The 60,948-nt window shown below is 39.4% G+C and overlaps 1 protein-coding gene and 1 pseudogene across 1 annotated transcript; both read left to right on the plus strand.

The window, feature by feature from the left end:
• Positions 1 to 20,333: 20,333 nt before the first annotated feature.
• On the plus strand, positions 20,334 to 57,234 carry LOC123818117 (cytochrome P450 3A12-like). Its single transcript, XM_045838054.1, is given in 14 exon segments — positions 20,334 to 20,499; positions 23,874 to 23,892; positions 23,894 to 23,968; positions 25,875 to 25,927; positions 27,444 to 27,543; positions 33,331 to 33,444; positions 33,712 to 33,800; positions 35,434 to 35,582; positions 40,593 to 40,720; positions 41,768 to 41,834; positions 46,398 to 46,558; positions 52,119 to 52,345; positions 54,400 to 54,562; positions 56,796 to 57,234. Coding segments are annotated over 14 exon segments (1,512 nt in total). The 5' UTR covers positions 20,334 to 20,428; the 3' UTR covers positions 56,892 to 57,234.
• On the plus strand, positions 53,916 to 54,075 carry LOC123818190 (annotated as a pseudogene).
• Positions 57,235 to 60,948: the final 3,714 nt, after the last annotated feature.

Consider the following 60,948-nt stretch of genomic DNA (forward strand, 5'->3'; position numbering starts at 1 on the left):
AAAATAAAATTTTAAAAATAAAGGGAATAAAGTACTGATACATGATACAATAAGAATGAACCTTGAAAATTTACCCAAAAAGAAAGAAACCAGGTGTAAAAGGCAACATATACATGATTACATTTACATAAAATATCTAGAAGGGCTAAATCCATAAAGCCAATATGTACATTTGTAGTAGCCAGGGGCTCAGGAGAGCCGAAAGCAAGGAGACATTATTTGATGTGCATGGAATTTTATTTTGGGTGCAATGGAAATGTCTTGGAACTGGATAGAGGTAGTAGTTTTGCAGCATTGTGAATGTACTAAAAGATAATGAACTGTTTATTCTAAAATGACTAATTTTATGTTAGGTGGATTCTGCCTCAGCCAATTAAAAACAATACCAGAAATGGACCCTAGTAAGTGCAATGCAGATCATGATGGGATCTGCCAAGTCAAGTGTCTATTTCCAGAGGACCTGCCCCACCTTCAGCACCCTGCTGACTGGTCCAGAGCTGAGCCTTTGCCCTAGAAGCAGAAGATCCCCAGCTGTGCCTATAAAGTGATTACTTCCTTATTAGCAGTAATATAGGTTGGTATGTTCTGACACTGTAGTTTGCAACCAAGAAATGGTAAACACACTCAACATTGATAATGATAAGCTAGGCCATTCTTGCAGCCTGAGATACCCTCTCTCCTCTTTTTCTGTCAAAAAACCTCCTCTGTCCATGGTAGTGTAAGCAGAGTGTCACCTCCTCTGGGAAGCCCACCCATAGCTCCAGGTGGCTCCAGATTCCACTTATGTCTGCCTTCCTCAAGTTCTCAATGCCTTTGGGTATGTCTGACCTCAGTGGAGCACCCCACCTAGGTCCTCTGTGACATTTGCGTTGGTTTTGTTTACACCTTGTCTTCATGGTGCATCATAGCACTGGGCAGAGTGAAGGCACAATTCAGACTGATAGGCAGGGCCCCATGGCTCTGGGGACAACTCTGTGACTGATTGGAATAGGGCATCTGGTGTTGGAGTTCAGGAGCAGGCTGAACTTGGCTGACCCCTGGCAAAAGTTACTGGGATTGGCAGGTGCCAGGGCAACATGTCTCTTTGGGAACCCCTTGGAACTGCATGGAGAATGATCAGTGTTTGTTTATTTTCTGGGGTGACTGTTCATTGCTTTTATCTGATTGTTAAAGGAACCCATGTTCTGACTAAAGGTCAACAAATTTAACTCATGAACTTAGGTGCTCCCAAATGAATGAATTGCTGGCCCTCTTCCTCCTCCCTTTCCCTTCCTGCCCTTAAATCTGGTCAGTTCACACAGCCTTATAAGGGAGAAAACTATTTAATGTTTTCAGTGATTTTCAAACCATTCACCTGGGAATCCAAAAGCAGGATTTCTCACAAAAGGCATGTAATAGCCTTCACTCCATTTACAGCAAAAGTCAAGTGAATTGATAGGATTATCTTTATTTAGGAAAAATTACTATTTTTGAAAAGGCTATATGCTCACAAGGTAAAATATTAAAGTGGTATGAGGATAATGGTTTTATACTATAAAGAATGACATTTTGGGGATAGATGCTTTTATCAGATTAAGGAACTTCCTGCTATGAGTAGTTTAAGTTTTTTTTTCATATCATAAATGGGAGTTCAGTATTATCAAATGAAACTATTGAAATGATATGACGTTTCTTTTTTAATTAGTTAATGTGATAACTGATATTTATATATTTTTTTTTCTGTTAACCCCCTTTGAGTTCCAGGGTCCAATCCAACTTGGTCAAGGTGTATGGACACTTCTGGATTTGGCGTGCTACTGTTTGATTTAGGAATTTTGCACTGAAGCTGCTATGTATGAGTGGCATCTTCATTTCCTGTCCCATTTTGTCTGAATTGGATCAAGTTGATACTATCCTCACAGAATGAGCGGGGCATGGGGTGTTCTTTTTCAGTTCTTTGGATTGATTTTATATGACTCTTTATTTTTTCATGAAATCCAGAGTTTATTTTTTTAATTTCTTCTTTTAATAGCTTATTTTTATTGTATGTTTTTCCATTACCATTCATCTCCCTTATACTTTCTAGATTCTCTTGGATTCACCCTGTGGTTGCATCCTCTGAGATGGCAGCTCATGGTCTCTGCCTCCTAGCAGTTATTCTCCTGTTTAATCACGTCCTCTTAGTGTGGGCCAGATCGCGCGACTTGCTTCTAATGAATAGATTATGGCCAAAGACATGGGATGCCACTTCTGAGATTAGGTTATAAAAGGTCTGTGGCTCCCATCCTGGGCATCTACTCTCACTCATTCACTCACTCACTCACTCACTCTTTAGAAAGCCAGCTGCCATGTTGTAAGCTGCCCTATGAAGAGACCCAGGTGGCAAAGAACTGAGGGTGGCCTCTGTCCAACATGCAGCAATGGACTGAATCTATGAGCTTGCAAGGAACTGAAACCTGCCAATGACCACCTAAGTAGACTTGAAAGTGGATCCTCCCCCAGTCAAGTGTTTGGATGGGACTGCAGCCCATCCTGACAGGAGTATAACCTCATGAGAGAGCTTGAGCCAGAGGTTTCTAGCTAAGCCACACTGGGATTCCTAAACAAGAAACTGACAGAGTAAATGTTTGTTGTTTTAAGCTTTTACATTTGGGGATAATTTGTTCCAAGGTATTAATAACTAATTTACCTATCCTGGTCTTTGGCTACTGGTCTGGTTTCAGCCACCACTGCAGGACCCATTTTTGCATGGATTTTAACATTTTTCATGGATCTGAGGGAGTTCATTTTAACATTTTTCATGGATCTGAGGGAGTTCATACCCCATGGGAAGAACATTGACCCGTGGGAGGAGGAAACTAGCAGATACCTTCTTCCCCTTTCCTTCCCGTGGATGGGCAGTCCTAGAGGTAGTGGTCATGTGGCCTCTCAGAAGATGGTCTCTGTTGATGAAAGATCAGTTGCTTTTGATAGTATGTGTTAGCCAATTGGCATGAAACCCTCTGATAAATTCTACCCCCTTCCATGCTTCATTCCCATTTTCCTTCACTCATGGTCCCCTGCAATCCTATTCTGCTATAAAATGATAGCTCCCAAGTCTGTGTCTGGAGCTCTCTCTTTCTTGGAAACCAGACTGAGACATATTTGTTTCCTGAAGGTTATTGTGAAACTCTGTGGATGTGATGTTTTTCTTGTGGGAAGATTTTGACTTCTTAAAAAGTTTTAGGAGTTTCAGATTATTTAGTTTTCTATTTCTCCTTGGGTTGCTTTCAATAAATTATGTTTTCCTAGGAACTAGCCTATTGCTTCTAATATTTCAAGAAATGTTTTTCACAATCTTAGCAACAAGCGTTATTTTCTTGAGTTTAGGTCTTTAATCCATAAATTTTAAAAAATTACCAATGTGTACTACTTGTTAACTGCTAGAAGGTTCTTGCATTTGACAAAGTGAATGCACGAGCAGCAAGTAAGTATTAACTGAAAAACTGAGAAATAGCCAATCATGCCTTTTTTCTTATAGACATGTGGACTCGAAGATGTCGTTTTAGATTCCAAGTGATATATCACAATTGTTTCCTTAGTAGTATATTTCATAGTTATGATAGAATTAAAAATATCAACATTTCCTGAAAATAGACTCATGACATCTAGACTCATTAGTTGCCTCTTAATGAGTGGCCAGGATTGGAACCAGCCCTGCTGTGAACCTTCTGTCTGTGCTTTGGGTCTGGTTCTGGGGAGCAGTGCCAACAGAGGCCTCCAGAGACTCTCAGGTCACAGTGATGACAAGTTTATTTGACATGGGAAACTGCTTGGTTTTCCCATCCCTGGAACGAACACCCCCTTAAATAAACCGCTTCCCTAAAGGGTATTTGCACAGTTTTACCTGATGTGGATGGCTGTGTCAGGTGATCATTCATATCCTTCTTGGTTTATTGTTCTCATTACTCAACCATTTTCTAAATTTATCACCCTGATTAGTAGCTTACTAGGTGGTTACCAGCTTAGGAGACACTCACTGTCTCATTTGCTACTGTTTCTTCTTTGGGATTCCAGGTTGCCCTCTGCTATCCTCCTGGCTCTCATTAACCTTCATTGATTTGATTCATTCAGACAGCCTTCTATTCTTTCAGCAAACATTTTCTAAGTGTCTGTGATGTGCCAGGCAGTGTGCTGGGTCAGGGATCTGGAATCAAGAAGACAAAGTTCTTGCTCTGAAGGAGAAAACTCATGCATGGTGTATCATATCTCCATTAGCAATTCTCATCCCTGGGTGCACGTTAGCTTGGCTTAGAGGAGAAACTTGTTATTTTGGTGCTGTTTTGTTTTTTTAATACTGACCCTTTCTCTGAACAAACAAAATTCAGATGCTTTGGTGGGCCCAGGTGTCCATATTTCTTTAAGCTCTCATGCACATGGATTGTAATGAGTATTTGTCACGAGTGTGTATTTCACAGTACAGTCTTTCTTTTAAGCCAGCCTTCATTCCTTCTTGGGTCATCTGATCCACCTTAAAAACCAAAAGTACTAGACTGACTGTATGACCACCAGTGCTCCAGGAGACACGGGCACCAAGAAATAACAGGGAGTTAACCCGAGTGACTATGCTATTCACTTGGCTTTTATTGATGCAGGTTAACTCAGCTTTTATTCATGCAGATTCAGTGCAAATCCATACTAACCTAATAACAATAATACTAACCTAATAACAATAATAATCACTCAGTAACAATCAGTAATAACATCACACATGGGAATTGGGGGATAATGAACTCGAGTCACAGAGTCTTGGTCTACATGTTCGGGAGATAGCATAGTAGGCAGTAAAGCTGTCAGCATCTTACAAGGCAGAATCTCCAGAGCCTGGTCAGCAGCAGGGCAAATGAAGTTCTTGGTCCAGCAGGGCAGAGCCTCTGGCAGCACAACAGTCAGGAAATCAGCATGGTGTGGAGCAGGACCTTGGTGTGTGGAGATTTGCTGTCTTGGTGGTGTCTCTGAAGCCTGCCTCAGTTACACCCTTGAGAGTAGTGTACTGCACCTCTGTGGGACTCTTGATAAGTGTCTTGGCACCCCTGATGGTGAGTGGAGAATTTCCCCAGAAGCCTATCTGTGGGTGGTCCTGCTCTGCCAATATGGCTGTTCTGGTCATGTGTGCAGATATCTTAGGTGTGCCCCCTTGCCAGATATGTCTGGTGTGACTTAGATAGTTTTCTTCTTGAACTGCAGTGTCATGGCTGACTCCCAGTTATCTTGGTTGACATGAGTGACACCATTTTGTTTTATAAACTTTATCCTATCTTGACCAGGCCATGCTGTTTTATTGGTCCTGCTCTCCACAGCATCCTGGGCTGAGAGGCACTACTCATTGCATTGTAGGAACTGTAAATGTGCAGATGTGGGGATGCTCCCCACCACCTACCTGCTGAGGCAGTGATATGGCGCCCTGGTTGACTCCTAGAGGGTGGCTAGGAGTTTACTGATAGAAAGTGGCTTAGGCCCTTTCAGGGCAGAAGAACAGTCTGTATGACCACAAAGAGATACAAACATGTCTCATTTGGAGAACTTGGAGAATGGCAAATCTTACTTTTTCTGGAAACATTGTGTACACATGGAAAGTGGTCTGAGAGAAGACTGAAGAAGCAGCCATACTCATATGACAAGTGTCTTGTGTTGGTACCCTGAGGTGTAGCAATTTCATCCTGTGGATAATGGGAGCTGTTTGAGGGACTGGAGAAATGGAGAAATGTTACAAGATATACATTTTTCCAGGATATTTCTGGTGGTCTTGTAGAGGATTTCCTGGATGAGGCCAGCTATAGGGAGGCAAAACCCATTAGGAGACTGCATCAACAATTAGGTTAAACAGTGAAGGCTTTGTCCCTCTTTTCCAATATATCCTGTGATGCTTATCTTTTGCTTCATCATACCATTCCTGTTGTTTTAATTGCCTTTCAAGTGGTCTGAAATTTTCCCACAATTCTCTGATTCCTCTTTCACTCACTGGTTTCATCATCTTCTACTTTCTGCTTTCTTGGAAACCTAAATCATTGATTGCATTATGTCAGAACTCATTGCAACATCCCTTTTCTACTGACACCATAAGTGCAGTGAATACACAATTTAGTAATAGATACAAGGATGTGCATGTCATTTTTGGTTCACAATCAGCTTTATAGTCATTTTTGGGTCACAAACAGCCTTATAGTGTTTTTCAACTAAAGTGGAAGTATGGACGAAAAGGTTTATCCTATGTGAGGCTAACAACCTGCTAAGTTATTTTAGAAGGCCCCTTGGAATCAAGGCAAGCATGCTGCTGACACAATTCATAATCATAAATTCTGGTTCCATGCCCAGGATTCATGGTTTAATTGCTTGGAAAATACTCTCCTCCATGCTGAGCTTTTGTGTCCACGTCTGTAAAGTGGGAATTAAAATAATCCCAACACTGCTTACCTCACAGGGTTGTCATGAGGGTCATTTAAAAGAGACATTAAAAAAACTTATTAAACTGTACATTGTGGTAGAGATGTCAGTGGTTTGTTAATGATGAAAGAGACACACCAGGATGGAGGAGAAAGTAAGTAGCCATGAGGAGTCCTTTTCCTTCTCTTTCCTTTGCTGTAAAGTCTATGGAAGTGCTTCTACTGTGGGACAAAGGAGAGTTTCTACATGGTGCAATGTGTGTGGATCAAAAAGACATACTCCTGCCTCATCCCTGCTCTTCTTGTTGGGCTTTCTAGGGTGCCTCACTTTGTCTCTGTTGGGCTAGAGTGCTGGTCACAATCCTCTCAGAATGCCTGGGCTCTAGTACTAGTTGTCCCATTAATTCTTGGGCAAGTCTGAGCCTGGTTAAAGTTAAGACCTTGGGCTCTAAAATTTGAATCCCAGGTCTTCTAGTAATTAGTGATGAGACCTGTATGGTCACTTAAAATTTCTCCCCACAGTTGGCTCATCTATAAAATAGAGATCATAATAATACCTGTGTCATAGGATTTTTGGGTGGATTGAGTTAGTTAATGCAGCCAAGTACTCAGAATAACAGATAGTAGCTATTATTTTCTAAGATTAGGTCTTGATATCTGTATGTGTGTGTGCATGATGTGTGCGTATATGTGGGTTGTCCCTTATTCTGCAGTCCCAGTTGTGAAACAGTCTAGATTAACAGCTGAGGACTTAAAAGGGCATTTGTGTTTTCCCAAGTGTATCCTATTTCATCTTTGCTCCCCAACCTGTCCTCAGGTACTCTTGGATCCTCACTGAGCTAGGAGACTTAGAGACCCTAAATGACAGGGAGGAGAATAAGAGAAGAGGAGGAAGGGCTTAGAAAATCCTAGAGGGACACAGAACCTAAGAGAATCAGGAAGTGAAGAGGCCTTGTGCTTGGGATAAGGGCCGTTTAGGTCAATTCTGGTTCATTTCCCTTACAGGCAGACAAGGAAACAAGTGCAGACATGCTCAAGGTCACACACTTTCAATGCATCAAGTCCTGTTGGTTCTGTTGCCTTCATATCTCTCAAAGGAGAAGGTAGTTTAAGGAAACAAGGAAAGGTCTATCATGCCAAATACTATGACTTCATAGAATATGTCCAGATTTACAATTCAGTATTTATTTTTGTGGTTAATTGTTAGTGTCTACCCAGTTTCCCTTCATGAGGGCAAGGATCCTGACTCTTATATTCAGTCTTGGCACATGGACTGAACAGAACAGGCATAGAACCCAATTAACATCAACTGAACCCAATCAACTCCTCCACCAACCATAGGCCCAGCCACCAAAATTTAGATACCAACTGGTATCTAATTGTGAATCGGCAAGATCAAAATTTACCCTACTGAGAAGTATGGGAGCTTGAGAGCTGAACTAGACACGTAATCTTCCTTTCATTTTTTGCACATTCAAGATTGTTACCTGTGAAATTTGAAGCTAATGCACAAATCATTTCAAAATAATGCTGCCTCCTCATACTGTGAGCAAGTCTCTCAGTGAGTGGATGTCAGAATGGGCTTCCCAGGAGAGGTGCCACTTCAGCTAACATTATAAAAGAACAGGAGTATCAGACTAATGGTACTCCTTGCATCATTGAGCTCCTGACAATCTGTCTTATTATACTGATATCTGAGCCTAATCCTTCCTTGAATGTTATTTGAGATTCAACTTTGACCGTTTGCTAAGGAGACCAAGAAGACAGATAAGCCATTCTCTACTAATGAGGACATTATGTTTCTCATACTTATATTACTTTACTTAGTTGTACTATAGTCAAATTACTTTAACTTGGTTGTACTATAATTATCTATTAATTTGTCTCTATATCAACCTGAATAGTGTCTGGGTCTTAGTCATGTTTGTGCCCTAAGCATTTAGAGCAGAGATCTGAAAATAGGTGATGAGTACATACAAACACAAATGAGTAGATGAGAGACATGGATTGTGTGGCTGTTCTTCTAACACATGGTGTATTTTTCACATTTCAACACAACTTTTTAATTTTATTTTTAAATTATTTTACTGTTGTTCAATTGCAGTTGTCTGCATTTCCCCCCCCACCCCAAACAAACCCACCTCCCTCCCTTGTTTCCACACTCTGCCTTCATTTTGTCCATGTGTCCTTTATAGTATTCCCTGAAAACCCTTCCCACCATTGTCTCCTGCTCCCTCCCCTCTGGTTATTGTTAGATTGTTCTTAATTTCAGTGTCTCTGGTTATATTCTATTTGCTTTTTTCTTTCACTGATTATGTTCCAGTTAAGGTTCAACACAACTCTTAGTATGTAAGTTTTTTCTTATTAGATGTTTCCTTCTGTGGCACGAAGGGGCACAAAGATCATGCTTTCTATTATTTTCCCTTGAGGAGCAAGGTCTTTTGCATTGTTTAGGACAAGGTTCTGGGTACATTTTGGTCCTAAGGAATGACTAGCCTACAGCTGTTGGTATATATTCCAACCTGCTGGACCAGTCCCTCAGGTGAATAGGGCCAGGGGGTGGTCATATTAGGCTTAGTTATGAAATAAAAGCAGCTAAGTGTAACTTAGAGGAAGAATAAAACATGTTAGTTTCCATAGAAGTTGTGTTTCCAAAAAGAATAATACAGGCTTTGTGTTTATGTGAGTGAATTAAGTTGTCGATAGTTATCAGATGAACCCTACTCCTGCCTTGTTTGGATGTACTCTGTGTACCTTTCTAGTTTGGAGCATAGACAGGCGATCCTCACCAACAGTACCATTAGTAGTCATGGCTAGCATCTGTCTTTGTCCCTGCTGTGACAGGTTGGAGTCCTTTCTTCTGGAAAACCCATGGGGATGTTGCTGTGGGGGTCACCATGGGGACCAGAATTTTAACCAATTGCCAGTGCAGCCTTGGGTCTCACTATTTCCCATAGTGACCCTTAATAGGGAACAGCAAAAGTTGAATACTGGCATTTAGGAGCAGCAGAAGGCTTTTCAGTTTCCATTAATTTTAACTTATTTCTAATATGTTGTCATGATCCATAGCTTTTACCAAGCCACTTGCAGTTGCTGAGCCTCAGATTTTACATCTATAAACTGGAGATATAATAGCATGACCCTGTTTAACATTGCCAAGGGGTGGGCAGCAAAAGAGGGCAGACTAATTGGAATTGGCTGGGACTTTCTATGTGACCTTTCCTGTGAATCACCTTCTAACTCCTCATGTCTGTCCTTTGTTGGTGTTGAAGCTTACAGCCCCTTCTTTCCTCTGTATGACTCTATTACCTCAGATCTTCCAGTGGTTCACCACATTGTGGGCAGTTATGTGTCTCTCTCCTTCCACTAAGAGGCTGCTCCTGAGGATGGGGACTGTATGGCCTGTAGCACACAGACTTCTGAGATAACTACACATAACATTTACTCACTTGGCCTTGAATCAATGCACAGATAAATAAATGTATTCATGCATTACCTTTCCCAGTGACAGCTATGGAATTTAACAGATGCCTCCTGGAGAAACCTTAATGCAAAGATGACAAACTTTGATTTCAGGCTGCAGGACAAGCTTCCAAGTAAATAAAAGGAATTGGGTGAAATAGTTGGGGCTTTATGTAATTTACCAATGAGGCATCCACCTACTCAGTCCAGTTTTATGCAACACTAGAGAATTTATGGCCAGAAGGACCTAAAGAACTGGCAACAAGTGAGTATCACTTTCTGCAGAAGGGTTGATGTGTGAAAGATAAAGAGAGAAGAAAGTGCATAAACACAGCTAAATGACTCCTGTTTCTTTGAGTTTTAAGAATAGTCAAGGTTTCATTTTTTTATATAATCCATGGTTACGTATACCAAGGAGACATAGAACATGGGTCTGAGTGGTGAAAATGAGCTGGTGGAATTTCCAGACCCTCGGTACTGGGATCTCCCCCATCAGGAATGTGGCAGAAATGTCACAGGTGACACTGACTGCTGTTATAGCCCTCCTCCTACCAGCTCCTCACAGCCCACTAGGAAATCTCCCACTGGTCAAAAAACAAGGAAGCCATCTTCTCTAACCCCCTTCGCCCCAGAAAGATGAAGCTCATGTCATGTCTCTGGAGTCCTGTAAGCTATGTGTGTTGCCCAAAGTGACATTTGTCATGTTGGTGGTGGCTAAGGTGTTTGGGGTTTACTTGGCCCTCTGAGCTGCTATTCTCCCCTTCATATCCATTGTTCTTGGACTTGCAGTCTTTCCAGAGAGAGAGATCCATTCTTTGGTCATGAATCTGTCTAGCTGCTTCTCTACAGCAGGACCCTCTGAGGGCTGGAATAGGAAGCAAGATGAATTGACAAGCTTGGTGTAGCCATCACCAATTTGTCCATGTCTTACCTCACCTTTGGGGACCGCTTGTCAACAAAACCCTAATTGATTAGCCTGAATGTGCAGCAATGATGACCAAGGCACAGTCAGACCCTCTTGTTAAATTAATAATCCAGAAAGATAGAGTGGTCACCAAAGAGCCACAGGGAAGGGACACAGAGGGGACCCAGCAATATTACTTCTAGAAACTCAACTCCACCAATCTTTCTCAATGCCCACTATGCATAAAGTGTTCTGCTGGGTACTAGGGATATAATGGTGAACTAATACCCAGACTGTGCCTTTGAGAAGCTCTTATCTGGTAAGGGAACTTGGTGTAGAGACCAACAGTGGTGCTGGATGGTAGAGATGATACTGAATCCAGATTCAGATGCCAGCCATCTGACGCCAGTAATTGAGAGCCAAGGAAAGTTAATTTATTCAAGGGCCAGCAGCCTGAAAAGACTATGGACTAATGTCACAAAGACCATCTTAACATCTCAGTGCAGGCAAGGGCTTTTATGATCAAGGAAGGGGAAAGCAGAACAAAGGAAACCAAAGGGAGGTTGGGGGTTGTAGGTTCTCCATTGAACATGCTGTGTGTGAGTCAGCACAGTCTGCTCAATTACCATCTTAGAGCCAGTCAAGTGATGGTCCAGTTTTGGTCATCCTGGTTTTATGGTCGAAGATGAACAAATTTCCTGGAGCTGAAATGCCTGATGGCTGGAATCTGCTTCCCTTCCTCCTAGAATCCTTTAAGCAAACAGCTGTTTATCTGTAGCTACATGTAAATTTACAGGTCAACATTTACAGAAACAATATTAAAAGAATGGTGGGGTGAGTTATAAGGATAATAATAAAATTGCTTTGAGAGAACAAAAGTTGCCCAGTGGTGATGGAAGATGGTTTGACTTTAGGAGGTGGGCACACAGTACAACACACAGATCTAGTGTCATAGAAATGTACATTTGAAAACTATATGATCCCTGTCCTAGCTGGTGTGACTCAGTGGACTGAGCACCAGCCTGCGAATGAAAGGGTGACCAGTTCAATTCCCAGTCAGGGCACATGCCTGGGTTTCGAGCCAGGTCCCCACTGGAGGGCGTGAAAGAGGCACCACACATTGATGTTTCTCTCCCTCTCTTTCTCACTTTCTTCCCCTCTCTCAATAAAATAAAAAAGAAAATATTTTTTAAAAGAAAACTATATGATCCTATTAACAAATGTCACCCCAATAAATTTAATTAAAATTTTGTATTTAAATTGTTTTATTATTGTTCAATTACAGTTGTCTGTATTTTCTCCCCACCCTTCCCCACCACCCCCTCCAAACCCACCTCCTTCCCTTGCTTCCACCCTTGTGGAAGCTACTGTTCCTGAAAACCCTTCTCCCCATTGTGCCTTCCCCCTCCCTTCTGGCTATTGTTAGATTGTTCTTAATTTCAATGACTCTGGTTATATTTTGTTTGCAGCCTTTCTTTTGTTGATTATGTTCCAGTTAAAGGTGAGATCATATGGTATTTGTCCCTCACTGCCTGGCTTATTTCACTTAGCATAATGCTCTCTACTTCCATCCATGCTATCGAAAAGGATATAAGCTCCTTTTTCTCTCTGCTGCATAGAATTCCATTGCATAAATGTACCACAGTTTTTTGATCCACTCATTTGCTGATGGGCACTCAGGTTGCTTCCAGCACTTGGCTATTGTAAACTATGCTGCTATAAACATTGGGGTGAATAGGTTCTTTTGGATTGGTGTTTCAGGGCTCTTAGGATGTAATCACAGCAGTGGAATTTCTGGGTCAGAAGGCAGTTCCATTTTTAGTTTTCTGAGGAAATTCCATACTGTTTTCCACATTGGCTGCACCAGTCTGCATTCCCACCAACAGTGAACTAGGGTTCCCTTTTCTCTGCATCCTCTCCAACACTTGTTTGTTGATTTGTTTATGTTGGCCTTTCTGACCTATGTGAGGTGGTATCTCATTGTGGTTTTAATTTGCATCTCTCTGATGGTTAGTGATAGTGAGTATCTTTTCATGTGTCTCTGGGCCCTCTGAATGTCCTCCTTGGAGAAGTGTCTGTTCAATCTTTCGCCCATTTTTTAATTGAGTTTTTTTTTTTGTCTTCCTGGAGTGGAGTCATGTGAGTTCTTTATATATTTTGGAGATCAAACCTTTGTCTTCGGTGTCTTTGGCAAATATATTTTTCCATACAGTTGGCTATCTTTTCATTTTAGTTCTGTTTCCTTTAGCAGGGCAGAAGCTTTTTGTTTTTTTCAATTCTCTCCCTCAAAGTCATGATTATATCACCCTTCTCTCCCTCTTCTCTTTTTTTTTAAGATTTTTTATTTATTTATTTTTTTAGAGAGGGAAGGTAGGGAGAAAGAGAGAGAGAGAGAAACATCAATGTGCGGTTGCTGGGGGTCATGGCCTGCAACCCAGGCATGTACCCTGACTGGGAATCAAACCTGTGGTACTTTGGTTCGCAGCCCACACTCAATCTACTGAGCTATACCAACCAGGAAGGCAGAAGCTTTTTAATTTGATGAGGTCCCATTTGTTTATTCTTTCATTTATGTCTCTTGCTTTAGGGGACATATCTGTGAAGATGTTGCTGCATGGAATGTCTGAGATTTTCCTGCCAATGTTTTCCTCTAGGACTTTTATAATGTCATGGCTTACATTTAAGACTTTTATCCACCTTGAATTTATTTTTGTGTATGATGTATAGTTGGTGCTCTAGTTTCATTTTTTTGCATGTAGCTGTCCAACTCTCCCAACACCATTTGTTGAAGAGGCTATTTTTGCTCCATTTTATGCTGCTTCTCCCTTTGTCAAATATTAATTTACTGTAGAGACTTGGGTTTATTTCTGGGCTCTCTGTTCTGTTCCATTGGTCTATGTGGCTGTTTTTATGCCAGTACTAGGCTGTTTTGATTACAGTGGCCTTGCAATACAGTTTGATATCACATATCACACTGTATCCCTCACATATCCCTCCTACTTTGTTCTTCTTTCTCAAAATTACTGCAGCTATTCGGGGTCATTTATGGTTCCATATAAATTTCTGAAGTGTTTGTTCTATATCTGTGAAATATGTCATGGGTACTTTAATAGGGACTGTATTGAATCTGTAAATCTCTTTGGGTAGTATGGCCATTTTGATTATGTTAATTCTTCCTATCCTAGGGCATGGTACATGCTTCCATTTGTTTTTGTCTTCCCTAATTTCTTTCTTCAGTGTTATATAGTTTTCTGAGTATAGGTCTTTTACCTCCTTGGTTAGGTTTGTTCCTAGGTACTTCATTTTTTTTGTTGCTATATCAAATGGGATTTTTTCCTGATTTCTGTTTCTGGTCTTTCATTGTCATTGTACAAAAATGCCTTTGATTTCTGAGTATTGACTTTGTAACTGGATGTTTTGCCAAATTCATTGATTAGGTCCAGTAGTTTTTTTAGTTGAATCTATAGGATTTTCTATGTACACTATCATGTCATCTGCAAACAGTGACAGTTTTGTTTCTTTCTTTCCAATTTGGATGTCTTTTATTTCTTTTTCTTCTCTGATTGCTGTGGCTAAAACTTCCAGTACTAGGTTGAATAGCAGTGGTGAAAGTGGGCATCCTTGTCTTGTTCTTGATCTTAGTGGGAAAACTCTGAGTTTTTGTCTATTAAGTATGATGTTGGCTGAAGGTCTCTCATATATGGCCTTTATTATGTTGGGGAATGCTCCCTCTGTTCCCACTTTGCTGAGTGTTTTTATCATAAATGGGTGCTGTACCTTATCAAATGCTTTTTCTGCATCTATTGATATGATCATGTGGTTTTTGTGTCTGCTTTTGTTTATGTGATTACATTTACTGATTTGTGAATATTGTACCATCCTTGCATCCCTGGGATAAATCCCACTTGATCATGGTGTATGATCTTTTTATCGTATTGCTGGATGTGGTTTGCCAATATTTTGTTGAGGATTTTAGCATATATGTTCATCACTGATATTGGCCTGAAGTTTTCTTTCTTTGTTATGTCTTTATCTGGTTTTTAGATTAGAACAATGTTGGCTTCATAAAAAGAGTTTGGGAATCTTACATCTTTTTGAATTTTTTGAAATAATCTGTGGAGGATGGGGGTTAGCTCTCCCTTAAATGCTTTGTAAAATTCTCCTGTGAAACCATCTAGTCTGGGGCATTTGTATGTAGGAAGCTTTTTAATTACTGTTTTAATTTCATCAGGTGTTATTGGTCAGTTCAGGCTTTCTGCTTCTTCTTCATTGAGTTTTGGTAGATTATATTTTTATAGAAATGTCCATTTCACCCAGGTTTACAAATTTCTTGGAATACAGTTCTTCATAGTAATTTCTTACAATCCTTTATATTTCTATGGTATCAGTTGTAATCTCTCCTCTTTCATTTCTGATTGTGTTTATTTGGGTCGTCTCTCTTTTTGTTGATAAGTCTGCTTAAAGGCTTGTGGATTTTATTTATCTTTTCAAAGAACCAGCTCCTGGATTCATTGATCCTTAGAACTGTGTTTTTAGTCTCTATGGCATTTAATTCTGCTCTGGTCTTGGTTATCTCCTTCCTTCTACTTGCTGTGGGTTGTCTTTGTTGTTGTTCCTCAAGTTTTTGTAGGTGTAGGGTTAGGTTGTTTGTTTGAAATGTTTCTATCTTTTTTGGGTAGGCCTGTACCACTATGAACTTTCCTCTCAGGACTGCCTTCACTGTGTCCCATAAGTTTTGGACTGTTGTGAGTTCATTTTTGTTTGTTTCCAGAAAGCTTTTGATTTCTTCCCTAATTTCATTCTTGACCCATTCATTGTTTAATAGCATACTATTCAATCTCCATGATTTTGAGTGTTCTGGGGTTCTTCCCTTGAGGTTAGTTTCTAGTTTCAATCCCTTGTGGTTGGAGAAAATGCTGGATATTATTTCAATTTTCTTGAATTTATTGAGGCTTGTTTTGTGTCCTATCATGTGGTCTATCTTTGCAAATGTTCCATGTGCATTTGAAAAGGATGTGATTTGCTTCTTTGGGATGAAGGGCTCTATATATATCAGTTAAGTCCATTTCATCTAGGGCATTGTTCATTGCCACAATATCTTTGTTGATGTTTTGTTTGGAAGATCTGTTCATTTTTGACAGTGGGGTGTTAAAATTTCCTACTATAATTATGTTGCTGTCAATATCTTTCTTGAAGTCCTCCAAGATTTTCTTTATGTATTTGGGTGCTCCTATGTTGGGCGCATATATATTTACTATATTTATTTCTTCTTGGTGGATTCTTCCCTTGAGTATTATGAAGTGACCTTCTGGGCCTCTCTTTATGGCTCTTTTTTGGAAGTCTATTTTGTCTGATATTAATATTGCTATCCTGGCTTTTTTTCCCTGTCCATTTGCTTGGAAAATTTGTTTCCAGCCCTTCACTTTCAGTGTGTGTAGGTCTTTTGTTCTGAGGTGGGTCTCCTGTAGTCAGCATATGTGTGGGTCATATTTTCTTATCCGTTCTGCTATTCTGGGTCTTTTGATTGGGGCATTTAATCCACTTACATTTAATGTTATTATTGATAGGTACATATTCATTGCCATTTTTCGTACCTGTTACTCTCTCTTTCACTGTTTTTCTTCCTGTTCTTAAAGCAAACCCTTTGGCCTCTCCTGAAGAGTTGGTTTGGAGGAGGTATATTCTTTGAGGCTTCCTTTGTCCAGGAAGCTTATTATTTGGCCTTCCATTTTCATTGAGAGCCTTGCTGGATAAAGTAGTCTTGGCTGCAGGCCTCTGGTTTTCGTTGCTTGGAATATTTCTTGCCATTCCCTTCTGGCTTGGAACATTTCCATTGAGAAGTCAGCTGCTAGTCTTATCGGGTCTCCCTTGTATGTTACTTCCTGTTCTTCCCTTGCTGTCTTTAAGATTCTCTCTTTATCTTGGAATTTTGCCGTTTTAATTATGATGTGTCTTGAGGTGGGCCCCTTTGGGTTCCTCTTGATTGGGATTCTCTGTGTTTCCTGGATTTGTGTGACTTTTTATCTCATCAAATTAGGGAAGATTTCCATCATTACTTTTTCAAACAGATTTTCTATCCCTTATTCTTCTTCTTCTTCTCCTTCTGGTATCCCTATTATACGGATGTTATTACATTTCATGTTGTCCTTCATTTCTCTTAATCCCTCTTCATTCTTCATTCTTTCTGAGCCTCTTTTCCTTTTTTTGCTCATTCTGGGTGTTTTTCTGCCTTGTCCTCCAGCTCACTGAATCCTCTGCTTCATCGAGCCTGCATTTGATTCCTTCTACTGTGTTCTTTAGTTCAGAAAATGTTTTCTTCATTTTATTTTGGCCCTTTTTGATAGTTTCTATTTCCCTTTTCATGTTGATATAGTTTGCAGTGAGTTCATTGTACTTTCCCTGTAGTTTTTGGTAATTCTCTGTGAGCTCATTGAGCTTTCTGATAACCACTGCTTTGAACTCAGTATCTGATAGTTGAGTTGCTTCTATTTCATTCAGCATTCTTTCTGAGGCTTTCTCCTTTCCTTTCATTTGAGAATTGTTTCTTTGTCTTCCCATTGCTTGTAAGACTCTCCTTGTTAGCCTCTACTTCTTAAATTTATCTGTTCTCATTTCCTGGGTTTATGGTGTGAACTTCTATGGTAGAACACTGGTGAGATTCAGTGGTGCCATCTCCTTGATCTCCCAAGCTCACTGGTCTTGGACTGTCGCTTATGTTGACTCTGTGTATGTCTTTGGGTTTTGACTGCTGGTGGGTCTTTCTTTGGTGGGTCCTTCCCACCAACTCTTGGTGAGGGTCACTCTATCCACCACCTCTTGTATACTGTTGTGCAGGTGTGGGCAGGTTGTGTTGAAGCTGGTCCTTCTGTGTGTACAAGGTTTTGCGGATTCTCTTGTGCTCTTGTTCAGTTGCTTGTTCTGGGTAATTTCTCTGCTATTTAGTTGTATTTCCAGATAGGTCCTGGGTTGACTTAATGTGGCTTTCATTCCCTTCTTCACCTTCTTCTGTTGTTATTTGTTGATAGTTCCTTTATTGGTGGATTTCCTCTCCCAGCAGGTATCCTGGTGTTCACAGCTTCCACCTACTCTTTTTCTGTGGTCAGTTTGAGAGGGAAGACAAAATGGTTTAACACAGAAAGAGTGTATTCTATGATATTTACAGTACCAGCCTGTAGAGAAGAGATAGGAGATCCTTTGACTATGTATAGTGTTAACCATGATATTTCACCCAACTAGCCATTTTTTAGAAAGGGTGGAAAGAAGATGAGTCTCTTGTTGTGGGTGGGGGTTGGGAAGGATTGTGAGTTGGATCTAGAAAACAGTGAGCTTTTGGGAGGTCACATTATGAGGTAAAGTGAGAGTAAAGGATAGAAAATAGGTGTAGTGTGTGAGAAAATAGAATTAACCACAACAGTAATAGAGTTCAGGAAACCATGAAGTGGGCTAACATCTGAGAAGGGTGCTGTATAGTATTTACAGCTGTATGGAACAGCTATTATTTACAATAATAATGGAGCAACAATCATATGACAGAATCTATATGATCTGGATCACCAAAATAGGAAGTATAGGACCTAGAGCAGTGTGCTGATGGAACACAAGTGAAGTGAAAGACAGTAAATTAACAATATGCTATGAAAGAGAGAACCAAGGGAAACCAGTCAAACAATGCAATTTAACCAGCCAAGTGAAGAAGGCTAATCAGAAAGAAGAATACAAAAATACTAATAAAATAAAAGATGTAAGAATAATTCAAAAATAATAATACAAATAGGCACTAACTTGCAAGTTCTCTGTAGTAGCAAAGTGAAATTTGCCTCACTGTCTCAGCTGTTGGGATGCCCCTTCTTTGGGTACAACTCTAGTCTTTTGACAATTCCAAGTTTTTTTGTCTTACTTGTGGGAATTATAAAAAAAAAGAAGAAGAAGAAGAAGAAAGGAAGAAGAGATAAAAAGGGAAAGAAGGGAAGAAGGAATAAAACAAGAAAGAAGGAAAGAGCAGAAGAAGGTGTTAAAAGATTAAAAAATAAAAATAAATAAATAAAATTACTCTTAAAAAAAGCCTCCTGCTGTCTTGAAACTGGCCAAGCCAGTTTTGCTGTTCTTCCTGGCTGCAGCAGGCTGAGGGGAGATCGATTTCATTTTTCTCCCTTCCTAATTGGCAGTCAGTCAGCCTCCAGCCCAGTTCCCCAGCAGCCTCTGGTCCCATTGGTTCAGGTACAAACTCTCCCCTGGGCTTCTGGTGTGGGCTTGGGGCCATCCACAGAGCGCACTCTCCCTGGGTTGCAGGCATGTGCACTTGGCCTAGCTGCCTCCGGTCCCTCTGGTCCCTCAGGTCCCTCAGGTTTGGGTGCGCACTCTTCCCAGGGCTATGGGAGTGTGAACAGGGCCTTCTGCAAAACCTCTGGAGCAAGCACTACATGGCTGTGTGGGGAGAAGGCAGGAGTGGCTGCTGCAGGAGAATTCCCTAAACAGCTGCCAAGTGCCTCTTTTTTCACTTTTTCTTTTTGAGAAATTTCAAGCCTGGCGCTCCACACAAAGGCCTGGCCTCTCACATAGCCCAGTTCTCCAACCAGATGGGACTATCCCAGTCAGGGCCCATCACAGCCCAACTCTCAACTCTCCCCAGCCAGTGTCCACAGACTCAGTGAGTTCTCACAGCCCCTGTGTGTTTGCCACTTAGTCCTTATTCCCCTCTCTGTGACTTCAAGCAACCAGGTCTCTCCCAGTGCTGCTCAAAACTTGTTTGGCAGGGGAGGGAGCCATCGACCCAGCCTCTCCCAAGAACCCTGTGGCAGAACAGGTGGGTGGTGGGCTGGGGGCTACATCCACCCTGGTCCCTGTGCTGGTCCCAGGTACCTTCTTGTCCTGAAGCACTCTCCTTACCACCTGGTTTTTCAATGTCTTCTATAATTTTTGGTCTCCTATCTTAATATATGCTGGGGTACTGTTGGCTGTTTGCTGTGTTCCTCCATAGATCAGCTAGCTGTTTCACCCATGTGCAGGGGGAAGTGGGCTCCACTCCCACCTACCTTGCTGCCATTTTCCTCAATAATTAATTTTAAAATATTTTTTAAGTGTCCCAGAGGAAGAAGCAGTGATATCTGCTCAAGGAAGTTCATTAGGAAAGTCTCCAAAAGAAGGGGTTCTGTCTGAGTTGAGTTTTGAAGGATGAGTAGGAGTCTTCTAGGGCACAGGGACTTTTCGTGGTAGAGGAAACTGTATGGGTAAAGATCTTGAGACTTAGCTTGTTTGAAGGATTTCCAGTCTTTTTTACTGCAGGCAGCTATGGAGTCAAGGGCAGGTTAGAGATTTAAGGCCAGTGCTTCACCTGAGTTCCTGTAACCGTTGGGCATGCTGATAAAATGGAGTGAGTTGTTCATTGATTACTCAGAGAATATGAACTCAAGGGTGCTCAAAGTGGGAGTTTCCACGATGCTTTGCCAAATGTTAAGGTCAAAGGTCACCTGCAGTTTGAGCACAGATGATCTTTCTACTGGCTGCGGCTCCAGCCACACCCTCTCTCCTACTATATAAACATCCAGTCTCATTGAATATCCACTGGGTGGGAAGGGAAATTCCTCACACCCAGGCCTGCTAAGAAGAGCACACACTGCTGCAAGGAAAACTCAGAGGACAGAATCTCAGGAGGAAAGTGGCCATGGACCTGATCCCAAGCTTTTCCACAGAAACCTGGGTTCTCCTGGCTACCAGCCTGGTGCTCATCTACTTGTGAGTAAACTGTCCAGGTTCATGTTCTCTGTAATCTTGGACTTGGGGAGCTCCCCAGGCCCCCCTTTTCCTTCTGTTTTAAAGATCCAATAGTCAATAAAGGGAAAGTTGCTTAAATTTGGAAGGATACAAACACCAAATGGGTCATTATTGATCTGACCCTGATCTTTTGAGAAGTAATATCCCATCTGCCTCCACCTCCCAATTTCTGTAGCCCACATGCTTTGGTGACATTATTTACTCCTAGGGTAATTTTCTGAATGACTGCCAGGCTGGCTAGACCTAGACTAATTAACCAGAATTCAGCAGAGGTAGATTAAAAATAATGGGCTTCTGGGCCCTGGCTGGTGTAGCTCAGTGGATTGAGTGTGGGCTGTGAATGGGGGGCTGGACACTGCCCCCTTCTCTTCACACTAGCTCTTCCCTTTATTCAGTGTCTCTTCCCTGACACTCTCCTCCTAAGACTCAGTTCCATCACCCTATAGTAGGCAGAACTATTGAAGTATTCCCCTTCATGAGACTAGAGCAGAAGAATCTTGCAGAAATCTTGACATTGTATTCTTTTATTTCACCTTCATCTCTTAGTCTTTGCAGGGAGTTAGCATCATTAAAGAAATTTATTTTCCTCCTGACATGAAATCTGCTAATAGCCTGTAAAGGCAAAAACCCACAAGCCAATTTGTACTTAAATATTTTTTCCAGTAAGTTGCAGTAGAAAAGGATAAACCAGATCATCTATCAGAGGAATTCCTTTCAAGAGTGAGATTCTTGGCATCACAGAGCAGGTTGGGACAGGAGGTATTTTGGACATGTGGGTAGGAAGGGCCCCCTCCACGTCCTGTGCGACTTGTATCTAAATTTCCCTTTCATGAAGAGTAGGAGTCATGATGACTTGAATATAGAAAATATAAATATTATTTTAATTCTTCGAAAGAAATGTTATAAATACTGGGTATCATGGAAACATATTTTCTGTCTGATGACATTTTAGAATTAATTGATAGTGTTTAACTTCATTCTATTCAATATTAGTTTTTTTTACTGAGATAAGACTATTTCTAGCATGTTCTTTCTGTAGAATAAAAGAGGCTGTTGGTCCAGGATTTGTGGCTACAAAGCTGTGTAAGTAACCTCACCCAAGTAGAATGTACAAACACATACATGCATGACATAGATTGTATATATATATATATATATATATATGTGTGTGTGTGTGTGTGTGTATTTAAATATACTTGTCTAACTGGTTATTTTAATCTCACAGTGCAGGTGAGTAAGCAAGATTGTGAGGCAGTGGTGGTAAGACAGGTCTTCTGGAAGAAGTAGAAGGATATTTTTTTCAGAAACCCTGACCTCACTGGGCAGCAGGGTAGGCATCTCTTCTGCTTGAACCTGGGGATAGGGACCCATCTAAGTCACACCATGTGGTCTGTGTGGCAGTGGGCCTGTCACTAGATGCTGTCACCACTCGATAAAGAAATTTGGTGCCTTAGGAGACACTGGTACAGCTGTGAGTCAGTTGCTGTAGACAGACCATGCCCTCTTATAGCCATGCAATGTAAATGCAACAGAAATGACTGGCTTTACCAAAAGCAGCATTACTCTACCAAAAAGGGGGAAGCTGGAAAAAAGCCATGGAATTCACCCAGGTCATCCTCTGCCTTGCTATGGAGCATGTGAGTTTAGATACCAGACCAGGTCCCTGGGAGGATCAACATTGCTGACACATTCACTCAAGTGCTTGGCCTCACTTGAGAGTTCATGGAACATGATGAAGTTCAGAAGCAGAAATGGTTTTAATTGATTTGCCATGGTTGTCATGGGAAAGGAAGAACTGGGGTGGGACTATCCAAGGGTCTTGACAGTCAATGCACACAACTTCACCAGGTTTCTGGAGGAAGGATGCACACACCCACGTGGGCCTGGCTCAGGTGCCTCTGCCATCCTTGGGCATGAGTCCTTTTATGCATTATTTTACTTTTTTTTCATCACTTATTATAAGATCATTAATATTGCACAGAATGTTAGAAACCTATACTTTCTTAAAGGCCAACCTCCAAAGAAGAAGAGACAAAGTTGTAATTCAGCTTTCTGAAACATATTTTATGTTGTTTAGCACATTTTTTTTTTTTGCAATAAACAGGAAGGTGCAGAAGTCTGGCAGGCCCCTTTTAGCGGAACGTGCTGGTAGAGCATGCAGAACAGTTGTTATACAGAGCCTCCTTGTCAGCCATACTTTTCTAATTTGCCTCTGTGGGGTGAGTCTTGTAGGCCCAGCAACTTCACCCTTAAAATGGTTGTCAGCAGCCTCTTTCTTCAGCCTCTCCTTGCCTTCCAGTCTTCCATCTCTCAGTGATGCTGGAGTGGGAAGGCTTGCAAGGATTCAGAACCCCCAGCTGTGAAACACCACACATAACACAGGAAAGATGAGTCACAAGCAGGCTTACCGTGGGAAGCAGCAGCCTTACTGGGACTTTGAGATAGTTGACACACAGAAGCAGTAAACAAACTGCTTTCTGACTGTCCTCCTTGAGAAAATGAGAGAGCCTGGCACTGGGCTTAGCAGGTGAGGATCACAGGCTGGAAGACCAGATACCTCGAGGGGAAGAATGGCCTGGAAATGCATCTTTACTCATTGGTACCTTTATACCATTTCATTCAGGAAGCACATGGGTCCATCACCCTTCTCTAGAGCTCAAGTCCATCACATTGCCTCACAACAGAGACTTGGGTGTAGCTCACAGGCACTCACGTTTCTACAAGACCAGTGGAAGCTTTGAACACAGTTTTCATTCTGTGGGTAAGATCACTGTAGCTATTATAAGGCCTTCCTATGGTGATACATGAGTATTTAAGAAAAAGCCAAATCTTAAAACAGAGTCATGGCATAGAGGGAAGTAAAGCTTAAAAGTCACTGAGCAAACTGTAAGAACACTGTCTCGATAGGCTCACAGTAACTCTCTGCTATTGAGTGAGTACAGTTAAGCAAATCTCATCATTGGAGCAGAATTTATTTTGTGTGTGTACATAGAATACAATCTCAACGTCATTGAAGAGTCAGTTTACTAAAGAAATGACTGAATTTTTTAGAAATATTCCAACCTGAACCTCTCAGGGGCACTCACATTTGGGAACATTTAACTAGTACTCACTCATATTGGGTCTGTGAAACTTCAGCTGCTTTTTTTATAATCATCATTAGCTTTTGTGCATCTCACAGTGGAAGTGGGAAAGGAGGTGACAAGTTAATGTAGTTTTGCTGTTGGAATTGTTGTTACTATTGATTGCCTACATGTTCATTCCCTAGCTTGACTGGTCCAGCTCTGCACCTGTTCCATTAACCCCATAACATGGTTTTCTCCTTCACTTTAAAGATATGGGACCCACACACATGGAATTTTTTAAGAAGCTGGGAATTCCTGGGCCGACACCCCTTCCCTTTGTGGGAACTGTTCTGGGCTATCGTAGGGTGAGTGTTGTTTGAACTTCCTGTTTTGCTTCTCATGGTTACAAATCACAGCTGAGTTCCATAGCAAAAGGGCTGTCCTCAAGGGAAAGTTCTCAGGTTTCACACTTTCCAGAAAGGGCATCTTAGGTGCCACCCAGCACAGCACCAGGTTTACCCAGGGCTCTACACCAGCTGTTTGGAGCCTCAGGTTTTGCCTTGGTTGTGCAGCAGATCCCTCTGGCTGATTCAGAACATCACTTAATATTGCAACACTTGTGCATCCAGAGGAGAATTTTCCTTCTGCCAGGTGCAGGCTCCCGGGAAGACATAATCGTACTGAGTATTAGGAGAAAAGCATGAAGGGGGTGCCTGGTAGTGCCTCATGAAATTGACTATGCTAGAGTCAGACTTTCCTGTTCATGGAATATGCTCTGGGTAGCCTTTTTTTCCTTCTTCCTCCTGGACAGCTGTGAAACTTCAGTGTATGAGGCAGCCCAAGTATTCACCATTGGGTAATTTGCACATAAATCCTTGAATTCTCTCAAGAATGGCTAAATCCCTGCTGATATTTTCATGGTTCTAACTCACCCTTTGGTTCTCATGACATCTTTGTGGGACTTGAAAGATGGAACAAGAGCTTTCTGCTTTACTTCTCTGCCACCAAAGAAGGTAGCTTATGACTGAGTCTGAGGGGGAGTGGGTATAACTGATATAAAATGGTGTTTGTTTCTTCACCCTCTAAAGGAGTTGTGTGGGTTTTTTTTTTTAAACAAAAGCCCAGTTACTTATAGAAAGTCATTAGAAAGAAGATGATTTGACAAAGTTATTAAAATGTTTTAGTTTATCTGAATGGGATGAACACAGTGACACATGGCCTATGAATTTCGGTAAGACCTTTGTGATTGATTCAGTCCTGATGCTTTGCTCGGGGCCCGACCCTTGGACAGAAAGCAAGAGCTCTCATTCCTTAGGCCAGCAGGCAGAGCCTGTGTGCAGGCTGCTCTGTGCCTCAGATTTTCTTTCCTGCAAGGGAAAGGCTCGTTTCTCAGATTCTAATTCTCTCAGCTGTGGTCTCACTGCCTCTCTTAGTCTAGAACTTCCCATAGTTTTTGCCTCTGATAAGGCGATATTTTTCTTTCTACTATTCCCAGTCAATTCCTTACAGATACACCCCAGGACCCACATTTCTTGAACTTCTTTTGTATAAAGTATCCAATATCATAACTGAAACTTAGCAATAGGAAGACATGTTCTTTTTTAATTACAGAATTTAATACTCAAAGAAAGCATTTTAATTTGTTGTGTCCTCATGCTGTGCTAGCATTTCTCCATCTTCTCCATGTTGATCTAGAAAACTAGAAAGCAAGTACTTTCTCATTCATTCACTCACTTACTTTCTCACTCAACACACATGCCTCAGGCTTATGTAAATCTATTAGACCACAAGAGGTCACTGGTGATAAACTTCCTCATTCTGCTAGAAGTCAGAAAGGTCAGGTGAGAGAAATGAAAAGATGCTTAACCAGGAGATCAAAGAGTGTGCAGGCCACTCTTACTCTCCCTCAGCTTCAGTCCTGGAGTCTGTGGAGGTAATAATTCCTGGGGTTATGGGGTTTTAGAGACAATACATGCACAACAAAACCCTTCTGAAAGACAGGAGTTACTTAGTATCAAACACAAAGGTAAATCGAGTATCAACACTACTTGGAGAAAATTCAAGAGTAATTTTAAATTCTCCACTGCAAATATCTCCTCTATTTCCTCTCTGTTCCCTAAGAAACCGCTGAATAAGAGCTTCCTTCTATCAGCCAGTGAAACACAGAAATGCAGTCCATCTGAGTTCATGGGATTCGAGTCATTTTGGTCCCAGTGAAAGGTAGAAGTCAGTACATTCAGATTAATAATCTGATTTTATTTCTCCTTGCAGGGTTTTGTGGAATTTGACCAGAAATGTTTTAAGAAGTATGGAAGAATGTGGGGGTGAGTACTGGGGAAACTCCCGGTGGATATACTTGCTGTTAGGATGAGGGCCCCATGGTGTGGAGGACAGTCTCAGCCCAGAGCCTCTCGGGATGAAGCATCTATGGTAAAGGTTTTGGAGGCTTGTCCTACCAGGGATCCCAGATGTCACCAGGTGTCCAGGTCTGCATTCTGAATTCATCTGGGGAGTTGCAGGTTGTCATTACTCTCCAGACTTCGATGGCATAGGGACTCCTGTCATCACCTTCTGTCCAGTCTCCTCATGCCCCACTTCTCCAATTTTCCTTCCTTAGGTGTTCTTTCATTGGGTGAAATGCATTATTTCAGACCCTTCTAATATAGGCTCATAAATGCCTATTACAACTCCTTCCCACATGATTGACTATTAATTAAAAGCCCAAATCCTTCATTTTAAATTTGGACTTGTTATATCATTGGAAAAAGGCTGTGGCTATAGGCAAACAGAAAGGGAAACCGTATCTACTCAGCTTTTTAAAATTTCTCTATAAATAACAAAGTTTGGGTTTTTAAAACAAATTAATGCAACCCTTCTCAATAGAGGTTTGGTTTATACAAGTATTGCTATATGTACTCTGCTCTACTAACTTGGAAGAGATGTGGGATATTTCTAAACCACACTGCTCCCTGGTGGGCTGATGGACTTGAGGATTTTGTAAAGTGGCCTCAGGCAGTCGCAGGGGCTGTTGCTGTTAGGAGCTGCTGGAGGGGTGGTGGGCACAGCAGGAGAGGGCTTGTCCTGCTGCTGGCAGATGTAACCTGCTTGGAGCCTGGGGCCAGTTATGACCCACATGTAGAATAAATATAAGTAATGAAAGGAAAATATTTGTAAATGAATTATACATGCTCCTCTGTGTTTTTTATTCTCTTCGTTGTTTGTTTTAAATATCTCTAAACTGGATTCTACCAAGGGCTTCTCTTTAGCAATTAAAATATTTCCTTTAAGCAATTGTAAACTAGTAATCAAATTTTAGAAAAAGAGCATAGAAATCATATTTCTGCTATATCTTTTTGAGCATTCCAAGTCTTTTTTATTTGCAGACTCATTTTTACATATTTGTGATCAGTATGTCTACATTTTTCATCTAATATTCTGTCATTTGCATTTTTTATGTTTTTTTTATTTTTATGTTTTTTTATTATATCCTTTTTTATTTTTATTGTATTTTTCCACTACCAAAAGTGTTCTTTTAAGTGACTGAGTGGGTAGGCTTTCCTCATTATTTTTATGTTCTCAGATCATTTACTTGCCTTTATCTATTTACTAACTTAACTTCCTTTTTGATATGAAATATTTTAAGCATACAAAAAATGATAAGAATGGTATACGAAACACTGAGGTACATGACCTAGGTTTAAATGTTCTCATGCTATTTCCAATGATGATCACAGGAGTATGGGTTATGTCACATCAGAATGAAAGTCTGGACTTCCAGACGTGGCTCCAGCTGCAGAAGCCGCCTTGTTAAACTGAATGAGCTCTGCTTTCCCGACACAGGTTCTATGACGGCCGACAGCCTGTGTTGGGTATCACTGACCCAGACCTGATCAAAGCGGTGCTCGTGAAGGAATGCTATTCTGTCTTCACAAACCGGCGGGTAGGTGCCCATTTTTGTTTACATTAATTTTTATTTATTTAATTTTTAATTTTAAATATTGAAATAATAACAGATTAATTGGAAGTTACAAACAAAAGTCCAAGAATGTCCCATACCTTTTATTTTGTTTCCCCAGCCAGTAATATCTTTTACTGGTATAACTACAGTACAATATCAAAGCAGGAAATTGACATTGACACTATATTTACAGAGCTTATTTAGATTTCATCAGTTTTATGTGCACTCATTTGTGTGTGTTGCTTATAAAAATTTATCATATATGTATATTTGTGTAACTATTATCACAATCAGTATACAGAATTGTTCCATCACCGTAAGTCTCCCTCTTTTTATTCTTTTATGTTTATAATGTATAGCTTGTCTTTTCCTTTTATCAGGGTCTTTAGCAGAGCAAATATATTTTTACTATTGATGAAGCCAATTTATCCACTTTTAATAAGTTGTACCTTTTTAAAAAACATTTTATTAAAGGCAATCTTGGCTGGAGGTCCAGCTTTTCATGACTTTGAATATTCCTTGCCTATCCCTTTCCAATCCCTTGTTGCCTGCAAAATTTCTTTTGAGAAATCAGCTGACAGCCTTACGGGAACTCCTCTGTAAATAGCTATTGCTTTTCTCTTGTTGCTTTTAAGATTCTCTCTTTATCTTTAACTTTTGGCATTTTAATTATGATGTGTCTTGCTGTAGACTTGTTTGCATCCATCTTGTTAGGGACGCTGTGCTTCCTGGACTTGCATGTCTATTTCCTTCACCAAATTAGGGAAGATTTCTTTCATTTGTTTTTCACTTCCATTGTTTTTAGATTTCCAGTTCCCTGCTCTTTATCTTCTCCTTCTGGCACCCCTAAGATGCGAATGTTGGTTTGCTTTAAGTGGTCCCAGAGGCTGCTTACACTCATTTTTTCGGATTCTTTTTTCTTCTTCTTGTTCTGCTTGGCTGTTTTTTTGTTTCCTTGTGTTTCATATCATCATTTTAATTCTTAGCTTCAACCACTCTACTGATGATTCCCTGTAAATTGTTGATTTCCATTAGTATATACTTCATTTCTGCCTGGCTCTTTTTTAACTGTTGAAATACTCACTGAGTTCTTTTAGCGTCCTTTCAACTAGTGTTTTGAATTCTGCATCCGATAGATTGGTCATCTCCACTTTGTTTAGTTCTTTTTCTGGTGATTTGGCCTGTTCTTTCACTTGGGACACGTCTCTTTGTCTCCTCATTTGGCAGCCTCCCTATGTTTGTTTCTGTGTATTAGGAAGAGCTTCTACAACTCCCTGTCTTGGTAGCATGGGCTGTAGGTCCAGTGGCCCTGACTCCCCTATCACCCAAGCTGGGTACTTGAGGCATGCCATTCATGTGGGCTGAGTACACCCTCCCCTTGTAGTTGAGCCTTGATTGCTGTTGGCAGGTCACTGGTAGGAATGTACCCAGGCCAGTCAGCTGCAAGGACTGGCTGTGACCACTGACCACCAACCTCTGCCCTCTGTAGAAGATTAGCTGTGCAGGGACAGGGTGGTGGTGCCCAAGGTTGTCTGTAGCTGTCTACTGAGTGTGCAGGCTCTCGGGTTTCCAGGGTGGTGCAGGGCAGGATCAGCCCCTACCTGTGTTCCACCTGGGGCCACATGTGAGCTACAAAGTAATCTGCAGCTGGCTGCTACTTGTGCTGGGCTTGAAGGTTCCCAGGCAAAGCCAAACTGTGATCCAAAGCTGGCAGCTGCCAGTGCTGGGCCTGGGCCACTTAGCCAGAGGTAGGGGGCTGGGGTCTGGCCCATAAGTTGGGTGGGGTGGAGCCTCAGGTAAATGCCAAGGCAGGGCAAACAGTGTAAGCCAAGTTGATAGAGCCTCATGTATGTTTCTCATCTGCTGAAGCTGTGGCTCTGTAAGGGGAGGGCTCAGAAAATGCACAATGGCCTTACCCTGCCTTTCTATCTGGTAGAGAGCTGTCCCCCAGCTCTCTCCCTGACACTTCAGTTCCTCTCCATATGCTACTGTTGCATTTCAAGCTGTTACCCCAGTGGTTCTAGAGCTCAGAGGAAGTGCATCTGTGTAAGTTCAGCAGGGGCCCTTTAAATACAACTGCCAGGGAGTCCGGTAGTGTTTGTTTGTTTGTTTGTTTGTTTGTTTGTTTGTTTTTTACTGACTCCAATCCCACTGATTTTTACAGCCAGAAGTTATGGGGGCTTATCTTCCTGGCACTTGTACCCTGGGCTGGGGGGTCTACTGTGGGGCTGGGACCCTTTGCTCCCAAGATATCCCCCTTGAATTCTTATCCACCACACGTGGGTGTGGGACTCACTCATTCCAGGTGTCTGTGTTTCCTACCCTTCTGGATTGATGTGGTTTCTTTAGTCTCACAGTTTTTGTATTTCCATTCAACTTGAATTCTGAGGGTTCTGAGAAATCATTGGTCTGTAATTTAGTTGTAATTTTGATGTGGTTGTGTGAGGAGGCCAGCCATGTTTACCTATGCCTCCATCTTCAGGTTGTGCCTTTAGTCCCAATTCTGAAAACTCTTCATTAGAACAAAAGATTTCCTTCTATTTCCCTAAATGTTATATAGGTTTATGTTTTACACTTAAATCTATAATCCATTTTGTTCCGATATTTGTATGAGGTGTGAAATGTAGGTCAAGGTTCTTTATTTCCTGAATGGATGTCTGCAAACTTATTTGCTGCAGCACCATTTGTGAAAAGGCTATCCTTCCTCCTCAAACAGCTTTTGAACTATTTCAAAAATTAATTGGGTCTAAACGTGTGCAGGTATTTCTCATTCTCTTCTGTTCACTGATCTGTGTATCTGTCCTCCAGCAGTACCACACAAACTTGATTACCTTAGCTACGTGGTCATTCTTAACATCTAGAATGACTCCTTCCACTTTTTTCAGAATTGTTTTAGCTATTCTATATCTTTTACCTCTCCATACAAATTTAGAATAAGCTTACCTATGTTACAAAAAAATGTTGAGATTTTGATAAGAATTGAAAACAATCATATAGATCAATTTGGAGAAAATCTATAATCGTTACAAGGTCAAGTCTTTCAATCCAAAAGCACAGTATATCTCCACATTTATTAGGCTTCCTTCTGTTCCTTTCACCAATATTTTGTAGTTCTCAGCATAGAAATCCTATACACATTTTGTTAAATTTTTACTTAAAGTATTTTATTTTCTTTGGAGTGATAATAAATGGTATTGTATTTTCAAATACTCATTCTTATTCCATAAAAATGTGGTTGAATTTTGTTTGTTGATCATGTATTCTACAACCTTACTGGGCTCATTTATTAGTTCTAGAGTTTTCTTTCAATATTCCTTAGGATGTTTCACATTGACAATTATGTCACCTGAAAACAGAGATGCTTTATTTTTTCCTTTTCATTCCAGTATGCCTTTTACTTCTTTTTGTCTTCCTGCATTACCTAGAACTTCCAGTATGATGTTATATAATAGTGGTGTGAGTGAACATTTTGGTTCCTAATCTTAGGGAAAAGTATTCAGGTTTTTGTCACTTTTAGTTGATATATTTATTCACAACAAATAAAATGTATATACTTAAGGTATGCAATGCGATATTTTGATATATGCATACTTTGTAAAATGATTACCACAAATGAATTAACATATCCATCAGTGTATGGTAAGAACACTTAACATCTATTGTCTCAGCGAATTTCAAGTATACAATACAATATTATCAATTAAAGTCACCATGTTGTACATTAGCTCTCCAGAACTTACTTATCTTATAACTGAGTTTGTAGCCTTTGATCAGTATCTTTCTTCCACACTCCCAGGTTCTTATAGCCATCATTCTGTCCTGTTTCACTTGTGCTGACTTTTTTTTAATTCCATGTACAAATGAGATCACGCAGTATATGTCCCTCTCTGCCTGATGTAATTCACTTAGAATTTTGTTCTCCAGGTTCATGTGTGTTATTGCAAATGGAAGGATTTGTTTCCTTGATTCTTCATGAACTGGTGGCCTTCATTAGTGTCTGTGTATTTGAAGAAGTCATCAATTCTTCCAATCTTTATGAAATAATTTAAATAAGGAAAGAATTTTACTTGTGGCTTGGGACATACTAGAGTGTTCTTTGGCCCTCAGTACTAATGTGACTCCAGAACAGGAGAGTATGGTTGGCTCAGGCAGTTGGAATTCACAACATCATCAACTGCATGATCCTGGGCAGCATGAACTATTGAGGTTCCACCATAGCTGCAAGGGCTGTTAGGGCCTTCAACAGCATCAACAGGGCCACTGGCCAAAAACTCAGTCAAGCAGAAATAGTGGCCAAAGTTGCTGGTATGAGACACTCATTAGTGGGGACTAACTGCAGGCGTATGCTCAATGGTAAGGGCCAGGACCAGTGGCAGGAACCAGGGCCAACTGTGGGCATAGAATTTGCTTAGAGTGTTTGGGCCATTAGTGTGCATTGACATGTGGCATGAACAGGCTGCAGGCACATGCACTGCAGTGACTGGAGTTGAGGCAGGCAATGAGCAGGTGTGTAGCTGCAAGGGTTAGCTGTGGGCAAACGTGGTTTAGTCCACTGACAGGAGTCAGAGCTAACATCAGGTCTCTGAACAACTGCAGGTATTATACACATGCACAGCCACATACACCAGGGCTGGCTGCAGGAGTGGATCCCATGACTTGGGATGGTAGCACAACCTGGGGCAGCTCTAGTGTGTGTGAAGGGTGGTAAGGCAGGACTCAGGCTGCTATAATCAGCAAATGTGAAAACCTGTGGAGCTATCAGCACCAACATTGGCAGGGTGTTCACAGTGGCTGTGCTGGCTATTGGTTTCCCCAGCAGCAAAGTCTGTTGGGTCTTCTCCAGAGCACGACATGGAAAGATTCTTGAGTTAACTACTGAACTCTCCTAGACCTATTTTTGTTTGTGGTTAGATGTCTAATTGTTCTTTGTTGGGCAACAGACATTGGAGTCTCTAACTCTGCCATCTTGCTGATGTTACTCCAGGTTTTCATTATTAAATGCGATGTTAGTTGTACATTTTTTGTTTATGCTCTTTATCAAGTTGAGAAAGTTTCACTCTATTCCTAGTTGGTAAGTTTTTATCATGAATATGTACTGGAGATTTTTTTTAAACAAAATACAGTGTTAAAAGTGAGAAGAAAGTCTCAAGCAGGTTGGCTTGGTAGGCCAGTCCCAAACTGAGAAATAGAATGACCTCTTTCTTTTTCCTTCTATCCCTGGTGGGAAAATGTAAAAGAAAAGGATTTCCCTGTAATTGTATCTTTTTTAAGTAATAGCAAATAGATTCCTAATATTTTCAGTATTAACTACATTTTTTAATCACCATGTTAAGACATCTTTTTTCAAGTTGTTCATGCTAAAGATACAAGTAAAGAAATGGTCTGAGGCAACATACAGTTTACCAAGGCTGTTCGGATATCAGTCAAGGATCCCTTTCTATCCTGCACAGCCCTGCAGGAGGTACTAGGTCTTATTCCTATCTGTTCCCTTGGAATAGCAGTTTCCCAAACACATGGGTCATTTGCCTTGAAAAATCTATTGGAATAAATATTGGAAAACACATCAGTTGGCTTGATATCTCCTCCACCTTCACAGGATGCCAGACATTTGGGATAAGTATTTATTGAGTATCTAGCATAAGGCCTGATACTAAGTAGACAGTCCCTAAATATTTGTTGAATAATTGATGCCCATTTAATGAATTTTCTATAATCATAGAGACCTCTAAAACATATGTAAAGGAAAATGTCTTTTGATTTCAATTCCAGGCCGTTGGTCCAGTGGGATTTATGAAAAGTGCCATCTCTTTGGCTGAGGATGAAAACTGGAAGAGAATAAGAACATTGCTGTCTCCAACCTTCACTAGTGGAAAGCTCAAGGAGGTAAGCCTGTAAGAGGACATTTAATTTGAAAGTTAAAGAATGCATCTGGAAAATTTTGGACAAGTAGAAAATAAGATAGTTTTTTTCTAAGGGTAACCTACTGAATTTGAGCTTTCTAAAAATGGTCTTTTATCTTTATGTCCTAGAAATGACATTATAAGATTCATTATAAAATATCCCTTACTGCTTCATGCTTGTGAAAGCAAGGTCCTTCTAGGACTTGGGTCTTCACGTTTAACTCCAAGTGGTGTTATTTTTTGTGTCTAGATGTTCCCCATCATTAACGAGTATGGAAATATGTTGGTACAGAACCTGAAGAAGGAAGCAGAGAAAGGCAAACCTGTCAACTTGAAAAAGTGAGTAGGAGCCCAGATGCTGGGATTCTGAGCTTTTCCCTGAGACCTTCCAGCTGCCTTCCACAGAGCCAAAATTCCCACTGCTGAGTTGCTCTGTGACCAAACAGAAGTAGGTGTGTGGTGTTAGAACTACAGCGAGCTACCCAAGAAGGCGTGGCTCACCCAAAAAGGCCAGGTAGCCAGGAGGGAAATGCCTTCTCTTGTGTATGTGAACCAGGATTAATGTGTCTGCTTGATTGTCACCATGGATGTTCTGGAAGACAAAGGTACATGGTTCAGAAAGAAGAAACATGATTATACCAAAGGGTCCAGTGTAGACAGTATGAAATAGTGGCAGGGGAAGATACTGTACATATTGGTGGGCAGTGGGTGGGGCAGGGAAGTTACAAAGTGGAATTTGGAACACCTTAAACCCCTTCATGATTTTGATGAGGACACCAGCAAAATACTAAATATTAAATCTTACCACCACGTCTTTCTTTAGTCTAAAATAGAGAAGGTCCTGTACAGACTATGGGCAGGGTGGCCATATTATTTATTGTCTAAAGTAAGACATTTTTTAAAAAATTAGGCAGGAACAACTGATGTAAACTGGAACTAATCTGGGATAACCGGGGATGTATGTATGCTCACTTACTTATGGGATTTCCCCAAATCAGTTTTGGAGTTATTTTTTATTTTTAAAACAGAAACAATCCTTTTTCAATCTAAAAAGGTATTTAATATAAAAAATTTAACTAGATATAAATTGTTAACTAGATTGAAAAAGGAGTAAAACATGCAGACAAAAATGAATAACTGCCTCTTGAGTTTCTTACACAGTAGGATGGGAAAAAATGGACATTTTCTAAGCATTAGCTTCTTATCAGATGCCAGAGACTGTACTGACTTGTTCCAGTAAAGACATTCCATCTGAAGCACAACTGCAACTGAGATTACTACCTAGTTTACAGTAATTCACAGACATTATCTAAGATTCATCTGCCTTCTAAACCAGGAACATTCTTAGTTCTTGTATTTCACAGAAATGAGTCTGCTCTCAGGCAACCTCAGATGCTGGAGCTGAGGAAAGCAGGTCTTTCTGGGGATTTAGCAGGAGTGTAGAGAAGCAGGGATGACATTCCTGGCAACTCAGACCAGGGTGCTGCTCTTTCGTAATGTGCTGAAGAGGAATCAGCTCTGAGTACAGATACTTCAATGGGGCAAGACCTAGGTCAATGTCACCTTTTGTGCTTCCACAAGGTAGAGCTTATTATCTACCCTTTGTCCTGCTTAAACACAGAACAACTGCTATTGTCCAGACTCAAAACACACTACTGTAGTTTGTCTGATTACGGGTCTCCATCCCGCTGACTAATCTCCCTGTGCTCACAGGTGGGTTCAACTTGCCTTGGTGTCCCCATAACCCCAGCATAGGGCCAGCTGCATCACTGACACCTGATAAATACCTCATGATTGAGTGTGTCAGGAGCATAGATTTTCAGACGATCTAGTTAATGGTTTTGACAGTTGTGTGGCTCTTTACCTGTCTTTCCTGAGTATACGAATTTACATGCCCTGCTTGTCATATGTGTTGAATAAGGCTTAAAGAGTTGCCGATTTTGATTTTTCATGTCTTTGTTTCTCTGTTCAGCATCTTTGGGGCCTACAGCATGGATGTGATTACTAGCACATCATTTGGAGTGAACATCGATTCCCTCAACAACCCACAAGATCCCTTTGTGGAAAAAACCCAGAAGCTCTTAAGATTTAGATTTCTCGATCCATTCATTCTCATCATATGTACGTAGACTATTGTATTTCTTTTTCTTTCTTCCACCTCTCCTGTCCTCTTCTCCCTCTCCGTGTCTCTCTTTCCTCACCTCTTTCTATAAAGGCTTTTGGAGATATAATTTATATATTGTATCATTTATCCATTTAAAGATGTACAGTTCTATCAATTTTATGACCTAGTATCTGTCAACAGATAAATGAATAAAAATACGGCATACACAGATAGATAGGTATGATAGATAGATGATAAATAGAAAGATAGATTGATAGATAGGTAGATAGATAGAACACTATTCAGCCATAAAAAGGAAGGAAATCCTGCCATTTGTGACAACATGGATGGACCTTGAGGGCATTATGCTAGGTGAAGTAAATCAGCAAGAGAAAGAAAAATGCTATAGGCTCTCACTTATACATAGAATCTAAGAAAAGATACTTATACTCATAGAAAAACAAGAAATGATTTGTAATTATCACAGGCAGAGGTTGAGGGTGGGGGAATTAGATGAAGGTGGTCAAAAGGTACAAACTTTCAGTTTTAAGATGAACAAGAATGTAGATTCTTAAAGTTCTCATCACATGGAAAGAAAAACAAATTTTTAACTATGTGAGGTGATTTTTGTTAACTGAACTTAGTATGGTAATTATTCTGCAATATATGTACAACAAACCATTGTGATGTACACCTATATAGTACTACTTGTCATTTACAACTCAATGAAACTAAAAAAAAGTTTTTCATAAATTCAAAGTTATGTGCAGCAGTTGTGGCGTTGGTGGTATAGTGGTGAACATATAGCTGCCTTCCAAAGTTATGTGCAGCCATCACATTAATTATTAGAACATTTCTGTCAACTTAGATATATGATACTTTTTGACTGTAACATCTCAATCTCATCAGCCTAAAGCAATCTGTGATCAACTTTATATCTCTATAGATTTGCTTATGCTGGACACTTCATATAAAGAGAATCACATATGTGGGTTTTTGTATCTGGCTTTTTAAAATTTAACATAATGTTTTCAAGGTTCATCATTGTTGTAGCATGTATCAGTACTTTATATTTTGTTATGGCCAAATAATATTCCATTGTATGAACATTCTGTATTAGATTTATTCATTCATCAGCTGAGGGACATTTGGCTTGTCTCTACCTTTTGGCTATTGTGAATAATGCTGCTATAAACATTCTGAACAAGGTTGGGTTTTTTTTATTACTTACCGGTTTCAATTCTTTGGGGTTTCTTTTGGTTTCAGGTCTTCCACTCTAGGGTGGAATTGCTAAATCCTATATTAATTTGTATTTACCTTCCTAAGGAACTGCTAAACTTTATTCTACAATAGCTACACCATTTTATAGTCCCACCAGTAACATATGAAGACTCCAGTTCCTCCACATCCTCACCAACACTTTGCTAACATTTTTCTATCTTTTTGAATATGACCATTCTAGTGGGTATGACATTGTATCTCATTGTCAGGTTTTGATTTGCATTTCCCTAATGATTAATGATGTTGATCAACTTCATATATGTTTGTTGGCCATCTTCGTATCTTCTTTAGATAAATTCCTATTCAAATCCTTGGCCCCTTTATAGTTAGGTTGTTGAGTTGTAAGAATTCTTTATATATTCTAGGAAAATATTCCTTTTTAGATATATGAGCTGAGAATTTTTCTGCCATTCTGCAGGTGTCTTTTATTTTTCTTGATAGAATCCCTTGAATCACAAATTTTTTATTTTGATGTTCTACAATTTGTGTATTTTTTCTTTTATTGCCTGTGTTTTTGGTATCATGTCTAAGTTTCATTGCCAAATATGTCATAAATAGTTACCCTTATGTCTTCTTCTAAGAGAATAGAGGTTTAACTTTTAGGTTCAGTTCTTTGATCCATTTTTAATTTTATTTTTGTATATGGTATAATGTAAGAGTCCAACTTCATTCTCTTCCATATGGGTATACAGTTGTCCCAGCACCATTTATTAAAAAGCCTATTTTTCCCCATTGACTGGACTTAGAACCTTTCTCAAAATTCAGTTGACCTTAACATAAATAGGTATACATATCTCCAGAGAGGACATACATATGGCCATGGACATATGAAAAGATGCTCAACATCACTAATCATTAGGAAGAAGCTAATTAAAACCACAATGTGATATTACCTCATACCTGTCAGAATGTCTATCATTAATAAATCAGCAAACAACAAGTGCTGGTGAAGATGTGGAGAAAAAGGAACCCTCATACCCTGTTGGTGGGATTGTAAATTAATGCAGCCACTATGGAAAACCGTATGGAGGTTCCTCAAAAAATAAAAAATTGAACTACCATATGACCCATTAATTCTACTTTCAGGTATTTATCCAAAGAAATCCAAAACACTAATTCAAAAAGATATATGCATCTTGTGGTAATTCCCCCAGTTCCGGAATGAATAACTGGATTAGGTACACACTCAGCAGCTGGCAGAATCCCCAAATTTATACCCTTATCTATGGAATACAGACTATTACCATGGAAAATGGCAAGTAGAAGCCACCAGAACTGCCACTACCATTAGAAATAAAACAAACAAAGTACAAGACAGCATTTCTGGAGGGATTGAAGAGATTAGTGCCACCATCATGGACATGAAAGATGCAGGGGTAGTGAATCTCATCACATCCCCATTCAAGTCATCTGTTTGTCCTATGCAAAAGGAAGACATATCTTGAAGAATGACAGTGAATTATTTAAGCTTTACTAGGTGGTAACTCCAATTGCAGCTGCTTGATCAGATACTGTTTCACTGTTTGAATAATTTAACACATTCCCTGGTACTTGGTATGCAGCTATTGGTTTGGTGAATGCTATTTTCTTCATCCCTAGAAAAGGGCCCACCCAAGGTAGTTCACTTTCATCTGGTAAAGCTTTCCTACTGCAAAGAGTTACCAATTTTCCAGGCCTTTGTCATAATTTGATTGCCTTCCCTTCCATAAGCTATCACACTGACTAATAACATTGATGGCATTGGGCCTAGTGAGCAAGAAGCACCACTTACTGGTAAGAGATTTAAGTTCTAGGGGGTGAAAACAAATTTGACTAAAAATTTTTAAAAAGATATATGCATACCTTATGTTCATACAATATTATTTATAATAGCCAAGGTACAAAAGCAACATAAGTGTCTATCAATAGACAAATGAATAAAAAAGTTATGGTACATATATACAATGGAATATTGGTCAGCCATAAAAAATGAAATCTTGACATTTGTGACAACGTGAATGAACTTAGGAGGTATTATGCTAAGTGAAATAAGTCAGACAGAGAAAGACAAACACCATATGATTCAACTTCTATGCAGACTCTAAAAAAAACAAAACAAACAAAATAGAAACAAACTCATAGATACAGAAAACTAGTTGATGGTTGCCAAATGGGAAGGGGTTGGGGGGATGAGTGTAAGTAAAAGAAATTAAGAAGTATAAATTGCCAGTTATAAAAAAAATAGTCATGGGGATGTACAGTATTGTATAGAAAATATAGTCAATAATTTTATAATAAGTATGTATAGTATCAGATGGGTAATAGGCTTATCAGGGTGATCATTCATAAGATATACACTTATTGTGTCTGATCACTATATCAATCACCTAAAACTAATATAATATAGTATCTCAACTGTAATTTAAAAATTAACTTCTTAAAAATTTAGTTGACCTTAGGAACATGAGTTTATTTTGGTCTCTTAAATTATATTCTATTGATCTCCATATCTATCCTTATGCCAGCACAACATTGCCCCAATTGTTAAAACTTTGTGGTAAATTTTTTAATTGGGAATTGTGAGTTCTACAAGTCCATTCTTTTATTCAGATTTAGCTAATTCTGAAAAAAAGAATCCTATGCAATTTATAAAAATTTTAAATTTAGCTTGTCAATTTCTATGAAAAAAACAAGCTAGGAGTCTGATAAAGAATGCATTAAATATGTATATCAACTTGGGGAGTATTGCCATAGTAATAATATGAAGATTTATGATCCAGGAACATGGATGTTTTCCCATTTACTTAGATCTACTTTAATTTATTGCAACAATGTTTTGTAGTTTAATGACTATAAGTTTTTCACTTTTTTGCCTTCTGTGAAGCTTTTCTTTTTTAAGTATATTTTATTGATTATGCTATTATAGTTTTACCAATTTTTCCCTCTTTATCCCCCCTCCACCCTGCACCCTGCAACCCTCTAGCATTTCCCCCCTTAGTTCATGTCCATGGGTTGTATATATAAGTTCTTTGAATTCTCTGTTTCCTATACTATTCTTAACCTCCCCCTGTCTATTTTATGCCTACCAATTATGCCTCTTATTCCCTGTACCTTTCCCCACCATTCTTCCCCTCCCCTTCCCCTCTCAAAACCCTCCATGTGATGCCCATTTCTCTGATTCTGTTCCTGTTCTAGTTGTTTGCTTGGTTTTGGTTTTTGTTTTAATATATACATATTAAATATACATATATTTTGGTTAATATTTATATTATTATACAATGCACTTATCTTATAAACTTTTCAGAAGTTTTTTAATGACAAGAAGAAATAAGACTCATCTATAATTAAACACTCAGATACAATAATTGTTGACATTTGGTTGTCTAGTGTTCTACTGTGTCCATGCATGTGCATCTGACTACTACTTCTTGAACAGTGAGATTAATTAAAGTCTCAGACTCTGGTCTCATTTATTCAAGAACAGTCTAATTCAATAGATAAAATGCAAAGCCATTCAGGAATGTAATCCTGTTCCTTTAGTCACCCAGAAGACGAGGAAGGGGCTGCTGATCTCACTGCTGTAGCGATGGCCCTTATATGTGGACTTGCCCTTGCTCAACCATGGGCTTGGAGCCTGAGCAAAGGTCATGGAGGGAATGGCTCCTTGTTGAGAAGCCTGGTGTCTTTTATTCTTCTGATTGGTAGAGGAAATTATAATTGCTCCAGGTGCATTTGTATTTTCATTGTGCTTTCTTTTTTTCTTATAGTGCTCTTTCCGTTCCTTACCCCAGTTTTTGAAGTATTAAATATTCATCTATTTCCAAAAAGTATTACTGATTTTTTTATAAAAACTGTAAAAAGAATGAAAGAAAGTCGTCTCCAAGATAAACAAAAGGTAAAATCTGGTTGTGGTTACATAAGTTTGTTCACTTTTTGTCAATTTATTGAGCTTTATAAATATGATTTGTGCACTTCTCTTATTTTAAGTGGGTAGAGACTCTTGACTAACAGGAGGAAAGTTATAACATTCTGTAGCAAATGAAGAAGGTGGAGGTTAAGAAAAAAACTTAAAAATTAGTCAGAAAGACATTGTTTAAAATGTAAGAATAAGCACAAAGCTTGGTATATCACTGCATGAATAGTATTGAGATAAAAACCTTACCAGTTCCCTTCAATAAATTGTCACTCTCAGTTATAAAAATAGCTGCTTAAAAATCATAATTCCCCAGGCCTTAAACTGGCACACAATCACATCACTTCCAAGCCTCTTGCTTTACACATTCTGCAATGAAGGTCCCATGTGGCACCTGACAGAGTATACTCATTCTGTTAAGTTTGAGCCTGCTCAGAGACTGAGAGGGCAGGAGTCTTCTCTGGGCCTTGAGGTTACAAGCTGGCCAACCCAGCTTTGCCTTCATGGACCTGGAAGCCAGCACAAGAATGTCTGCAAGTCACAGTGATAGGGTTAGGTACCCCAGGATTGCACTGAACATTGTAGAGAGTTCTGGAATGGTGGGGCATTTGAAACTGATCACAGAAAAAGCACCAATAAACTCTTCAAGTGTTGGGAGGTTAATCTATGTGGCCATTAATGAAGAATTAAGGCTAGAGAAAAAAATTGAAGTCAGAGATGATTTTTTTTTTGTGAGCAAGAGGTGTGACAAGGTGTAACTTTTTGTCCAGGGAGCTGTGTTCAAAAGCGAGAGCAGCCAAAGACCAGGAAGAGTGAGGACCAACAAGCAGTTGGATCTAATGGCTAGATTTCTCTCAGGGAAACATCCTGCTCTCCGAGTTGTAACTGAATGTTTGTGTTCACTGACTCAGTGACTCAGGCAGCACTAATCACACTTCCAGGTTTAAAGGCACCATATTATCAGGAAAGAAATTTAGTGCTGCACTCTTGATTTATTTCTAACATTGAAATTTCTGTTTTGACTTCCAGCACCGAGTGGATTTTCTTCAGCTGATGATTAATTCCCAGAATTCCAAAGAAACAGACTCCCATAAAGGTAAACAAGACATCCTTCAGAGGGCCAGTGATGGGGAGGCTCAGAGGCAGGCATTGGTTCTGAAAATGTGCATGAAGTTTTCCATGCAGATAAGAATTTCAGCCAAATTGAAGAATGACAGATGCTCAGATATAAATGGTAGCCAGAAGCACTTTCTAAAAACATGCGGGCACAACTTTTTTCAAAGCATGAAGGGCACCATAAACAAGAATTTCTTTTACCTTGAAGTCAGTCTATGATCTGTGGATCACTTACATCAGAACCTCCAGGGAGCTTGTCTCCACTGTCTATTCTCTGGCCTCACCCGGCCCCCTTGACTCAGAATCTCTGCCTGGAGATTTGCATTAAGACTTCATCACGTTCGGAGGCACATGGCTCCAGTATGGGCAACCTTAATTTGGAATACTTCATTGAATTTGTGTTTGCTAACTTACTTGTAAAGTTTTTTTTTCCTTAAATTAATAAGTAAATTTTCAGAAGGCTTTGAGATTATGTAAATATTCTGTTCCTCTTCAAACTTCCACCTACTAATTTTATCATCCATTGTTGGATTTTGAAATCACTATTATTATCATGGTTGCAAAACAGTGACTTTCTAATTCCATCATCTCTTCTACATTTATGAATTGATGTTTCATTGTAAGGAAGAACTTTCCATTCTCCTTCATTTATTTGTTTATTTATTTATATCAATATGAACTCATATATTACAAATTTACTCTCTAAAATCATTCTTTTTCTTTTTTCATAGTCAAATTTTCTTAGGTTTGACCACTGTACTCCTATTAAATAGGCTCTGTGTTCTTTTTTCCTATTTAAGTTTTTATTTTTCTAATAGATTTTATTTTTAGGGCAGTTCTAGGTTCACAGCAAAACCAAGTGGAAGGTACCGAGATTTTCAATATACTTCCTCCCCCTGCCTCTACACAGCTTACCAGACTATCAAAATCCCTTGCAGGTGTGGATCATTTGTTACATCAGTGAACCTGTATTAACACATTCCCAAAAACATTGCACTAGGTTTCCCTTTTCTCTGCATCCTCACCAGCACTTCTTTGTTGATTTATTAATGATGGCCACAGGTGTGAGGTGATATCTCATTGTGGTTTTAATTTGCATCTCTCTGATGGCTAGTGATGCTGAGCATCTTTTTATATGTCTATTGGCCATCCGCATATCCTCCTTGGAGAAGTGTTTGTTCAGTTCCTTTGCCCATTTTTTAAATTGGATTGTTTGTCTTCCTGGTGTTGAGTAATCTGAGTTTTTTATTTTGGAGATCAAACCCTTGTCCAATGTTTCATTGGCAAATATGTCCTCCCATACAGTCAGTTTCTCTTTATTTCCCCTGATCAGCCCTAAAATCAGTCATTTCTCAAGGAGCTCTGGTTCATTTTAATAATAAGTAATATTTAGAAGCCAAAATCTGTGATCTGAGAGTGTTCATTCCTATTAGGTACATTTTCGTTTCTGGATCTCCTGGGTGGACAAACCTAAGAACATCAAATATATTTATGCAGGTGTAATAAACTTAAATATTTCTCTATATACCCATAACCAGACAATATATGATTATATTCTCTCTCTCTCAAAAAAATCTGATTTATGGTTTATTTCCATAATATAAATAATGCCACCATGGTTAATTTCAAATTGCCAATACTTTGACAACCATCTCACAAAATGTCTGAATGTTAAACATTTGGTTCTACAGAGCAGGGATGAGATGACTCTAGCACACCACTATAAATACATAGATATCTATGTCTAGAATTTCTTAATTTATTTATTCCTTCCTTTCTCTCTCTCTCTCTCTCTCCCTTCCTCTTTTTCTCTTTCTTTCTTTTATTATCTGTTTATCCATCTATCTATCTACAATGGTCCAAACCAACCTTCTATGGTGAAGGAAATATTATATAGAGCAAAGAGATGGGGCATGTGATAAGAAAGATGACTTTCAGGTCAAAATTGGACAAACATTGCTAATTCCACTCACTAAACCTTACATTTCTATGTTTCATGCTGTCCAATGCCCTTCCATTGGCACATTTTTTCTTCTGCTCTTCTATGTTAATCCCTCTGATTAGGCTAAGATCAATCACCAGTCTTCTATATTTTTTCTATCTCTGTAGTTTATGTATGCATCTAATATCATCTATTTTGAAGATACATGTCTCAGGATTTCTATTACCTGATGTCTATTAAAAGTATAACCTGTGCTTATCAAGCTGGGTTGTGTACACAAGTCACATCTCTCTCCTTAATACTATTTTAATTAGAGTTTACATTCAATATTATTTTGTATTAGTTTCAGATGTATAGTATAGTGTTTATACAGTCAAGTACTTTACAATGTGATTTCCCTGATTTTATAAGTATCCACCTGACACCATACATAGTTATTACAGTATTATTGACTATATTCCTTATGCTGTACTTTATATCTGCATGACTATTTTGTAATTACCAATTTGTACTTTTTAATCCCTTTACCTTTTTCACCCAGTCCCCCTGTCCCTCCCTCTGGCAACTATCTGTCTTTTCTCTATTATCTCGGAATCTGTTTCTATTTTGTTTTTTCATTTATTGTGTTCTTATATTCCACATGTAAGTAAAATCATATGGTATTTGCCTTTCTCTGTCTGACTTATTTCACTTAGCATAATACCCTGTAAGTCCATCCATGTTGTTACCAATGGTCAGATTTCATTATTTTTTATGGCAAGAAATATTCCATTCTGTGTATATATCACCACTGTTTTAATCAATTGTCTATTGATAAGCACTTGGGTTGCTTCCATATCTTGTAAATTACATTGCAATGAACATAGGGGTGCATATAGTCTTTCAAATTGGTGTTTTGGATTTCTTTGGATATATACCCAGAAGTGGAATCATGAAGTTATAAGGCAGCTCTGTTTTTAATTTTTCAAGGGCCCTCCATGCTGCTTTCCAAAGTAGCTGCACCAGTCTGCATTCCCACCAAGAGTGCGCAAGGGTCCCCTTTTCTCCACATCCTTGCCAGCACTTGTTGTTTGTTGATTTATTGATGATGGCCATTCTGACATGTACAGGGTGATATCTTATTGTCGTTTTAATTTGCATTTCTCTGACAATTAGTGACATTGAGCATCTTTTCATATGTCTATTGGTCACCTGTATATCCTCTTTGGAGAAGTGTCTATTCAGGTCTTCTTCCTATTTTTTATTTGTATTGTTTGGAGTGGGGTTTGGTGTTAAGTTGTACAGGTTCTTTATAAATTTTGGGTATTAGCCTGTTATTGAATGTATCATTGGTGAATATCATCTGCCATTCATTAGCTTTTTTCCCCATTTTGTTGGTTTCCTTTGCTGTGCGAAAACTTTTTAGGTTGATGCAGCCTTATTTATTTATTTATTCATTTATTTATTTTTTGTTTCCCTTGCCCAAGGAAATGTGTCAGAAAAATTATTGCTAAGAAAAATATCATATATTTTACTGCCTGTGTTTTCTTCTAGGATTTTTATGATTTCAAGTCTTACCATGAAGTCTTTAATACATTTTGAGTTTATTCTTGTATATGGTGTAAAAAAGTGGTGTAGTTCCTTTTATTTTTGCACGTAACTGTCAAATTTTCCAAATATCATTTATTGAATAGACTGTTTTTATCTCATTGTATGTTCTTGCCTCCTTTGTCATATGTTAATTGACCATATAGGCATGGGTTTATTTTGGACCTCCCTATTTTGTTCCATTGATCTATGTGTCTGTTTTTATGCCAGTACCATGCTATTTTAATTACTATTGTCTTGTAGTATAGTTTGATATTATGTAGTGTGATACCTTCAACTTTGTTCTTTCCTAAGATTGCTGTGACTATTCACAGTCTTTTCTGGTTTCATATAAATTTTTGGATTTTTTGTTCTAGTTCTGCAAATCACTACATCTCTTCACAGTTCATATTGTGATTCAGTAGTTCTAGTATAGGGCTTGAGATTCTATAACCTTTCAGATACTGCCAATGATGTTGGTCCATGGTGAAACTTAGAGTAACCATATTTTATGTGTAGCCCAATATTGTTCTCTTAAGTTTCTGCAAACATGTTTGATGAAAGATCCTTTAATTTTTCCCTGAATAATCCTTAGGATAAAGTCTCTCAAATTTTTTCCAAGTATATTTTATCTAGAATAATTTAAATTTTTCCTGGGGGTAGAATCCTATCCCAAATTACTTATAGCTAAACTGCTTTTAAGATTCTGCAATGGGCATGCTGAAAGAACTGTGCACATTATGCAAAAATGCTATGTCTTGCAATTACACAGCAATGTTGTGGAGAGGATGTAATAAACAGAGGCAGATGGTTAAGAACAGTATAGACCTTGTGAAAAACTAAATTAAGACAGTTTTTGCCTTTTTTCTAGCTCTGTAACATACACATCAGAGTGCAAAACACTCCCAATTTAAGTCAAATTGCTTTTCCAATTTTTCCCATAGGGGTTTGGGAGTTTTATTTGGACTTTTCATCATCTAAACTGTAATGTTGTACATTGACCTTCTTTATAAAATATCTTTTTTCTCCTTTTAGCTCTGTCTGATCTGGAGCTCATCGCCCAATCTATTATCTTTATTTTTGCTGGCTATGAGACCACTAGCACTTCTCTCTCCTTCCTTATGTATTTATTGGCCACTCACCCTGATGTGCAGCAGGAACTACAGAAGGAGATTGATGCCACGTTTCCCAATAAGGTGAGTGGGTGATACCTGGAGAGGGAGGGAGAAAGTAAAACCTTAGCAAGAGTGCCTCCTCACCACTTCCTAGGAGAAATTTTGCAAAAAACATAAACATCAATTCTTTTACCTATGCTATTTAGGAAGGATGTAAAGAAACAAAAACAAAGAAATATAGGTATTGTGTGCTATTCACAGATATATAAGGTCTTTGAAAAAAGTTTTTTTCCTGGCATATTAGTTCTGTTATCACAATAATGCCAAGTGAAAATCTAAAAAACTTCAGTGGCAATTAATAATAAGCATATATTGTTCAAGTGCCTTGGTAGTTATCTCTGTTGATATTGTCTGGACTTGCTTTGGTCTGTTTCTTGACTGATCTAAAATGGCCATAACTAAGCTGGTTGGACTGATTCAGCTCCACACATTCTCCACATCTCCCTTAATCCAGACAAGTAGCATGGGTGTGTTCTTCTCAGGCAATGGCAGAGAGAAAGAGCAGGAAGCCCAATCATATGGGTGCCTTTCGAAACTCTGTTTGCATCACACAGCCACATTCCATTGGTGCAATGCATGCAACGTGACCAACCTCAGCATTATAAAATAAGAGGATAAAATTAGATGACTAAGATCATGGACAAAGGATGAGGTGGATAACTGGCACCATTATTGCCATCTATACCTCTGGGTAAACTTAACAGTCCAGGAGAAGCCTGGTATACAAACAGGAAAGATCATAGGGTAGGAAATAGAAAACATGAGTTTGAGTCCAGACTGTGGTTTTGGAGAGATCTTAAGACCCTTCTGTGTTATAGGTCCTTCAGATATAAGGTAAAAAAATACATTTTAGAGTCCAACTAAATTAAAGATTATCTTTTATCTCAGGGTAAATGTATATTGGGATTGATTTTTATTGCAAGATGTGGTCACTAAGAGACAGAGACTAGCTAAAGCATTATGATCTCCCCCTTTTATATTAGTAATTACAATGGCAATAACAACACTATAGCTATATACTTCTAACTATATATGTCTGTTCTAAATGCCTTACATTTGTAATTAAATTTAATCTTTTTTTAAGATTTTATTTATTTATTTTTAGAGAGGGAAGGGAGGGAGAAAGAGAGAGAGAGAGAAACATCAATGTACAGTTGCTGGGGTTCATGGCCTACAACCCAGGCATGTACCCTGACTGAGAATTGAACCTGCAACACTTTGGTTTGCAGCCCGTGCTCAATAAATTTAATCTTTAAAAATATTAAGTATTAAAAATAGAAACACAGTTACAGAGAACAGACTGGCACCTGTCAGAGGGCAAGGGAGTCTGGTGGCTGAGTGAAAAAGGGAAAACAATTAAGCAAAATATACACATGCACAGACAATAGTGTGTTGATTACCAGAGGGTCAGGAGGGTGGGAGAGGTGGAAGGCATTATAGGGGGGTATGGTGGTGGAAGACGACTGGACTTGGGATGGCCAACACACAATACAATATACAGATGATAATACTATAGAATTGTACACCTGAAACCACATAATTATACTAAGCAACATCACACAGTAAATTCAATTATAAAAATTATGTACTAGGATAAAGTGAGGCATGCCACAGCTACAGATTAGCCAGCAATTCTCAGTGCCTTTACATAGCAAAGGATCATTTCCAACTGACATTATTATGTTCAAACATAGATTGTTAGAGGAGGATGGGAGTGGGAGTCTCTGCTCCACATAGTTCCTAGAAAAATAAGCTTAAAAGGCTCCATGTTCTTAAAGCTTCACTCTCTGGAACACAGGCCTTCATGTTGTTGAAGAATGAAGAACTAGAGTGTTGCTCACTAGATATTCATATGTTTTTTAATATATTTTATTGATTATTCTATTACAGTTGTCCCATTCCCCCTTCCCCTTTTCCCCCTCCACCCCGCACACCCCCTCCCACCCACATTTCCTCCCTTTAGTTCATGTCCATGGGTCATACATATAAGTTCTTTGGCTTCTACATTTCCTATACTATTCTTACCCCTCCCCCTGTCTATTCTCTACCTACCATTTGTGCTACTTATTCTCAATACATTTTCTCCCTCTCTCCCCCTCCCACTTCTTTGTTGCTAACCCTCATGTGATCTCCATTTCTGTGACTCTGTTCTTGTTCTAGTTGTTTGCTTAGTTTGTTTCTGTTTTTGTTTTAGGTGTAGTCATTAATAATTAATTGTCAGTTTGCTGTCATTTTACTCTACATGTTTTTCATCTTCTTTTTCTTAAATAAGTCCCTTTAACATTTCATACAACAAGGGCTTGGTGATGATGAATTCCTTTAATTTGACCTTATCTGAGAAGCACTTTATCTGCCCTTCCATTCTAAATTAAATCTTTGCTGGATAGAGTAATCTTGGATGTAGGTCCTTGCTTTTCATGACTTGGAATACTTCTTTCCAGCCACTTCTTGCCTGTAAAGTCTCTTTTGAGAAATCAGCTGACAGGCTAATGGGAACTCCTTTGTAGGTAACTGCCTCCTTTTTTCTTGCTGCTTCTAGGATTCTCCTTCATTTTAAGCTTAGGTAATGTAATTACGTTGTGCCTTGGTGTGTCCCTCCTTGGGTCCAACGTCTTTGGGACTCTCTGAGCTTCCTGGACTTCCTGGAAGTCTATTTCCTTTGCCAGATTGGAGAAGTTCTCCTTCATTATTTGTTCAAATAAGTTTTCAATTTGTTGCTCTTCCTCTTCTCCCTCTGGAACCCATATAATTCAGATGTTGGAATGTTTAAAGGTGTCCTGGAGGTTCCTAAGCCTCTCCTCATTTTTTTAAAATTCTTGTTTCTTCATTCTTCTCTAGTTGAATATTTCTTTCTTTCTTCTGATCCACATCGTTGATCAGAGTCCCAGTTTCCTTCCCGTCACCATTGGTTCCCTGTACATTTTCCTTTATTTCACATAGCATTGCCTTCATTTTTTCATCTAATTTGCAACCAAATTCAACCAATCTTGTGAGCATCCTGATTACCAGTGCATCTGATAGGTTGCTATCTCTTTGTTGCTCAGTTGTATTTTTCCTGGAGTTTTGATCTGTTCTTTTATTTGGGCCTTTTTTTTTTTGTCTTGGCGTGCTTGCTACATATAAGGGGCTGAGCCTTAGGTGTTCACCAGAGTGGGGCAACCCATGTCTCTGCTTTGTGATGCCATATGTGGTGGACGGGTCCGAGAGGGAACACTGGCACTTGCTCTGCTCTTTGCCAGATTTCAGTCACTTTCCCTGCTACCTACAAGCAAAGTGGGTCCTTCTGGTGCTAATTTCAGGGTGAGTTGGCTTGTGTACATTCTAGGACCCTGTGAGTCTCTCCAACAAACTCCCCTGTGAGGCTGGGAGTTTCTCCCACTGCTGCCTCAACCACCACAGGCATTTTCTTTTCTTTTTTTTTTAAACTCTGTGCAACATGTTTATTTAAACCTGTTTTGTTCAACAAAGTCCCATTTCAGTGTGAATTACTAGTGTTGAAAGAGTTCATTACTGTTCATTCTGACAGAAATGTACTTTTTACAGAAAATGGAAGGTTATATTCATACCAAGTTTCATGCTCACAAAACTGTCTTTTCCCAGTCTGTACTTGTCACTAAACAAATGACTTAACTCCCCTGTACTTTCTTCTTTTTTAACTAATACTATTTTTTATAAAACTTTTTTTATATATTTTAATCATTGTTCAAATACAGCTTTCTCCCTTTTACTCCCAATCCAGCCCACCCACCCACCCAACCCTCCCTTCTTCCCTCCCATTACCACCCTCCCCCAGTTTTTGTCCATGTGTCCTTTAAATTTGTTCCTGTAAACCCTTCCCATTGGTGATTTTGAGGCTTTATTTCCCTGTGCTGAGACCCCAGGTTGCAAGGTCTACCTCACTCCCCAGCTGTTCCTCCCAGTTTATCTGTACAAATGGGGGACCACCTGCTCCACCATCCGCCACCTTGATGGTCTGCCAGCTGCTGCCTTGCCAGCCAGCTGCAGCCTTCCCACCCCATTCCACAATTCACTGCTTCACTGGGTCTGCCAGTTGCTGCCTTTCCTGGCCCCATCCTCCACCACTGCTTTTCCAAGAGTCCTCTCAGCCTGGCTGCCCATCTCTGCCCCTCCTACAGGTCTGGATGGATGTTTCTTCTTTAACTACTTTGTTGTCAGACTGCTGTACAGTTGGATTTTCTGTCAGTTCTGGTTGTTTTTTGTTTTTAAATTCTTGTTGTCCTTCTTTTGGTTGTGCAAGGAGGTACAGTTTATCTACTTATGCCTCCATCTTGGCCAGAAGTCAATATTCATATGTTTTGGCTCTAAACTGACGTATATCACCTCAGCTTACAACCCTAACAATAACCTCTACAAATTTCCTAACTTCAAGTAGGCTGAGAGATGCAGAGACTACATGGATATTGGGCAAGCTGTGAATATCTCTGCCACACAATCTATGATGTGTCAACTCTAATTATCTCCATGTAACATATCAGAAAACTGAGCTACAGAGAGGTGAAGTAACTCATACATGAGTCATGTAGTTAGTGATGAAGAAGCCATTAGCCAAACCTTTAGCCTCTATGATATTGCTTCCTCAATATGACACCAAGTGATACCAAATATTGCCCACACTGTTTTCAGATATCTGACAATAGTGGAATTCTTTGTGGTGGGAAGAGACTGGCCTCTGGGGCTAGAGAGTCTTGTTTGAGATCTTCACAGCTTCCAGTCAACCCTTGAAGCAACAACTAGGAGACTGTTCCAGTAAGGCAGCATGGGGCTGAGTGGGAATTTGTTATAAACAAATTCCACCTGTTTATAACTTTCACTAGAATGAACTATGTGCTCAGTAGCTAGCATCCAGTCCTACCCTTCTTTTGCCATATGTGCTTTAGAAAGAAACTCATTTCTCTCCAAATTATTTATAGTTTCTATATAGTGTAGAGTTTCCCTCCAAATTTTATATATATCATCTAAAAAGTTAACAAGTGGAATTCTTTAATTTTATTTTTATTGTTATTCCATTCTAGTTGTCCTGCCTTTTCCCCCTTTGCTCTCCCCTGCCCCATCCCCACTATTCCCACAATCAATCCCCCCATTGTCCATGCCCATGCAAGTGGAGTGTTTCAACTAAAAAACTGTATGTCAGATAGGGATTTTGCTCTTTTGTACATTCTCTTTCCTTGGTACAGAAGTGGCCTCTCTTTTAAAAGATACAGTGACTTTGGCATATTTTAGTTAAGGATAAGAGTCATCAAAAAAGAGTAAGATTCATAGTCTCTTAGTCACATCTGTAAACATGAGATGGAAAAATCACTACATGGCAATGTAAGGGATTTTGGGTTCTGTTCAGAGAATTGTCCCAAAGTCTCCCATAGAGATAACTACTCCACACATCTCAATGGGCCATTTAGCAGATCAAAGGACATGACAGATATTAAAATGTTTATAAATCCTAAGGCTCTTTACCAAAACAAGGTATTCTTTGGAGCTCCTAACATTCCCATAGAACTACACAGACTGCGTTAAAAGTTGATCCCAAACTTCAATGTATCAAAACCTCTTTCTTTCTTCCTAGGCACCTCCCACTTATGATGCCCTGTTCCAGATGGAGTATCTCGACATGGTGTTGAATGAATCTCTCAGATTATTCCCAATTGCTGGTAGACTTGAGAGGGTCTGTAAGAAGGATGTGGAAATCAATGGGGTGTTCATTCCCAAAGGGACAGTGGTGATGGTGCCAAGCTTTACTCTTCACCGAGACCCAGAGTACTGGTCAGAGCCTGAGGAGTTCCGTCCTGAAAGGTACTGGGACCCTGGGAAAGAGAACCCTCCCTGATACAGGCTGGTTGGGGGATATTCTGATGTCTGTTAGTACAGATGACAAATTTATGGTTGTACAATCATTTATATGTATGTTTTAAATTTTAGACATTTACTTTTATTACAAGAATGATCATTGTTTGTTGTAAAAATTTTACAAACTCAGACTAAAGAAAATTGTATTTGTCCATAGTCCTACTGTCTTAAGATAGGTTTCATTTATAATAATGTGATGTATATAATTATAGACATTTTTCTAGGCATATATAAATTTTTAAAAACTAAAATAGTAATATGTTTTCATTTTGAACTGCTTTATTTAACAGTAAACTATAAATAATGTTCTATTATATATAACCATCATATACAGTATAATATGCACTATATATGGTGTGTATATATACATATATATGACTGTATATATATATGACTGTATGCATATGCCATAAACTACTTAACCATTACCTGATTTTAGAAATACAGGCTTTTTTAGCTTCTTTAAGCTCTTCTGTTTTCTTTAGCTCTCTGAATTTACCACCACTGTTCCCACATTCCATTTTTTAAAAACATTGCCTGCTATTCCTTTAGCATCATTGGGAGAGTACAGGCTGACAACAGTACAGGTTGAAAACCCCTGAGGGTTTAAGCAGCCTCAGGGCAGAGGTGAGCACAGGTCCCTGGAACTGTCTTTGGCTGCAGTCCTGCACCAGCTTCTTCCTACTCTCAATATTTGCTGACTACCAAAGAGAAGTCATCTACTCTATTTATGTCTGAGATACTACCCCTAGGGTGGTCTTTAGCTTGTTCTTCTTGTAATTCAGAGCCAGTTCTGACTTAGGGCAACAGCTTGAACTCTAGAAAGCTGATTTTTCCTATTTGTTATATTGGTAAGCAAAATTGGAATGAACTACTGGGGGCCCTAGCTGGGATCTAGACTTTCATTAGCTTTACTATAAGGTCCCTAATGTCAGGGACCTTGTCTCATTTGCGGCGATATTCTTAGTTCTTGCTTAATGTCTACACATAGTACTTGTAGGAAGAAGTTAGAGATGACCAAATCCTGTTTCCTGGACCAGGAACCTCCATGGTTCCTCCAAGCTCAGCATTTCTACCCCCACCCCACCACCTCCCGCCCTGTACCTTCATCAACATGAAGCCAGAGAGCACTGACTATGCTTCTCTTTGCTCATTCAGTCATCAACAGAGAGTAAGTGCTGACTGTTGCAGGAAGTGGGCAAGGCAGTTACAAACCAAACATTAAAAAATGCCTATTATGGAAAATGTTTGACATTTACACAAATACTTGTGTATTTGACATTTAAAAAGTACTTTTATATGTCACATAGAAACTATGGCATATACTTGTATCCATGGAATGCCTTTAATGCATCTATATGTCCCATCACCTGCCTTACAGTCATCAACCTACATCTGGTGCGCTACCCAATGCCACTTCCACCATCCTCCGGACTCCCATATTATTTTAAGGCATACCATCTATAAATATTCCAGTGTTCTCCAAAATATAAGAATCTTTTAAAAGTACATAACCAACTCTGCACAGTGGCAGTATCATAGCCAAAGAGGTTTATCTGAGACAAGATTCTCGCTAACTGAAAACAGTTCCCAGTACACTGCCATGACGACTTGAAATACAGTTGGCACTGGCAATTTTTGACAGTTTCTACGGAGCCCAAATTAATTAAATGAAACCATAATGCCATGTTCACTCTCCCAAATTCATTTTATTCTTAATGTAATCAAATGTTGAGGAATAAAAAAAGAGAGATTTTCCTTTAAACAGCATTCATATCATCTCTTCATTGAGACTGAAATCTCCTATAGGGTAAGGGGAATGGAAAGGATCTGTAGCTTACAATTCTCACAACAAAATAACCAGAGCAGGATCTCACTGACTAGCCCACACAAGTAGCCTGTGTACTACTGGTTGAGGAGCCTAAGTGAGAACCTCAAACATGTAGCTCTTGTGGTGTTTATGCTTCAATAATTGTTTTCATCTACTGTTGTGGAAACAGGTTCAGTAAGTCGAACAAGGACAGCATAAATCCTTACATATACATGCCCTTCGGAAATGGACCCCGAAACTGCATCGGCATGAGGTTTGCCTTCATGAACATGAAGCTTGCTATCGTCAAAGTTCTTCAGAACTTCTCCTTCAAGCCTTGCAAAGAAACACAGGTCAGACACTTAACACATTACCACTCTGCATAAATAATGCTTGACTAAGAGTTTTTCTTAAACTGAGATACATATATGTATACATACATGTATATATACATATATATGCATGACTGTGCTCATTCATTGTTTAATAATTTGTTCTGTTGGCCAGAGAATCTGTTTGCAGTCATCTGTGACCTTTAAGATCCCATTAGTCTGGAGTGCTAAGTCTGTGATTTTTAAATACCCAACTAAAAAGGCCATCTAGAGTTAATGTAGTTAGTGTGACATGAGGATGCAGAGTCCTTTGAGAAAAGTTTAAATTTGGTTTCATGTCCACTGGAAGGGAGCGGGAGCACTGTGCACAGCCCTGAAGTGCAATGATAATAATGGGTCATGACTTTTGAACGCTGCTCCTCTCCAGAAGTTAGAGAGGCTAAGTTGTGGTAGCGGTTCTCAACCCCTGGCTGAACAATGAAATCAGCAGGGAGCTTTGAAAAATCCTATGCCTGGGCCATCTCAGATTCTAAAATAATTCCTTTTATGTGGCTTTAAAAGCACCTCCTTTGGTTCTCATGTGCAGCTGAGGTTGAAAATCACTCGTTAAAGCATTTCTGCCTGATGTGAGGAACTCGCACACTCCAGGGCCATCTGGCTACTTCAACCCTCCTTCTAGGAACCCTGCTGCAATCACTTTGGGATTGTTTACATCTTAATAAGAGCTCTCTGACATTCTTGCTCTACTCTTCATTCTGTTCTCATCCTTCAAGTCCTAGTTCATTCCCAAAGTCGCTCCAGAAGCCTTCCCCATCAAGTCCAGAGCCTGTTCTTTACTCTGTTCTGTTATCATTACTGCAGGCTGGTATCATCAGTCATACCATCTAACCTAATCCTTTATCATTAAACCACCCAGTTTGGTTGCCTGTATTTTCTTTGTACCTAAGAGTGTCTAACTCTAGCACCTCATTTTATTCCTTTCATAAATTCCCAATGATGTGGGAAATGCTTAAAGAGGTTTGGTTTGGTATTTTGGGGGGGTGGGGGTTGCATTTGATCTGGAGATCTGGATACAAATTTTAAATTATTTAATTTGAAAAATTTCACAAATAACATTTGCAGTGGGATTTTTTATGTGTTTTGGTCTGTGTACAGGGGAAGGATATACATTCCATATGAAATTATAAAATAGAAAGGCTTTACATTAATAGAAAGAACTGGAATCTCTCTTCTGAGGAACATACAGAACAGTTGCCCTTGACTCATGTCAAGCAAGGCCCTATAATCCTAAATAAGGGTTATTTCTAGGACTTGTACATTTATTAATTAGTTCCTTCTCTTAAGTAGACTCTATCAGAAGAGGTGGAGGATGGAGGTGGTTTGCATCTTATTTGTGGCTTTGGGCAGCTGTGTAGCAGTCCTGTTAGTGTGTAAAAACAGGGCCCTCAGCCCTGAGGAGGAGTGGGCCTATGGCACACTTGGGATGAGGCAGACACTCCCTGCAAGCTCCCAGTCATCAATGGCTGGTACTTCTCACCCTTCATGACAAATTTTGTGCATCTTCAGTAAATGAGATCAGAAGATTACATTGTTGGTGGCTCCCCCAACACTGAGGGAGTGACTGAATGAGAATAGAGCTTAAAAATTAGTCTAAACACTATATAAGTCTTCAGAAGTTCACCATTTACACTACACTTGGCAGCCAGGAGATGTTAGAAAACAGGCACAACACTTCACAAAGAGTTTTTCCCCATCATGAAACTGAAAGGTTTCCACAGAGAGAGGTGACTGACTCTTTAGAAGTCAAGGATGATTCAAATAATTAAACTATATAAACATGTACTCGGGATTACCTTGCAAGTTCCAGCATGCACAAAATTTATACTGTCTGGCTTTTCCAAATAGCTTGCCATAATGTCTAAGAATTCAGTTTAAATTTTAAAAATTCATTCTTTTGCTTAAAATTTAAACCAAAACCAAACATAAACGAATATGATTTTTTTCTCTCTGGACAGGCACAAAATAGGTGCTGTATTGATATTTTCTTGAATGAATGTATTGATGAATGTTCTCACTACTGACCAGTGCTGAAACAGCTTACCATATAAATATAATTAATCAAAGATATATTATGCTAAAAGTAATTTTTACATGTTTGTAAAGTATTACTGTCCTCAATGTACCTCGCCTACTTTGCCTCTGTTATTGACAGTGCTTCATTAACTAGTTCTCATATGCTATTTAACGTTTGCAGATCCCTGTGGAAGTAGAATCTCAAGGAATTATTAAACCACAAAAACCCATTCTTCTAATGGCTGAGTTGAGAAATGAGACTATAAGTGGAGCATGACTTTCCCCAAGGACTTACACCTTGTTCTTCAAGACAGCTGTATGCCTGACACCAGAGATCTCAATGTACTGTGTGAATAAAACCCAGAAATGAAAACAGGTTTAACCTACTGCACTTGATGAGTAACTAGGGATTCTGTACATTTATTTAGTTTTTCCAGGGTCTATACAGAGTATTATATATTGTGTAATATAAGGGAGGTGACTAAATAAGAGCCAGATATAGAGGCATTCATTCACCCCAACTTAGTACCACCTCCTCTTCCTTAGCACTAATCAAGAATACAAATTTCTTATAATTTTATCAACAAACTTTAATAAAAACAAGAATTAATTGTAGTAAACAGCAGTAGTGACATTTTTATCATGTTTTATTTTGAATATTCTATATTGTATATTATATAGCAACTCAATAAATACCTCTTTACAAGAGTATTCTCTAATGTTTTCCTGCACAGTATGGCAGGGGGGAATCTATAGAACCAAATCAGTAGGAGCCTGTGACTAACTGTTTTTGATCATCACAATCACTGGTTGGGTGGGATCTTTTTCAGAACTCTGATTTGATATATTAAGATAGATGAGAGTTGATCCACTGTGATTTCCCCATTGTTTAGAAAGTACATTCATAATTTAATTCTACCCTTTTGGGAACACATTTTTTTAACACTCAGTTGAGGCATTTATTATTAGTTTTGATTTAATGTTTCATCTTACCTCACCTGATGATTCTGAAAGACAGGAAACATGTTTTCTTATATTCTTTGTATTTTATCCTCAACTCTCAACTGTCTTAACAAAATAAACATGGAATAGAAGACAGTTGATTAGTCAAGTATTGGGCAGAAAGGCTACAAGTGTTCATTAGTTTCAGAAGTACACAGGGTTCTTCTTTTTCTTTCTCTGCTCTTCTCTCCCCCTTTAGTACCCCTCTCTTCCCTTCCTTTCTTTTCCCTTCTGTTCCCTTCCTTTGTATCTCCTTCCCTTTCTGAATAATTCAGTTCTAAAGCCAATAAGTAGTGCACAGCATTGTGGGTAGACACACATTGTAGGGGCAGAGAAAGGGAGTCACAGTGGCTCCAGCTTGGAGACTAAGTAGGGTGGGAGGGTATCCACATGGAGCAGCAGCCTGGTATGAATGAGAAATGTGTCCATGCACATATGGACACATTGCACCAAGGGTAGCCAGGCAAAAGCAGCTATAGCCTAAAGACTGTGTGGAGAACTCAAGTAGGGTGAGGAGGGCATCCATTAATGGAAATAGATGGAATGAAGATTGGCTACATAAAAGAGAACTGATTAAAGAAGTAAACATACTAAAGATAATGAAAACCAGGTTTCTCACTTTTGGAGAAGGGAGTCACTGATTCTCATCCTTAGAAGGAAAGAAAAACAGAATTAACTGTATGGACTCAGAGATTGAAATTGAATATAAGTTTATGTTTTTCTATAGAGATAGATGATGGCTACATAGATGAATATTAATACATATAGATAGACATAGATATTTATATGTATGTTGTGTATAAAATCACACATTCTCTACTTCTCTCCACTGATAGAGCATTAAAACTTTATAGCAATGAGTGTACTTCATGCCCAGATCTTGGCTTATAAATACCATTTTCCACCTAAAGGGACCCGGGCTACTTAGAAATGGCTGATTTGAGGGCCAATGTTGAGAAAGTACAAGATGAGCCTGGAACATCTTGTGCCAGAAAGCAAGAAAATGCTAAACACTGAGGGGGGCATGTCAAAAGGACAGGAAAGCCAGACTGAGGGGCTTTCACTGACCAAACCAGGGATGATTTGAGCATCAAAATAAATAATGATGGTAAGAAATTATAACACATTGAATAAAGTAGCAAAAGATGAGTACATATAGCCATATATAGACAAATGGATAAATTGCCACTTAGGTGAAGATATTTACACAGTTTCAAATACTGTTGATCTAAATACCCATTAATAACAAAGGGGAAAGTGTAGATTCACAATGGAGAACTCTAACAGACACTCCCTTAATCAAGTAACCAAAGTGAGCATCATCAAGAATAAGATGAACTAATTCTGCATCACCTGACATGACACAATGAAAAAAACTCAGCATCACCTCTGTGATAGATTTTATACTCCTTACCCCATCTCATGGATATAAATATGATTTAGTTATAATCTGTATACTTTCTCAGTGGACTGAAGCTTTCTTTTGTAGACAATCTACTGCCTCTTCTATGGCTAAAGTCCTGTTAAAAAAGATTATCTCTGCCTCTCAAACTCCATAATGATTGAGGAACACATTTGACTGGTTGAGTACTTCAGCAAGTCTTTGTTGTGTGGCTGATCTTACATTTTCATTGTGCTTATCATCCTCAATTCTGAGGTTTAGTAAAATGTAATATGACATTATGAAGGTTCAACTGGAAAAATTTGTAAAGATCCTCCAAGTACCTTGGCCATAAGTATTGCCATTGGTCCTTTTTGTTTTATTTTGTTAGTTTGTTAGTTTGTTTACATTTTATTATTGTTCAAGTACAGTTGTCTGCATATTCCCTTCACCATTCCCCCTACCCCAGCTATCCCCACCTCCCTTCCCTGATTCCACCCCCCCTTATTTTTGTCCATGTGTCCTTTATAGTTGTTCCTGAAACCCTTTTCCCCCTTTCCCTCCATTATCCCCTCCCACCTCCCTTCTGGTTACTGTCAGATTTTTCTTAATTTCAATATTTCTGGTTATATTTGACAACTACTGGGTCAAAGAACAAATAATATAAGAAATCAACAGACTATAGAAAAAAGAACAAAATAAAAAATAATTATAATGATTGACATAAATAAAAGATTATATAGAGACTGGGAAAACTGTAATAGAATAATAACTTTAAAATAATAAAGAAAGCTCTGGCTGGTGTAGCTCAGTGGATTGAGTGTGGGCTGCGAACCAAAGTGTCGCAGGTTCGATTCCCAGTCAGGGTACATGCCTGGGTTGCAGGCCATGACCCCCAGCAACCACACATTGATGTTTCTCTCTCTCTATCTCCCTCCCTTCCCTCTCTAAAAATGGATAAATAAAATCTTTAAAAAAAATAAGAAAGACAGAAAGAAAGAGCTCCTACCCTTTGTGACAGCATGGATGGAACTGGAGAGCATTATACTAAGTGAAATAAGCCAGGTGGTGAAAGACAAATACCATATGATCTCACCTTTTAGTAGAACCTAATCAACAAAATGAACAAGCAAGCCATTGGTCCTTTTAAATCCCCATTTGGGGACTTCTGGCAGAGATGGAGGCATAGATGGACACACTATGCCTCCTCACACAACCAAAACTAAGGACAACAAAAATTTAGAAACAAAAAACAACCAGAACAGACAGAGAAATGAACTGTATGGAAGTCTGACAACCATTCATCCAGACCAGTAAGAGGGGTGGAGTTGGAGGCCAACCAAGAGGGGTTGAGGGGGTCCCATCAGGAAAAAGTGGTGGCTGGCAGACGCAGGCATGCAGGGCACAGGTGGAAAGTGGTGGACCCCAGGCTCACAGGGGCAGATGATGGACTGGTGGCAGACCCCAGGCACAGGAGGCAAAGAGCAGACCCAGTGAGGTGCGAGCAAACAGGCGTGCAATGCAGCTGGCTGTCTGAAGTCACACATTCACACACAGATAAACCAGGCGAAGATGGGCTGTGACACAGACCACGCAATCCAGGGACCCAGCACCGGGAAATAAAGCCTAAAAGTACCAATTGAAAACACCTGTGGGGGTTGAGGTGCCGAGAGGATCTTCCAACCTCACAGGAGAGTTACTTGGGGAGGCCTACAGGGTCCTAGAACATACACAAGCCCACCCACCTGGGAGTCAGCACCAGAAGGGCCCAATTTCTTGTGGGAAGCAGCAGAGGGGACTGAAGTCCTAGAGATAGCAGAGCAAGCACCATTGTTCCCTCCCTGACCTCGCCCTCACATACAGTATCACAACACAGCGACTGGAATGCCCCGCCCTGGTGAACACCTAAGGCTCCACCCCTCACTACGTACCAGATGCAACCAGACCAAAA

Source organism: Phyllostomus hastatus, unplaced genomic scaffold (assembly GCF_019186645.2).
Source record: "Phyllostomus hastatus isolate PE091 unplaced genomic scaffold, TTU_PhHast_1.1 phas_contig_254, whole genome shotgun sequence".
Taxonomy (NCBI): domain Eukaryota; kingdom Metazoa; phylum Chordata; class Mammalia; order Chiroptera; family Phyllostomidae; genus Phyllostomus; species Phyllostomus hastatus.